Source organism: Brienomyrus brachyistius, unplaced genomic scaffold (genome assembly GCF_023856365.1).
Source record: "Brienomyrus brachyistius isolate T26 unplaced genomic scaffold, BBRACH_0.4 scaffold48, whole genome shotgun sequence".
Lineage (NCBI taxonomy): Eukaryota > Metazoa > Chordata > Actinopteri > Osteoglossiformes > Mormyridae > Brienomyrus > Brienomyrus brachyistius.
In genome coordinates, this window is record NW_026042323.1 from 1,786,303 (window position 1) to 1,847,250 (window position 60,948).

A 60,948-nucleotide genomic window follows, 5' to 3' on the forward strand; every position below is an offset into this window, starting at 1 on the left:
ATATTTCTTAAGTGGGCATCCAGAGATATCGTCCCCCCTCCAAGCACCCCTTTTCTCCACTAGTTCTGTATGGAGCTCGACAGGAGGAATGGAGAGGTACAGAAAGGGGTTAGTCTCACACATAAAATAATGCAAAATAAAGAGTAAATACAAGTGCCATGAAGCATAATTGAGCTCCAGCAGGCCTCGACTTACAGTAAAGGAATTGTAAGGCAGACATGCTAACAAAACAGCTTTACATTCCCAATTTCAAACCATTAATGGGCAACCTTAGAGTAACAACGGCTAAAAAAAACCTTAGCTATAAGCAGGAATGAAACATTGTGAAAAGCCAAGACTCCACATGAACATGTTCTCCCCTTGCAGAGTCAGATCACGCATTTGAAGTGTTCCCAAGTGTTTGTGTGTTTTAGGTTCCTGTTAGTGAGGGGTCCTTTGCCGTTCTGTCTGACATCCAACAGAAAGTCCACTGTGTCTCTGCAACTTAAGCTGAGTCAGTGTAATTGTGTGGCTCAGTAGCTCAAGTATTTGGGCTTTTAATCCAAAGTTTGCTGGTTTAAATCCAGCTTCAGATGGATAACTGTATGTTTATGGGCCATTGAGTTATGAAAAATAATCAATGTAGTGAATCACTATATTCTCAAATTACTTGTTGTACTTTTATGAACAACACCATTTATTAAACAAACAAATCTGCATTGGCAGAATGAAAAATTAAAAATTAAAATAAACTATCATTTAAGGAACTGTGGAAAACTGAATTTACAATATTTGTAAATTGAAGGAAGAGTCCATTAACTTAATGGAAAATGTGCTGGTAATTTTCTGCCAGTACATTTTCCATTTTTTGGTGGATTTTTTTTTTTTACAGTGTATGACACGCTTGAATTCACTGAGCTCAAGTGTATGTGAAAATTAATATATTTACATCTAGTATGTTTCATGGCTTCACTGTATTTCCCTCTGGAATGATCAGTTTCATCTAACTGCTGATGTTAAAGGCAGAGCTGAAATTTAGTTTAGTCATGACCTCAAAATTTAATTGAGTAGGTATTCTGTACAACCAGACGGAACTGCTGGTTGGGCTGGTCATCACCTGCGTTTTCGAAGTGAGGTCTAAATGTAAAGTTTCAAATTGCACAATATATATTAATCTGTTTTTAATGTTTTTACAAAATATTTTTTATGTGTTTGCATCTTATATTTTGTATAATGTGCTTGTACATTTGATTCTTCCTTGATTTCGGTGTAATAAAGTGTAACTAGTGAAAAAGAGAGAAGCTTTTGGGAAGCATTATTGAGCTGATTGTCCAGAGTCACTTGGGTGACAATTAAGGTCAATATAAATCACCTATTACCCACTGTAACCCTTTGTATTCCCCCCGCACAGTCTGTTAACAAAATAAGAGGGTTGAAGTTAAATCAGGTTAAAAAGGTAAATTTGATCCTCCGCCTATCGCGGAAGATGCGTTCTAGACCCATCAGCGATAGGTGAAAATCCACGATACAGAAGGATCATATAAATCTTTTTTTAAGTTTAAGCCTCAAAATACCCCTCCCACATGCTTTAAACACATGTAAACTCATTAAAACAACACATATATCAGTATGTCGGGCTAAGGATATGAGTGACATAATAATAATAATAATAATAATAAAAATGAAATAATAATATGTAATATATATATATACACACACACAACTTTCTCTCTATATATGTAATGGAATATATAAAAATAAAAACATATATGGCTCTTACATATTCTTTTCATCCTTCTTCATGTAGCGTACTGTTGATTCATTCAAGCCATAATGGCGAACGCCGTCCGCATAACGCTTTCCTTCCCGAAGCACATCCAGAAGTTTTACCTTCTCCTGAATGGTCAACGTCTTCCATCGTAGGGCTTAGAACAAAACGAAAACAATCGGACCACAAACAATGTACGGGATACGCAGAGAATCGTGAGGCGTCGGAGAAAAATCTGTGATATAGTGGGGGAATCGCTGTAATGTGAAATCTGCCAATCCTGGTTTTCAGCACCATGGACAGAAACCTGTCGTTTATAGGAACCTGTTAAGCCCATTTTCACTGTTCATAATTGGATTTTTATGGTCTGCTAGAATAGATTCACCCTTTTAATAGATGATATCCTAGAATCCAATATATTATTACAGGGCTGTTTTCATTTGATATTAACCAAACGTGATATATTTATTTTTACTTTTGATATCTCATCCTTTTCCCCTTATCTGATAAGAGCCGCTGTCTGCTGAGACAAGCTGGTGTGTTTTTACTGCTCATTGAAAAGTGGGTGGTGTAGACTTTGTGTATTACATCACACTCTGAGACAGTCACTGATTGGTGGGCTCTGAGGGGGCGGTGTGACCTGAAAATCATCTATCAATCAACCCAGGATGGGGGGACAGGCAAGTGTAAGGCAACAGTGCTAACCACTGCACCGCTCCTGAAAATCATGAACCATTTTAAATGTTGAAGTATTTTTTAAATATTTATTAAATTTAAATATTTATTAAATCAAAACATTGAGCAATATACATGATATAGCGACTCATTAATGAATAAGCAATATAATAAGATTCAATTTTGCTTTCACTACTTAAAGCGCCAGAACAACGCATTTGAAAAAATCAACAGCAATATCTCTTACCAGAAATCAGGAACAGGTTAAGAAAATCCACAGACTTCGTCGCGAGCAGTTTAATATACGAACTATTTCCTTCTACCCAACTCCACACACCAATAATATCACTGCACAGCAGATATCGCCAGGCAGCTCGTGCTTGTGTCTAATGCGCAGTGATACGAGTAGTGTACTTCGATAGAAGCCCGACATTTCTACGGCTGATATTTCCAAACCTGAACAACTCCCAGCAGACCAACTTTGATGGATAGATAGCATTAAGGCCCCTCTAAAATATCTTAATAGTTTTGGGATGAACCTCCCATTTAAACGAAATACATGGTGGTACTCATGAATTTGAAAGCCTAGATGCCTCACCTCGCTTTTCCACAACGTGTCAGCAGCGCCACCATCTTGGAGCGATAATTAGACATAAACAAGCAACATGTCAGGGTGTAGATGGAAAGATCTTTTGGCCATAACTTCTTTACTAATTAACGCATTTATATCTTACAATTATGTAGAATAAATAAACAAGCCCACCACTACTGCCCCCCCAAATTTATGTAGTACTGCTGATAGTATTCTCAATGAAAACTAATCATGCTAGTATCCCGTCAGTGTCACAGGCTAGTATACATGTTATGTATCATATTTGACCGTACCGTAGATTTTTTACCTGTGAAATGTGATTCCCTGTTTTCTAGTTTTAACATTCCTCATGTTGTTGCAGTTTCGAAAATAGTCGGTTCACTAAGAGATATCACTCTTCTATTTCACAATTACCGTGCCAATATGGCGTATCACCCAACGAGCCATCCAGGCTTTCAAATCTATGGCGGTGCTGCCTACGCTACTACCCGTCACATGATACAGGAGCTACCAAATACCCGCCAATCAGGAGCCGGCTAGATCAACCACGCCCACCCGTCACATAGAAAAGAGTGAGGCGAAAGAAGCGAATCAGTTTAAAAATGTCATCATTAACGCGGTATTTAGTAGTCTGGAGATATTTTACTTTAAGCAAGGCACAAAATAAAGTTGTAGTATTTGTAATAAAATTTGAAGATTAGCCATCCCCAAGGAGCTGACAGGAAAGCCAGGTACAGGTTTAGTCCTCATTAACCAGCTTGTCGGTTACTAAACGTCGCCAAATAAGGTTGCCTTTTCCTATGATTTTTTTTTCAGTTAAATTGACATTAAACAAAGTAATCTGAGACCTGAGATATAACATTGGCAACTATGGTCATTTTTTACAATCATGGATATTTTAACATTGAGGACGTGTGTCTCATGTCATTTTCACATAGAGGGAGATTAATTGTTTTTATCTATGTCTGTGTGTCAACATATATCTATTTAGTTATGTCACTCAAATGTATGATTAGTATCGACATATCGGTAGACTACTATGTTGTAATAAAACTTTATGGTCCTCTGGGAGTTTGGCAATAGAACGGAATTGTAAAGTATCAATAAGAAACTATTAATGAAGTAGCCGCCCTATGCTTTTACTTTGTATGGAGTGTGTATACAAGACACAAATAATGCAGTTGTACTGTTATGTTTATAATTTAAAAGGTATACTTGCCAGCAAAAGATTGACTTAATAAAATTAAATGAAAAGTATTAAGAGCCCTTGTCATTCATAGTATTATATACTTCTTAATTTTACAAAGACTTTTTTCCTATCATATTTTTAAGTTTTTGAAGTTGATAATCTGGAAAACTGCTGCCTGGGATCAACTATCCATTCTTGACTCTTGGAATAGGAATTGAAGTCGAATAAAACAGCCTTACAGCACCCTCTTGTGACATACAGTAATATGGAAAACAGAACAATTACTAACTGAATGCAACATCCCCCCTTTACTTATGTATTCTTCTTCCTGCAGCAGCACTGTATTCTATAAAAGACACGCCTTACCTGTAACATTTCTTCCTTTAAGGTCACTACACCCCAGACAAAACAATAATGTAAGTTCAACAAAAAACATTGTGCTTGTGCCTTCCTGTAAGTGCACAACCTTTCACTATGAACTGCCTGTTTTGCTTCCAACAGAAATCATTTACAATTAGAAATGTTCCATTCACTGAGGACCACAGTAAGAGGATCTATGAACAACTGTTATATATTTTACACCGAATCTCTCTTTTCCTTTAAGGTATCTCTTTCTAACCAGAAAATCACGCTCAGAACATGCATTTCATTTCTTTGTTTAATTCTGTGAAGTTCCATAGTCCTTGAGCCGATGATGGTTTGTGTGCCCTGGCTGCACAGCTTCCAGTTCCTTAGGCCATTCCAAGCTCAACTGTTCTTTCAGGACCAGTCTTTGGCAGGACTGGAAATTTGGGAAGTCCACTGGGTACTGAGGCCAAATGGGCAGCATGCCATGCTTTCCCGTCAGCCAGGATGGGTCTCGATGGGTGCAGAGAATTTCTGATGCCCTTTTTGCACATGCGCTGGTTTCCACAGCCGCACTCTGTGCCCTTCTCTGAATGAGGGAGTGCAAGCTCCCTGTCTTGCATCACAGTACTGTTTCATGCGAGATTGGCAAAGAGACACCCAGCAATGCACTTTATTATCATGTCACTTAATTATCACTTATGCCTCTTCAGTATCAGGCCAAGTACAAACACTACACAAGCAGAGTATTCTGTGGGGAAAAATTAATGTCCTCAACTGCTGAGAGCAGCGTGCTGGTGATGCTCTGTGCTCATTACATCTGTGAGCTCATTACTCTGTAGTGCTTTTCAATGCTGCATTGAGCAGCTGCCAGGATGTTATGCTGCCTCTGAGGATAACTGTTTGTTTAGAAGTAGAAAAATTCAGAATAATTCAGAAGATGGATACAGATTTTCTCTTATTAAACAAGACACTGGCTCACTCATAATTGTCCAATAAGAGGTAAGGAGCATTCCTATTGAACAATCATGACTTCTAGCTTAAGTTAACTCCGCTAACTGAGAAATCCTGCTTAGTGGAACACCTCCCTGGTCAGAAGAGAACAACTACAACAACCAAGAGTCACTACCTGGCTTCTGGTTATTGTGCATTAGCTCACAGCTCAGACTGGGAGTCATTTCATAATGAATCGACTCCTCAAGTCCAAGCCGTGCAGGGACACTGCGCAGCACGTTAAAGGACAGCTCTTATGGAGTGACCACTAAACGTAAAAGTGGAAAAATAAATCATTTAAAAAATGTTAAATGAATAGTTAAGTAAGATGTAGCATTTCATTATTTCCATGCATTTTATAATCTATTCAGTACAGGATCATAGGGGAGTCACAATAGGACATACTGTAAGGAAGGGGAATATTCTGCCAAGAAGTTCAGTGCATCATAGGACTCACTGACAGACACAGACACACACAGGCACAAGGAAACAAGCAGCAGAACATGCATATCACATGCAGAGCCAACAAGCCTGTAGGACCTAAGAACAAACTTAGATTTGGGTTTAAAGTGTTCTATCTGGGATTTTCTTGCTGTTGGTACTACAGCCAGACACACAACAGTCTGTAGTCATGATCCTCGTTCCCCAGTAAAATACTCTTATTTTCTTTCATGCGTACTTTGACAAAGACATCAGCTTAATACAATGCACAAGTCTCGCAAGTTGAAACTTCAAGAATAGGCACAGACCATGACATCACCTTAAAACCAGCTTGGAAGGTGATGAAATTGTAACCTGGCTGTCTTCATCGCCTGATTTAATCCCCATCGTTAACTATGGGGCCTTAATGTAGCATAAGATTAACCATGATCACAAACATTACACTTCTCAGAGCGGCGTCTGGGAGGTTGTCCTGCCTGCTTGTGAGTGTGTGTGTGTGTGTGTGTGTGAACTGATACCAGGCTCATGATGGTCATTGACAAGAAAGGGCATTAAACTTGGCAAAAGGGACCGCAAAGAATGGCAGATTGTTATTCTTTATATAAATTCAATAACTAACTAAGTCTTCTTTTATTATTGCTTCTCTTAAAAGAAAAGAGAGAAAAATCCATCAGTTTCTTTTGTTTTCATTTGTGACTAATTTTCTCTAAAAAAGAATTTACTTTTAGCAAGACAAAACTTCTGAATTCATTTTCTCAGTCTGTCAGTTTGCACGCACACACACACACACACACACACACACACACACACACACACACACACACACACACAGTCAAATGCATTCATAAATGTATATATATATAATCAGGAGTGATACTTTCACCACGAAATGTCACCCATGTGCACTGTGTCTTCGAGTAGTGAACCAGTTTTCAATACAATGGTTAAAAAGGTTCAAACCTTCAGTGCCTCGTTGTACCATCTCTACCAGTGTTTTTTTCAACAGGGAAAATACAAGTTGTATGCTGGCCTTAGAAGCACAACTTAAAAGAATAGCTGCCATGCTTCTGTCTAGCATGGCAGAGGGAGTAAAATGGTATGGGACTGCTTTGGTGCTGGTAAGGTGGGTGATTTACACAGAGTACAAGGTGCAATGAACCAGCAAGGTTACCGCTCTGTTTTACAACTCATGCCACCCCCTGTGGTCAGCACTTCTATCAAGCAGCAAGGCTGATTCAAAGCACACTGGTGAAAGATGAGGAATCCAGAGAACTGTCCTGCTTGAATGGCCTACAGAATCATCACATCTCCAGCCTATCAAGCTCATGTGAGACCAGCTTCACTGTGAGGTCAGAGAAAATACCAAGCCAGTCCCACCTCTGGGAATAGCAGGATTGACATTTCCCCTAATATTGTCATAAACGGATAGCTCTAATGTCAAAGGACTGCAAAGCTGTAATTGCTGCAAATATAGTTTTCATACAGTTTGATTAATTGAAAATGAAGAAGAAACTTATTATTTACTTATATTTATTATATCACAGAGTAGAAAGCAGCAGGGAAAAGTAAAAAAAGAATCACCCCAGATGGGACTTAAAACCACGATATCCAGCTCAGAAAGTCAGGGCCGTGGGCGTTTGGCCAGTGGGGCAACCGGCAGACCTGAGCTTATGACCGGGACACTTGACTCACAATGGAAGCTCAGCAAATTATAAGCAAGCCTGCAAAAGTGACATGAATGGATCTGTGTAATCTATGGTAAAATGTAAGTTGGGGCCGAGACATTAACACTCACAGTCGAGGAGAAGATGACATCCATCACTGGATCTCAGTCAAATGCGGCAATTGAGTTTCCGCTATGCCTTTGGCATTTAATGTTTGTACTTAGCTATAGAGTGGCAGGAACACAAATGAATGGGGAGTTAAAAAAAAATAATTGCATTACAGCAATACGTCACACATGACTATGTAAGGGAATAGATGAAACCCTGCATACATCACTATACTAGTGCAATTCAGTACGAAGTGCACTGACATGATTCATATGATTTCTGGTTTGTTTGGAACATTTAGGTCCACCATAAGCTATGTGTTTTATTTATGATGCACATTGATGAAACTATTTGGCTGACACAATATCAGACTGAATTTATTTTATAATTTTAAAGGTTTAAATACAATTCTGGGTGTTGGACATCCTGATAGCCTTAGAAATCTATAATGCTCCCCCTCAAGAGAGAGTAAACGACTGCAGGGCATTACAAAGGTCCAGAATGGATTTTTCATTTATAGATGTCTTCTCTGGCTGTTGTGACCAGTATCTCACTCCGGACCAGTGGTGGATCTCATACTCAGGCACAGAGAATGGGTCCTTCCACCCCGTGGATTTCCGCATTCCCTCAGCCACTGATTCCCTCCAAGCTGATGGGGTAACTATGGGGTAACTATGGTTGGCAGAACTGGGGTCACCACTTTTACGTTTAGTGGTCACTCCATAAGAGCTGTCCTTTAACGTGCTGCGCAGTGTCCCTGGATGCTTTGCAGTCCACTGCAAGGCTTGGTCTTGAGGAGTCAATTCATTATGAAATGACTCCCAGTCTGAGCTGTGAGCTAATGCACAATAACCAGAAGCCAGGTAGTGACTCTTGGTTGTTGTAGTTGTTCTCTTCTGACCAGGGAGGTGTTCCACTAAGCAGGATTTCTCAGTTAGCGGAGTTAACTTAAGCTAGAAGTCATGATTGTTCAATAGGAATGCTCCTTACCTTTTATTGGACAATTATGAGTGAGCCAGTGTCTTGTTTAATAAGAGAAAATCTGTATCCATCTTCTGAATTATTCTGAATTATTCTACTTCTAAACAAACATTTATCCTCAGAGGCAGCATAACATCCTGGCAGCTGCTCAATGCAGCATTGAAAAGCACTACAGAGAGTAATGAGCTCACAGATGTAATGAGCACAGAGCATCACCAGCACGCTGCTCTCAGCAGTTGAGGACATTAATTTTTCCCCACAGAATACTCTGCTTGTGTAGTGTTTGTACTTGGCCTGATACTGAAGGGGCATAAGTGATAATTAAGTGACATGATAATAAAGTGCATTGCTGGGTGTCTCTTTGCCAACCTCGCATGAAACAGTACTGTGATGCAAGACAGGGAGCTCGCACTCCCTCATTCAGAGAAGGGCACAGAGTGCGGCTGTGGAAACCAGCGCATGTGCAAACAGGGCATCAGAAATTCTCTGCACCCATCGAGGCCCATCCTGGCTGACGGGAAAGCATGGCATGCTGCCTATTTGGCCTCAGTACCCAGTGGACTTCCCAAATTTCCAGTCCTGCCAAAGACTGGTCCTGAAAGAACAGTTGAGCTTGGAATGGCCTAAGGAACTGGAAGCTGTGCAGCCAGGGCACACAAACCATCATCGGCTCAAGGACTATGGAACTTCACAGAATTAAACAAAGAAATGAAATGCATGTTCTGACCGTGATTTTCTGGTTAGAAAGAGATACCTTAAAGGAAAAGAGAGATTCAGTGTAAAATATATAACAGTTGTTCATAGATCCTCTTACTGTGGTCCTCAGTGAATGGAACATGTCTAATTGTAATTGATTTCTGTTGGAAGCAAAACAGGCAGTTCATAGTGAAAAGGTTGTGCACTTACAGGAAGGCACAAGCACAATGTTTTTTGTTGAACTTACATTATTGTTTTGTCTGGGGTGTAGTGACCTTATAGGAAGAAATGTTACAGGTAAGGCGTGTCTTTTATAGAATACAGTGCTGCTGCAGGAAGAAGAATACATAAGTAAAGGGGGGATGTTGCGTTCAGTTAGTAATTGTTCTGTTTTCCATATTACTGTATGTCACAAGAGGGTGCTGTAAGGCTGTTTTATTTGACTTCAATTCCTATTCCAAGAGTCAAGAATGGATAGTTGATCCCAGGCAGCAGTTTTCCAGATTATCAACTTCAAAAACTTAAAAATATGATAGGAGAAAAGTCTTTGTAAAATTAAGAAGTATATAATACTATGAATGACAAGGGGTCTTAATATTTTTCATTTAATTTTATTAACTCAATCTTTTGCTGGCAAGTATACCTTTTAAATTATATACATAACAGTACAACTGCATTAGTTGTGTCTTGTATGCACACTCCATACAAAGTAAAAGGATAGGGCGGCTACTTCATTAATAGTATTTCTTATTGATACTTTACATTTCCTTTCTACTGCCCAACTCCCAGAGGATCATACAGTTTTATTACAACATAGTAGTCTACCGAAATGTCGATACTAATCATACATTTGAGTGACATAACGAAATAGATATATGTTGACACACAGACATAGATAAAAACAATTAAACTCCCTCTATGTGAAAATGACATGAGACACACGTCCTCAATGTTAAAATATCCATGATTGTAAAAAATGACCATAGTTGCCAATGTTATATCTCAGGTCTCAGATTACTTTGTTTAATGTCAATTTAACTGAAAAAAAACATCATAGAAAAGGGCAACCTTATTTGGCGACGTTTAGTAACCGACTAGCTGGTTAATGAGGACTATATCTGTACCTGACTTTCCTGTCAGCTCCTCGGGGATGGCTAATCTTCAAATTTTATTACAAATACTACAACTTTATTTTGTGCCTTGCTTAAAGTAAAATATCTCCGGACTACTAAATACCGCGTTAATGATGACATTTTTAAACTGATTCGCTTCTTTCGCCTCACTCTTCTCTATGTGACGGGTGGGCGTGGTTGATCTAGCCGGCTCCCGATTGGCGGGTATTCGGTAGCTCCCGTGTCATGTGACGGGGTAGTAGCGTAGGCAGCACCGCCATAGATTTGAAAGCCTGGATGGCTCGTTGGGTGATACGCCATATTGGCACGGTAATTGTGAAATAGAAGAGTGATATCTCTTAGTGAACCGACTATTTTCGAAACTGCAACAACATGAGGAATGTTAAAACTAGAAAACAGGGAACCACATTTCCCAGGTAAAAAAATCTGCGGTACGGTCAAATATGATACATAATATGTATACTAGCCTGTGACACTGACGGGATACTAGCATGATTAGTTTTCATTGAGAATACTATCAGCAGTACTACATAAATTTGGGGGGGCAGTAGTGGTGGGCTTGTTTATTTATTCTACATAATTGTAAGATATAAATGCGTTAATTAGTAAAGAAGTTATGGCTAAAAGATCTTTCCATCTACACCCTGACATGTTGCTTGTTTATGCCTAATTACCGCTCCAAGATGGTGGCGCTGCTGACACGTTGTGGAAAAGCGAGATGAGGCATCTAGGCTTTCAAATTCATGAGCACCACCATGTACTTCGTTTAAATGGGAGGTTCACCCCAAAACTATAAAAAGATATTTTAGAGGGGCCTTAGTGCTATCTATCCATCAAAGTTGTGCTGGGAGTTGTTCAGATTTGGAAATATCAGTCGTAGAAATGTCGGGCTTCTATCGAAGTACACTACTCGTATCACTGCGCATTAGACACGAGCGCGAGCTCCCTGGCGATATCTGCTGCGCAGTGATATTATTGATGTGTGGAGTTGGGTAGAAGGAAATAGATCGTATATTAAACTGCTCGCGACGAAGTCTGTGGATTTTCTTAACCTGTTCCTGATTTCTGGTAAGAGATATAGCTGTTGATTTTTTCAAATGCGTTGTTCTGGCGCTTTAAGTAGTGAAAGCAAAATTGAATCTTATTATATTGCTTATTCATTAATGAGTCGCTATATCATGTATACTGCTCAATGTTTTGATTTAATAAATATTTAAATTTAATAAATATTTCAAAAATACTTCAACATTTAAAATGGTTCATGATTTTCAGGAGCGGTGCAGTGGTTAGCACTGTTGCCTTACACTTGCCTGTCCCCCCATCCTGGGTTGATTGATAGATGATTTTCAGGTCACACCGCCCCCTCAGAGCCCACCAATCAGTGACTGTCTCAGAGTGTGATGTAATACACAAAGTCTACACCACCCACTTTTCAATGAGCAGTAAAAACACACCAGCTTGTCTCAGCGGACAGCGGCTCTTATCAGATAAGGGGAAAAGGATGAGATATCAAAAGTAAAAATAAATATATCACGTTTGGTTAATATAAAATGAAAACAGCCCTGCAGTAATATATTGGATTCTAGGATATCATCTATTAAAAGGGTGAATCTATTCTAGCAGACCATAAAAATCCAATTATGAACAGTGAAAATGGGCTTAACAGGTTCCTATAAACGACAGGTTTCTGTCCATGGTGCTGAAAACCAGGATTGGCAGATTTCACATTACAGCGATTCCCCCACTATATCGCGGATTTTCCTCCGACGCCTCACGATTCTCTGCGTATCCCGTACATTGTTTGTGGTCCGATTGTTTTCGTTTTGTTCTAAGCCCTACGATGGAAGACGTTGACCATTCAGGAGAAGGTAAAACTTCTGGATGTGCTTCGGGAAGGAAAGCGTTATGCGGACGGCGTTCGCCATTATGGCTTGAATGAATCAACAGTACGCTACATGAAGAAGGATGAAAAGAATGTGTAAGAGCCATACATGTTTTAATTTTTATATATTCCATTACATATATAGAGAGAAAGTTGTGTGTGTGTATATATCCATCCATTCATCCATTTTCCAAACCGCTTATCCAACTGGGTCGCGGGGGGTCCGGAGCCTATACCGGAAGCAATGGGCACGAGGCTGGGAACAACCCAGGATGGGGGACCAGCCCATCGCAGGGCACACTCACACACCATACACTCACACATACACACCTATGGGCAATTTTGCAACTCCAATTAGCCTCAGCATGTTTTTGGACTGTGGGGGGAAACCGGAGTACCCGGAGGAAACCCCACGACGACATGGGGAGAACACGCAAACTCCACACACATGTGACCCAGGCGGAGATTCGAACCCAGGTACCAGAGGTGTGAGGCAACAGTGCTAACCACTGCACCACCATGCCGCCCCGTGTGTATATATATATTACATATTATTATTTTTTTTTATAATTATTATTAGTATTATTATTATTATTATTATCATGATGTCACTCCTATCCTTAGCCCGACAAACAGATATATGTGTTGTTTTAATGAGTTTACATGTGTTTAAAGCATGTGGGATGGGTATGTTAAGGCTTAAACTTAAAAAAAAATTATATGGTCTTTCTGTATCGTGGATTTTCACTTATCGCTGATGGGTCTGGAACGCATCTTCCGCGATAGGCGGAGGATCAAATTTACATTTTTAACCTGATTTGACTTCAACCCTCTTATTTTGTTAACAGAATGTGCGGGGGAATACAAAGGATTACAGTGGGTAATGGGTGATTTATATTGACCTTAATTGTCACCCAAGTGACTCTGGACAATCAGCTCAATAATGCTTCCCAAAAGCTTCTCTCTTTTTCACTAGTTACACTTCATTACACCGAAATCAAGGAAGAATCAAATGTACAAGCACATTATACAAAATATAAGATGCAAACACATAAAAAATATTTTGTAAAAACATTAAAAACAGATTAATATATATTGTGCAATTTGAAACTTTACATTTAGACCTCACTTACAAAATGCAGGTGATGACCAGCCCAACCAGCAGTTCCGTCTGGTTGTACAGAATACCTACTCAATTAAATTTTGAGGTCATGACTAAACTAAATTTCAGCTCTGCCTTTAACATCACCAGTTAGATGAAACTGATCATTGCAGTGGGAAATACAGTGAAGCCATGAAACATACTAGATGTAAATATATTAATTTTCACATACACTTGAGCTCAGTGAATTCAAGCGTGTCATACACTGTAAAAAAAAAAGAATCCACCAAAAAACGGTTTTAAGTTAATGGACTTCCTTCAATTTACAAATATTTTAAATTCAGTTTTCCACAGTATCTTAAATGATAGTTTATTTTCATTTTTAATTCTTCATTCTGCCAATGCAGATTTGTTTCTTTAATAAATAGTGTTGTTCATAAAAGTACAACAAGTAATTTGAGAATATAGTGATTCACTACATTGATTATTTTTCATAACTCAATGGCCCATAAACATACACTTATCCATCTGAAGCTGGATTTAAACCAGCAAACTTTGGATTACAAGCCCAAATACTTGAGCTACTGAGCCACACACGTACACTGACTCAGCTTAAGTTACAGAGACACAGTGGACTTTCTGTTGGATGTCAGACAGAACGGCAAAGGACCCCTCACTAACAGGAACCTAAAACACACAAACACTTGGGAACACTTCAAATGCGTGATGTGACTCTGCAAGGGGAGAACATGTTCATGTGGAGTCTTGGCTTTTCACAACGTTTCATTCCTGCTTATAGCTAAGGTTTTTTTTTAGCCGTTGTCACTCTAAGGTTTGGAATTGGGAATGTAAAGCTGTTTTGTTAGCATGTCTGCCTTACAATTCCTTTACTGTAAGTCGAGGCCTGCTGGAGCTCAAATCTGCTTCATGGCACTTGTATTTACTCTTTATTTTGTATTACATTATGTGTGAAACTAACCCCTTTCTCTACCTCTCCATTCCTCCTGTCGAGCTCCATACAGAACTGGTGGAGAAAAGGGGTGCTTGGAGGGGGGACGATATCTCTGGATGCCCACTTAAGAAATATCTGCGTTACCTTCCAATACACCTTACAAACTTAAGTGGATTGAACATGGGTGCTGTTGAATTAATTATAAAATGCACTGTATTAAAAATTATTTTGTTTATATAACATAAAATTGAACTATAAACATGAAATTTAAATCTGTCGTGCAAAAATAGTCATGCAAAGTCATTGATTTATTTTTAAAACAATTGCACTGTGATACATTTAACATCATATTTTCAGTTCTGCCTAACTGCTTGTGGTGTCACATGGTGGTCGAAAATGATTTTACAGACTTTTGTTGAAATTACCTTAAAAATTCATCTGGAATGTATCGATTTATGCTGTAATTAATGATGCAAATTAACGCAGATGGGGCCATTTTGACCCAAAACAGCTAGTTGGAGGGTAGCAATCCTCCAGATTGTAAAGGTCAAGATAATGGAGCAAAAAAGAAAAACAGTGAAAGCTGTCAGAAACAGGCAGGAAACTCTGCATGGATGTTTTTGAAGAGGTAGACGGGTCCAGTTGGCTGTATTAGTCAGTCTGCTAAGAAACATAGCGCCAACAAGCCCATGGCCCCTTTTCATGTAAAACTTCGTACAGGAGGCTGTTTGTGCAGTTTAGTGCCTTTGTTAGCCTCGGCTCCTGTAAATAATATAAGCACACCCACCACACCCCTAGGAACATTCAGTGTGCCCCCACCTGCCAACCTGCCTGTCCCCCCCAACCCACAGACCGTCTGTAGTTCTGAAATTTATCCACATGGCTGTTGACCAAGTCTAAGTTAAAATTCCATAAATTAAATTTTCAGTAAAATACAATTTTTTCCCGTAATCTGGGAGACTTATTGCAGAATTATTGAAGTCGGTCCTAACTCTGTCTTGAATATGTACCCAGCAGGCACCTAGGACTCGTATCTCCCTCTGAGAATCTCTTCTAATGCGCTCAGCAGCAGAAATTCTCCATCCTAGATGAGCCTGCAAAGTTCTGTAGAAGTTAAATATACTTTAGTCAAATGAGAGACTAACCTGCTGTCAGGCAGGGGAAGCTTGAACAAGGCCTTCATTCATGACAGCTCCACTTGGCTTTTTGACAAGTCCCCATTTAGATGCAGCACGTCAGAGACTGAAGAGCAGGATGAAGGCTGTAAGTACAGTTTGCTGTGGATTATGACTGTGTTTAAATCTAATAATGGCAATTACTTAAAGCATGATATAGTTCATATTGCTCTTCAGGCTTCGTGATAAAATATTAAAATTATGGAGTACAAAGTTGTACATGCAAAGAAAACAATGCAGAGCGGCAGGGCGCCTGGCCCAGAGGGTCTTCACATAGAATTCTACAAAGGCTATTTTTTCCTGTTGGATTAACAGCTTTGGTTGTCTTGCCCTTTAAAGAAATTCTCTCAAGAAAGAAGTTGCCTCTTACCATGTCACAAGCAATTAGTTTTACCCAAAAAGGAGGAGGACCCCTCTCTGCTCCCCGTGTTAGTAGGTTCTCCCCGACTCCTCCTGCTTATTCCTTCCTCCCTCCCTCCTATTTGTGCTCTCCTCCTCCTCTTGGGTTCTATTCATGTCTTTTGGTTCAGCAATAAAACCCACAAGGCTGCCCTTGGATTGTCCCTCTTCCCATCGTGACATATTATGTATTACATGATTATGAAGTGATTTGATTATTATACAATAGTCAATTAACCACTTTGTTTCTTCAACTTGTCTTTCTTCTGAATCATCAGATATGTGTCGTAGCTGGTAATTTGTTACACTCTGCTGTCAGTGCCAGTGTAGCCTAGATACAACCAGTCGTATGTTTCGGTCATGCTGATGTTTGAACAATTTTTGGGAACAGATTTTCATAATGTTTTCTCATATATGTGGTGTGATAATTGAGCATGACCCCACTGTTGCTGTGCTTGGTGCTCCTGTCATGATCTGTAATCTCTTATTTTTTCATGTCTCCTCCCACTCATGCCAGCAGAGGGCGCTGCTGGCCCTTTGTAACCCTCCTAATTCTCCTGTATCCCATTATAGTTCTCCATCCTAACCCTGTACACCTGTTTTGTCGCTGATTAGTGTGCTGTGTATAAATATGTCTGCCCTCACTGCGTTCCCCAGCTCAGTCATTGCTGTTCCATGTGTAGTCTGTGTTTCCTTAAAGTCCACGTCTGTCTCAAAGTGGCTGCCTTTGAGTCGAGTCTCACCCGATACTCACATCTCCCCGCAGAAAAACAATACACCGCCTCACAGGCCAGAGCCACAGCCTTCTCTCTGCTGGGTGGAAGAACAACTCTCACACAGTGGAAGTCCTCCAGACCCCCTGCCTTCAGACAATAGGTTAAAGATGTGTTTTCTATGTTACCTATTGAAAATCTGAGATACAGCAGATGTAGGAAGAGCTTTCATGCTCTCTGGTCTCCTTTCACTGAAAATGTGGAGGGCCTGTATGTCACTTGGAAGATATTATTTGATCCCTTATATTACAAACCAAAGAATATTGCACTACACCATTACTAGGCTACACAAAGTTATTTTAACAACCACTGAATGGAAAAAGGTCAGTGCTGAATATATATAGCTGTGGAGCAGCAGCAGGCCTTGCTGGGCCGGAAATGCAAGCAGCATTGTCCACATTACCACTCTATGTACTTGGATTGACCGGATGCTCAGACCGTAGGATAAGAATTAACACTTTTTATTGATCCCAATCAAGATATTTTCATTTTGCCTCCCCCAACTTGCTCAGAGTGAGCTGGCCGTGACGGGCAGCCAGTCATAGTGGCACCCAGGGAGCTGGGGGCCTTGCTGAAGGACCCACAGATGTGCCCAGGCTGGGCTAAAGTGGGCTATTTTCTGATCACAGGCTTAGCACACTGAGTTACACACTGCCCCTAAATTTATATTTATATGTAATCTGTGTGTGTATGTGTTATCTAGATTTGCCCTGTATGTTTCTAACTAAATCTAATCCACTAAATCTACCTACTATAATTATAAGTACCTCACTATACCTATATCTAACACTGCTATTCATCACCAGTGTTACATGTCAGGGCTTCGCTGCAATAGATCCCTCAGAGCTGCAGGTTATTACTGTGACTTTGCACACACACACGTTGCTGCTTCCTCAGCCAGTGTCACATATACTTTATTACACACAGACCTAAGTAATCTCTGCTACACTCACACCTGCTCACTTTACATCCATGGTTAAATTCTCCTAATGGAATCTATCTTAATGTCTTTATTCTATTTTATTTTAATTGTTACCATATTATTCATTGTATTGTTCTTTCGATTTTATTTCTATTTTATTATTGCTAATACACCGGATCTGAGTGCCTCATTTTGTTCCCTTCATGTAGAACACGTTTTGTAATGACAATAAAACATCCTTGTCCTCATCTAAATCACACTGTCTAACTACTAACCTGTTTAAATAATATAATTGGATTTCAAAGGTTAATAGTCACTCAATTACCCCCTCAGCCCAACAGTACCACAAACACCCAACATGCACGGAAATTTTCTCCTAAGTTGTTTTCCCTGCCTGGAACAATACCACAGCAGTCACATGGACTAATGTTTCAAAACATTTCGGAAACCTTGCATTGAAACTTGAGGTGTTTAGAAGGGATCAGTCCTGGGTGGCAAAGTTGCCATCACAAAGGTTTTTGATTAAGGGATTCATGATGCCAGGTAGCCATCTTTCACAAGCTGGTGGGCTGTGCCACTGATGCGTTTGCTTTGGTTTTATATGTCTGTCCTGGTTTGTGTTCTTGCCACTTCAGGTTCCCTGGTTTTGGTCTACATTCCTCGGTCCTCTGCTGTGGAGTCTACCTTCTGCTTCACCTCATTCTGGAGCCGCCCATCCAGTCAGCGGCCCATGTCCCCCTGGTTCCCTGTTTCCAGAGGTTGGTCTGCTAGTCTCCGGGGCCAGGGGGCAGAAATCTGCCATGTTGGATGGGCGGCCCAGGTTGGGGTGCTCCATCATAGACTGGTACATGAAGGATTATAAATGGTTTTTAACCAGTATGTACCGAGTGTGCATCGTGACGAAAAGAATGTCATGGGAACATTTAGGACTGACTGCAGTACTGGTTCAAAGCATGATTGTGTTTTTCTTAATTTTTATTGATTTATTTTTGCATTATTATTTTTTTTAAGTAACTTGATTCAGTTAAAAGGGGTTTGTCCATTTGCTTTAGCAGAAGTTCGTGTAAGTATGATGTTCACCTTCCCTTTTCATAGTCTAGTCTTTGCCAAGTTTTATGCTTATTTCCCCTGGTTAAGTTAATCTGACTTGTGTGTTTAGGAGGGTCATACAGGCTTTTTGTTTGTAATGGAAGCACAGGGTCTGTACTTGCAGTTTATTTGCCATGTTAATGGAAGCATTTTAACTTCCTCTCTAATCTCTTTTTTTCTTGGCTCTCACTGCATTCTCCTCTATGCCAGGGTTTCTCAACCCAGTCCTTGGACCCTACTGCAAAGATCCACAGTTTTGCTCTGTCCAAGCTCTCAGCACAGCAGTAAAAGGTGACTGTTTGGTTCATGCATGCAGGGATCTGGGACAGAGCAAAAACGTGGAGCTGTCTGGTGGGCTGAGGAATGAGTTTAGAAATGCTGCTGTATGAAGTATTAAACCATTTGACCGGTTGGATAAATGTTAAAATGTTTTCTCAAAATATAAAAAGAGATAATCTTCTGTTTTGCGTCTCATTACAAGCAATCTTGTTTTTTGTTTTTATGTCACTCTAGTATTTGATATCTAATTTTCAGTCTTCTGGCAATATAATCTGGTGAATGGGGAAAGACTTCCAGCAGGGGCTCCGGTTTCCTCCCACAGTCCAAAAGTGCGCAGGGTAGGTTAATTGGCAAATCTGAGTTGTGAGTGTTTGCGCCCTGCAGAGTGTTGACTCCTGCCCAGGGTTGGTTCCTGCCTACGCCTGTTGTTCCAAGGACAGGCTCCGGTCCCCCCCGCGACCTCAGTTTGGCTTGCTGTCTCCCCGCTTGGTTTTCTTTGGTTTACGTCTTCACTAGCCCCCTTGTTGCTTTGACTTGTGTGTAAGTTATGTATGTGTGATTGTATTGCTGCATAGGGAGTGACTGCTATTTTGTTTTGCAAGTGTGTGTTGGACTCTGTTTATTTGGTCAGGGAGTGAGGTGGAGTGTTTGTCTTTTGGTTTCCTTTTCTTTTGCACTTAGGTGAGATTAGCTGTGGGTCGCACTTGATAGTTGGGGATTTTGTTTGTTATTTTGGCTGTGGTCACTCCCAAAGTCTTTTGCACCGGGTTATTTGTTCAGTTTCAGTATTATACATGAAAAAAATGAAAATACAAAAAATATCCCTTTGTCCACTGGTGTTCCCTTCTTGCCCTCACCCTGTTTGTCCCTTTATCCCATTCCCCTTTCCCGTGAATACTGTTACACTCCAACCCTAGACAGGATATCAAAACAGCATCTTACCTATAGTTTTAAAAGAGATGAGGGATATTATTCGTCAACCTTTAACTTTGCTATTTCAGAAATCCGTATCTGCCAGTGTGGTACCTTCTGACTGGAAGTATGCACTGTAAAAAAAGGTTACATTTTTTTCACAGTTTTAAACCATTTTATATCAGCCATTTTGACTACAGTATAATTATTTTTTTCCTCTTATGTTAAATGACAGAAAAGGTTTATCAAAACTACATTGCATAAACATATTTTTACGCACAGTTTGTAAAATAAAAGAAACCCCTTCAGTGAAACTGGTCAATTTCTTTTCTGTATTTTTACTGAAATTAAACTTTTGGTCATATGCAGGTGGTGCAGTGGTTAGCACTGTTGCCTCGCACCTCTGAGATCCGGGTTCGAGTCTCTGCCTGGGTCACATGTGTGTGGAGTTTGCATATTCTCCCCATGTCGTCGTGGGGTTTCCTCCGGGTACTCCGGTTTTCCCTCACAGTCCAAAAACATGCTGAGGCTAATTGGAGTTGCTAAATTGCCCCTAGGTGTGCATGTGTAAGAGTGAATGGTGTGTGAGTGTGCCCTGCGATGGGCTGGCCCCCCATCCTGGGTTGTTCCCTGCCTCGTGCCCATTGCTTCCGAGATGGGCTCTGGACCCCCCGCGACCCAATAAGATAAGCGGTTTGGAAAATGGATGGATGGATGGATGGATGGTCATATGCTTTATCTGTAAAATTTTAATGGTTTTATTGTACCAACATGTGTTTTAGTAAATCGAAGGCACAACAGCTGTTTTCTATAATTTTGCTTTCATTAACTTTAATTTTACATTCAGTGTACATAAAATCTACATTGTTTTACTGTAATAAACCAGATATCCACCATAATTGTACTGTGTTGTTGGATATATACGAAATGGTTTGCATAGATCTAAGGTTATAAACATTAAAAAAACTTAAAATTAGAAAATATAGACCCTATATTATAGGGAATATGCGAGTCATCGAACTGATATTGTAACGAACCCAAACTACAGTAGCGTCAGAGGCTGTAAACGGAGAACAGATCACCACCAGACTGCAGCTACAATTACAAAGATAATTTTATTCAGTACAATTCATGCAGCGACCCATCGGGTCGGATCTGGATTCACAAAGAGTTCGGTCCCGCTTTCTCCCCGTAGCACACCACCCCTTTTTAAGCGTGTGTTAACCCACGCTACCACGCAGTAAATCCCGCACCACACAACATCCCCATTAGGGCACGGCACACCAATAGCACTGCAATGCACAGTAATCCCCACACTTCGGGCACAGGCAAGTGTTACGGGACCAGAACCGCCTACTGTATATAGTCCTGTCCCGACCCTAAGCGGTTACACTGCGCATTTAAAACACACAGAACACTCACACAATAAAGACATAGTTAAAACAGAACACCCCCTCCCCCCCAGGGATCAGGACCCTCCCCCGGGGAAGGAACAATCACACTGGTCCGTCACCTAGAACATCCCACGGAAAGGGAATTTCCCCCCCCCCACCCCAATCCGTCCCTATGAGGGTGCCGCTACTCCCGTCTATCAACCACCCCGTCTAAGCAGTGGTCATAGCCTCCTACCCCCACTGTCCTGACTGTCCTCGCCCTACCGCACCGGGAACTGTCCCTACAGCCCACTCTCTGGCTTCACAGCCAGCAGCCCTAAACGGCATACGAGCGGCACCTCCCTCCCGGACCCCACCCGTACGGTGCCTACCAGACCAAATCTCCCTAACGCGCCTCCTACTCCCTCTCTTAACCCCAGATCCCTCACAACCCAGGTGTGGCCACTTAATTAACTATTACCTTCCACGCCCATCCCTCACCCCCCATACATCATCATTACACTCCCCCCACCCTTAGGGCAGACTCGTCCTCGAGTCACAACATTTCATAGTCCTTGGACCATGTTGGTGGCCTCTTCTGACGTCGCAGATGAGTCTTCTGAACTGGAGCCCCCTCCCTCCGTTCTTGTTCCTTGGCCCCTTGCAGAGCAGCAGGCCCATCGCTGTGTGGCTCTGGAGGGACCTTACGGGCTCGGCTCCGCCAGGTTCAGGTAGGCTGGTCCCCTTCCCCCTGCTGCCCTGGTCCAATTGCACTTGCCTCTTCTGGCCGATTCGCTGCCATTGCCCACACTTCTAGCCCTGGCACCCCCCCCTCCATCTCGCCACCCTTTTCTACTAAGGGCCGTGGTTGCGGATAGCCACCACCAGGGGGGGAATCTTTTAGCTCAGGCAGGGTACCAACAGGCATCACTTGGTCTCTGCCCTCCTGATTGACAGCCTCTGTTACAGTAGAGAGAAATGGTTTAAGTCGATTAAAATGCACCACCACCTCACTTCCCCCTTCCACTGGTACCACTCGATACAATACCTCCGTTGCCCTTTCCACCACCTTATATGGACCCTTAAACCTCCTCTGTAACTTTGGACATAACCCCCGTCTTCTAGCCTTCCTCCAAACCCATACCAGTCCCCCTCTGAATAGTACTTGACTTGCGCTCTAAAGTCATACGCTTGCTTCTTCTTACCCGAAGCTCTTGCCTGATGACATGTCACTGCTCCCACCACTGTGGACAATATGTCCCCTAGTCTGGCCACATATTCCGTTACAAAGGAAAATCTTTCCCCCTCGTTGAGATTCAACATAACATCCACTGGCAACACTATCTTTTGCCCAAAAACAACCTTGTACGGTGTAACCCCAGTACTAGAGTGAATACTACTCCATTATACTACGGGACTGTTGAATGCTTGAATCTGATTGGCTGACGAACTTTCTGAGGTGTGCAATTCTTTTCAGATAAACGCACGGCGAACGTAGTTCCAGGTAGCTCTCTTGACTGCATTACAGTTCCATATCACTTCGCATAGTTAACTGTAATAACGGAAATTAGCATACAGTACCTATACAGCACACAGGACTAACAAAAACAACAACATGACAGACGATTTTCCGAAAGTAAATTTTAATATTTACGGTGAATATGAAACTTTCAACAACTGGGCTGCAGCAGTATTAGTTAGCCTAGTGTACCAACTTAAAGGCTACACATGACATTTCTCACTAGCGAGGTAATAACAGCGCTGCATCTTAAAGCAGACTTACAGTTTAGAGACGGTGCTTCATAACACTGTTGAGGGACACACAAAGGTAGCCTAATTCACACAAGCTCTCTCTCTCTCTCTATTTATCGGTGTCTCTGTCTCTCTCGCTCTCTTTCTAATAACTTCATTATTAACTGCATTAGTCTGCAATCAACGGCTCAAGCCTCCATTGCCAGCTTTAAAATGACGTTTTGGAACTAGCAAAAGAGTCGTTGGATGAGATGCGGAAGAAATAATCCTACTCACAATAGCGATTTAAGTAGAAAAACCGGACGAATCCCTTGAAATATATCATCTGATCGATGTCTTGAGGTGTGGCAACCGTAGTATAAGCGGAATAATTGACTCCGGACCGTTAAATTATTAGAAAATAATGCACACCCGAGGTGTAACGGCTACTCCGCTTCGCGTCCGCATCACCACCTCGGGTGTGCATTATTTTCTAATAATTCAACGGCCCGTCATCAATTATTCCTTACATAAGCCATCATCACATAAGGTAACAAAACATCCCAATTGGACTGATTTTCCTCCACAAAGAGAGACAACATTGCCAACAATGTCCTGTTAAACCTCCCAATCATCCCATCTGACTGGGGGTGATAAGCTGATGTCTTAGTCTTTTGAATGTTCAACAATTGACACACCTCGTTGAATAGATTTGATTCAAAATTTCGGCCCTGATCTGTATGGATAGAGTGAGGGGCCCCCAAGCGACAGACCCACTGCTCCGCCAAGACCTTGGCCACAGTGGAAGCTTCCTGATTAGGAAGAGGGAATGCCTCAGTCCATTTTGAGAAATAATCCCCAATGACCACAATGTACATATTTACCCCTGGAGTTACCGGTAATGGCCCTAAAATGTCCAATGCTACCCGTTCATATGGCCTAGCAGTTACAACAGACTGCAGCGGGGCACACCCCTGTTTCCCCCCCACTTTCCGAGAACCACAATCCACACACTCCCAACACAAGTTCTTAACATCCCCAAACCATCCCAGCCAATAATAGCGATCTTTCACCTTTGCTTGCAACTTTTGTATTCCCAAATGACCCCTAGTGGTAGCATTATGCAACTGCCTCAAAATTTCTGGCACCAAAGACTTGTCGATAACAACCTGGACTTGGTTTGCTGCATCAGAATGCAAAGGTGGATATCGTACCAACCTAGAACCCTGCACCTGCAACTGATCCCACACTGATGCATATTTCCACAACTCATTTGGAGGCTGACTACCTGCCCTCCCTCCCTTCCTTTAAAGCAAAAATCTCCCGCAGCTCAGCATCTCCTTGCTGATCCTGCCCCAGCTCATCACACTCCTCCTGACATGCCACTGCCTCCTGACATACCTCTCTCACAGCACATATCACCTCTCCCCCTTTTTCCTGGGTAGCTGGCGGTGAGTCTGAGGTTACTGGCAGAAAAGCGGGCACTCTAGAGAGGGCGTCCGCATTAGCGTGTCCCCGACCCGGCCGGGGTAAGACAGGACTGGTACAGACATCAAACTAAGTTTGAGCTGTTCAAATGCTGCCTGACAAGCTTCTGTCCATGTAAACCGTCTGCCCTTCTCGGTCAGCTGGAGCAGAGGACGAGCAAGTTCAGCAAAACCCCGAATAAACCTCCTACAATAAGAGGCAAGGCCCACAAAACTCCTCCACTCTGTCTGATTTTTAGGCACCGGCCACTGGCGCACAGCTTCCACTTTAGCCGGATCAGCTTTCACACCCCTAGCCGATATTATATGACCCAAATACTGCACTTCTGTGGCAAACAAGTTACAGTTCGCCGGTTTAACCTTCAGATTAGCCTGACGCAATTTCGTTATAACCTCATCCACATGGTCCAGATGTTCTTGAAAGGTACGGCCAAATATTATTGTATCGTCTAAGTACACCAAACAAGTAGTCCACTGAAGACTCGCCAACTCTAAATCCATGAGACGCTGAAAAGTTCTCAGACTGTTACACAGGCCAAAACTCAGCACATTAAATTGGAAAAGGCCTGACGAGTGATAAACGCCGTCTTATGCTTATCTTTTGGATCCACCTCGACTTGCCAGTACCCACTGGCTAAATCCAATGTAGAAAACCAGCAAGCCTTGCTCAAACTATCCAACGCATCATCAATTCGGGGTAAGGGGTACGTGTCTTTACGGGTAACATCATTCAATTTGCGATAATCAACGCAAAACTGAAGGCCACCATCTCGCTTCCGTACCAGAACCACCGGCGCTGCCCAAGGGCTATTCGAGGGCTGAATGATGTTATTCTCCAGCATCTGCTTTAAGTGACCAGATACTTCCTCCTGCAAATAGAGGGGGACACGGCGGGGAGGCAACTTTACCGGCTTCGCCTCACCAGTATCAATGTTATACAACATCAGGCGAGTTCTCCGCAAATCTCCCTCTCCGGCACTAAATACAGACAAATTCTTCTGCAATGCGGTATAAATACCAGTCATATCGGATGAGGCAAACCCCTTCTGGTGCAATCAAAATATGTTACAAGCCTATCGACTGTCCAGGGCACAACAGAATCCTCCTCATCCTCACCCAGGTCTACATTCTCTGCTTTCCGACTCACCTCAATACCCGTATGCAAGGTACCTACCCTCATCCCCCCATCATTATATTACACTGGCTAGATGCCGAATCCAAAGGCTCCAACATACCCTCAAAAGCAGCCCCACCTGTATTCTCCACCTTACCAGCAATGATTGCCTCACTTCGAGGGGGGGGGGGGATTACAGTATCTTCTGGAACCATGACGACCCGAGGCTTGTCCACATCTGCTGGCACAAGGAGAGGTAATAATTGACCCATAACCCGACACTCCTTCCTACCAAAATCCAACACCACCCCATATTTACTTAGAAAGCTTTTCATCCCCTCTTGCATCTTAGACACCGTGGTACGAAGCGATTTTACCTCCTGCCTTAACTCCTCTACCACCCCCAACAACACCTCCATTTGTTCATCCCTTTCTAATTTATGCTCCACCACTCCCCTCACTTTAACGTCAGGTGGCAAAGAAGTCTGCTCCAAACTTCTCAGCAACTCCATTTCAGAAGCAAGTTCAATGACATCTTCCAGCGTATTAGGCTTGGCACTACACAGGCTAACCCGAAAATCACCGGTAGCAAAATGCGTAATAAACTGGTCTCTTGCCAACAGATCACAAATCCGATGATCAGCCGTGGGATAAGCCCTAGCGGCTAATCTCCGTAAGGCGTTACCAAATTCCCTTGCCGTCTCGCTATGCAGGCGGCGACGGGTGGTAAAACTAGCTCTATTCCAATCACTACTATCACCAGGTTCAAAACACCTTGCCATAGCCGCTTTTAACAACCCATAATTACTTTTAGCCTCACTCGGCATCCAACTATACATCTCTCTAGCACGGCCAGACAACAGCAAAGACATAAACTTAATTTTCAGAGACTCATCCCACCTGTTTACCTCAGGCGCCAGATAAAATTGTTCCGACCAGTCAGACCACTCACGCCCCACACCATTAAAAGTTTCCGGTATAAATATTGGGTGAGCAGGGGGGGCCACCGGGAGATTGAGAAAACACTCTCTACACGTATAACAGGACAATCAGTGCCCTCATAATTAGGAGATTGTACACTATCCTCCACCTCCGATATGTTAAAGCTAATTCTAGGTTTCTAAACGGGAAAACCACAAAGGAAAGAAATGATCCCACCGCTGCCACCAGTCAGACCTACAAGTGTGAGGTGTAGAGCTGGGTAGCGTTCGATGCCATTGGCTTTAGATAAACTGAACTGTCAGCGCAGTCACTCTAGCTTCACCATCCCTTGTGGAACTGGAGTGCTGACATTTCAGGGACTCCCCATGCCTGCATTCCCACTTGCCTCTCCCTCCTACTTATGCTGCCATTGCCATATCTGCCGGAGCTTGCACTTTGCACTTCATATTGCACTCACCTAACTGTTAGCACTGCCTATAGTCTCCCCTATACTTTGACTAATTGCACATTTTATTTCCCCAACTCCTCCTGGGGTGTGCTGCCTGGAGACCTCAATCTATCAAGATTTTCAGCACACCCTGCTACATGTGACATGTACCCATGACGTCCTTGCATCCAGCTCGCGTTCTGCCTGTGCCATCTTCCATGTATGACCCGCTGCCTAATTACTTCTGGTTGCCTGGCGATTGGAAGGAGAGTCGGCACGGGCTTGTCATCACCTCCCTGCTCCCCGGTTGTGCCTCAAATCCTATGGTTTGGACAATGTGACTTGGCACTTAGCCATCTCTTCTATTCCACTCTCCCTGCCGGCCCCTGGAGGTTGGGCTCCCACTTTGAGTCTGGTCCCTCCCAAGGTTTCTTCCTTCTAGAGAGTTTTTTCTTGCCACTGTCACGTATGTCTTACTCACTGGGGGCTTTGGGTGGGGATGCTGTAAAGCGCTTTGAGACAATGTATTGTTGGGATAACGCGTCATACAAAAATTAATTTGTTGTTTTTCTGTTTTAAAACCAAATGGGAAAACCGTAAAATCACCTTTTTTGTTTCTTTTCTATGAGTAAATTCAGATCTAACAGATACCAGAGATGTAAGATACAGCCTAATGTGAACTTTATCTTAATTTTACAACATTAACAGTCCCAGTCATAAGCTTGGAAACACTCACCCTTAGAATGGTGTATTTTTGTAATATTTTCTACATTTTAGGATAAAATATGAAGCCTGATTTTTTGTTTTCTGCTTTTCGCTTTTTCCCCTTCTGACAGAAAAACCAAAAAACGCTGCTGTTGTTTAGTTTTCCTGATTTCGTTTTGGACTGGAAAACCCAAGGACAAACGATACATGGACTTTTTGCATTTGTTTGGCTTTAATGTGTTTGATATAAACCTAGAGTTGAGAACCTACAGATGTGTGTGTTTGTATGAGTAATCCATCCATCCATTTTCCAAACCGCTTATCCTACTGGGTCGCGGGGGGTCCGGAGCCTATCCCGGAAGCAATGGGCACGAGGCAAGGAACAACCCAGGATGTGGGACCAGCCCATCGCAGGGCACACTCACACACCATTCACTCACACATGCACACCTATGGGCAATTTACCAACTCCAATTAGCCTCAGTATGTTTTTGGGCTGTGGGGGGAAACCGGAGTACCCGGAGGAAACCTCACGACGACATGGGGAGAACATGCAAACTCCACACACATGTGACCCAGGCGGCTACTCGAACCCGGGTCCCAGAGGTGTGAGGCAACAGTGCTAACCACTGCACCACCATGTCGCCTGTTGTATGAGTAATATAATGTAAAAATTTTATTCTATTTTATGTCCAGTACAAAAGGCAAGCATATCATACAGGTAAAACACCCACATTTAAAAAATGTTTTCATGAAAGTCTGTAACAGTAGAGTGAAGGAACTGACCAGTGGCTGGGCTACTGATATATGGGATGATGATGAGCATTGAATGTTTCTCAACTTTTTAACCCTAAAAAAACACACCACTTCCAGAGATGATGATATATATATTATTTATTTAAAATGTAATGTTTCCTGGGGGCTGGGGAGGACACCTGCAGGAGAGAGACAGATATTGATCATGTAAACATCCTTCAGCAGTGCAGTAGTCATACTTCACATTTTTTTTTGGGATTGTTGGGGGGGGGGGGGGGGGGGACATGCAGCCATGGTACCTAAGCTCTGCTCAAGTGAGATCTGAGTTACAGGGAAAGGTCCATAGACCTTGTTTATATGCTGCTGTTCCACAGACTTCCAGTAGGGGCTCCATGTGAGGAAAGAGCGAGGGCTATGCTCTCTCTCAAGGACACACAGAGTCACAGAGTAGGTCAAAGAAGCGAAAACAAAGTACCATACCTGAGTTGTTGTCACTGAACACGAAGTCCCGGTTTGCTCCAAACTATAGGTGAGAAAGGCCCTCCTCTAAACTGGCCTCTCTCATGCGGGACGGGGGCCGTAAGGTGGCGTGGAGCTCAGGAGCAGCGTGCAGCAGTATGAGCAGCCATGCCTGTGCCAGCAGCACCACTGCCTGTACCCGGTTGTCCCATGTTGGGGGCAGGCCAAGTGCCGCGTTGCCATACAGGCAGAAGGTGATCCAGGCCACCCACAGCAGGACTGAGGCCAGGCAGGTGATGAGCAGCCACGCGGTCCTGCACCTCCACCGTGGCTGCTGCCTCCACAGACTGCAGGCCGCCCCCACCAGTGCTGCCAGGAGCAGGACCAGCACATAAGTGGTGGCCAGCGCAAAGTCCAGCGGCTGGTATTCACAGGCTGGCTGGCATGTGGACATCGTGGCTAGAAGGATCCACTCCGGATCCAACACGGCCAAGGCCACCGCCAGCCCCATCAGTTGACCTGTGCTGGGGCTATGAGCACCTTGTCCCAACCGGCGCAGTCGCAGACCCTGGAACACTAGGCAGGTGTTGCAGACAGCAAGCAACACCCCCCTCAGGACACGCCGGGCGAAGCAGAGGCTCTCTTGCTGCTCAGCGATGTATCCCAGGCTGAGGCCACAGAGCCCAAATATGGCAGCGAGCAGCAGGAGTAGCGGCGCCACCACCACCACCAAGCCCCACACCGCATCCAGCTCACACAAGGCCGTGTAGGGCCTTGTCAGGATGGAGCCGGATCCGCAAGGCGAAGCTTCGTCCCATGAAGAGCTGCCCCCCACCAGGGACAGGACGAGGAAGGTGAAGAGATTGATAGAGGGAGCCATCACTGGCAGGGAGAGAGAAAGGAATCATTTAATGGGTTGAAGAAGTATTAGTCCATTAAACGCAATGTAGCCTGCTGCTGTGCAGGACACATCACAGGCGACACGCTGAGCATGCTGACAACTGAGCAATGGACTTCTACAGTGTGAGACTACATGCACTTTCTTAAAAAGCAGTAATCAATGCCATGTCAACCCGCTGAACAACTTCACAAGCAAATCGGCACATTATATAGGCCACCATCGTTATAAAAATTAATTATTATTTAAATTCAGGGGTCTCGAAGAAATGACTGTATCTGGCCGGCCGATATCAGAGAAAAATTAAAACCATGTAATGTCATTCCAGCGCAATTGACACCCGCCAGTCTGCACGTTTTGCGGTCGGTAGTTTAGCATCTCCTAGCGTTTTTTTTAGTTCAAGACCTTTGATCTAAGTGAAGTATACATTTTGAAGGGGAGGCCTTACCTTCACTGTCAATGTCTTTCAGCTTCACTTGCTCTTACAACACGTACGATGCACTCACGAATCGTTTGTGTTTGCTTCTCCCTTATCAAACAGATTATTTATAAGCGGTGCATCATGACGTAGTACTGCATTTTTACGAAATGTAACGCTAACGTTCTAAATAGGGTGGGGGCAGGGAGGGGGCATTAAGTGTAATCCTTTTTGTGTTTACTTTTGAAAAATTGAGATATAACCTTTAAAAAGCACGGATATAATGTAAGAAACTTTTTAAAAAATAAATACAAATAAAAACGAGCAAATGCATTCAATCTCATTTCTTGTAGCTTGTGCTGGAAACTTTGGTGGACACCAATAACGATATATTTTTGTCCAGTAATATTACCAATACCTATGGTTTGTCCAAACCCATGCAGCGCTCTAAGAAACTCCAGCTTCTGCGATTCCCCCTGCAGACCGCTACGGCTGATACAAAGACAAATGCGCAAAATATGCTAGTAAGATACAGAGATTGGTCATTGGTTAATATTATATAAATACGCAATTAATAATATGACAAGTGGCAGTATTGCTACACGATTAAATAAACGACAAAAACAATAATAATGATTGATAAGTCATAACGCATTTTTTTCTTTGATGGTGATAACATGTACATGCAGTACACCGATACCGAAATAAGAGAATTAATGCTATTAGCAGAAAATTATTACTGGAGACATAATTGTTAGGACACCCTCGGCAGGGAAACGCGGACCCAGGAATGCGGAACAGAGCGATCTTTATTAGATCGAGCAGGTAACAGGCTTTCAATGGGCCAGGCAAGAAGAATGGTCGGGGACAGAAGGTAGATTCGGTAGCCGGGGAGATCCAGTCCAACAGGCAGGCACAGGACACGGAGACGAAGGGAAGGGGAGACGAGAGATCCTGGGGCTGGCAGGGAAGGCAGGACGGGAGGTTCAGGGACGAGGGCTGCTCTGGGAAAGATAATAAGATTCTATTTGTACTGCCTCCCAATTTTTATATTAGATGAAACTAAAAATTGAGAAATATCTATATACACAAGTAGTTTTTCCTGATAAGAAGGATAATATCAAGACTGTCAGCATTTACAAATCGAATTATGACACATCTGAGTAGCCCAGACTGTCCGGAAAACAAAGCCATACAGCATATGTGGCTGACTAATGTACATACAGTGTAATAAGCTTATAATCAAATGGATTGAAAAACGCTCAATAATGGACAGGATTCAAAGGGTAAATAAGGTGCATCATGTGGAAGAGAAGTTAGGTGGCGTTGGGGTGCATTGTGAGTTTCATCTGGTAGCTAGAAGGGAACAAACAGGGCTTTGGGGGGGTGGACTTCTCCTGGGGCTACATCGCTCTACCTGTTTGTAAAATGATTTATTTTTTAAAAATCTTTTCTCCTTACACTATAATGGCAGGTTTAGGACTAATACAGTACAGTCATAACCAGTGTCAAGGATTCTATGCATTGCTACACAGAGACAAGTCCAGATATTGAGCCCAAGGCTAAAATTGTGGTTTACTTACAAGTGCACTTTGCTGGGCAGTGGGGGTGTTTGTCCTTCTCTGCTCACATTTTGCCCTCTTATCCTGTCTTCTCCTCCGCAGCCCTTCCTCCTTCTCTCTGTTGCTCCTATATTCCCTCCCCTCCAGTCATCTATGTTCTCCTTCCTCTGTGGTCTCTCCTCTTCTCCCATTCTTCAGTTATACTGTCTTCTCCGCTCTCCCTGTATCCCTCCTGTCTTCTGGTCCTGTCGTCTTTTCTCCAGTCATCCCCTGCTTCTCAGTCATCTCTGCATCTTTTCTCTCATTTGTTTGCTTATTCTTTGATTGTTTGTGTTATTCGTTAACCCACCACCCCATGCTGGATGAGTCTTGATGTTTTTTGTTCTTTTTAAAGTTAGGCTTCTTCCGTTTTTGTGCCATATCTTCTGCCCTTTTCTGGTTGCGGCAGTGCATGACACGGGTGGAAAATAGGGTTTTTTACAACACACACATCAAAACCAAAAGGATCAGGATGGATCCAAAATAAACAGCAAATGACCAGGAATGAACTAAATGGTGGAATAAACACAACTAGAGAACTATATACATACATACAACATACAGCTATAATGAAGCATCAAAGAACAGAAGCAGAACAGGCACTTAAATTCACAGCTAACAAGACACAATGCAGGACAGTGAGAATCATAACTAATAACAAGGACTGAGGGCAACCCAGGAACAGGCGTTACAGTTAAACAGCACTGGTGAAATCAAAGTGGCCTTTCAGCCACATGGTCAGCTCTGCATGGCCCTCTGCTGTTTGCCTTAGAAGCTGCTTGAAATTCCCACTCTCCTTACCAACACCTCGAAAAGCCAGGCCTTGCCGTGCCAAGTACTTAACTTCAGAAGATTTTTCCTCACTTGCTGCTGCTCTTTCCAGCTCATCTGAAGGTTGAGTATTAACAGGATTGATCTTCTGAATCCATGTCATCAGTGCTAATCTGTGGCACTGCCTGTCTTTATGTGCACTGAATTTATCCAGTGCCTGTTCCAGTTTCACATGCCAGTCTTCACAAGAGCTGAATCTGTCTCTCATGCCAGTTTAGACATTTGTGTTACAAATAATTTTGCACAGTAGAAACAAATAGAATCTTATAAATGCTGAGATTAGAGTATCTACGATGCAGGAATGCAGGGGTTTCATTGGGGACCTTTCTATGGCTTAGTACTGTGAAGGAATACATGGTTAGTGCCAGGCGCAAAGGAATATCTTTGATTTTGCATCCATTTGGTAACTTGTTGAAGTTGTCTGATAGTCAGTAATGCATGGTTTAATTATTATGATTTTTTTATTTATTATTTTAAAACATCTGAAAGAATCTGAAATAGAAAAGCATATTTTAGTTTATGGTCCACTGGATAAACACAGACATTACAGACGGTTTTAGAATCTAATGCTGAATGTTTTTTGCTATCATTATTCTGCCTGGATATGCTGTGATTGGTACAGTGAAATCTGAGAATGTGTTTGTGGTCAGTATCATAGCCTCAGACAACAAACCAACGCTGTAGCGCGTCACTGTGTTTACATGTGGGAGGGGTTCCAGTTACATAATGGGCTCGTTCTAATTCAACTGTTTTGACGGAGTTCGACAAACCTAAAAAATAAATGCTGGTGTTATGAAAAACTATGTCATATAGCTATATTTGAGATTTATTATAGCCAAACACATCTCGGAGCTCCGAGGAACCTCCTTCTCCTTACATTTGGGGAAGATGGTGGCGCAGGAGGTAGTGCTATCGTTTAGCAACCGGAGAGTTGCAGGTTCGAGTCCTGGTTTCTCCTGACCCCATCAAATTGTCCTTGAGCAAGACACTGAACCCCAAATTGCTCCCGGCGTGCAGGTTGGCGCCTTGCATGGCAGCCTCCGCCCCCGGTGTGTGGATGGGTGAATGTGAGGCATGAACTGTAAAGCGCTTTCAGTTCTCATAAAAGTATCCATAAAAGCACATCTCATAAAAGCACATTTACCATGTGTGTTTTGGATTTGGATTGTATTGGTCTGTAGTCAGTCGCTCATGTACATGCTCAATCGCAGTAACATTTTCACAGGAATTTGGGAGATTGAAATGCTAATTCTATGGGGGTGTATTCAGAGGGAAAGGTGTGTATGTAGGGCATGTCCCCCCCCTTCGTGGTGTTAGATATTCTGTTTCCCCCCCTGTGTGTTAAGTAGTGGGTTTGCTTTTGCATGTTTAATAAAAGATTGTACTACACTGCTTGTCCTGGCATATTGCCTGTGGTTTGGGGGGAGGTTAATCTGTGTGTGTGTGACCGTGAGTGACGCGACATGTGTGCTACAGTATACATCCAGTATGTAACTGTATAAAGTAAAACTCACTGTGTAATATAAAATGCAAATGGATACTGTAATATGAAGCATTGCAGTAAGAGGACAATATTACAGTACAGGGCACATTGTTGGATTACATACCTGCTGGCTCTATGAAATGTTTGAATGGTTGAGGACATGGTTGTTCTCCCATCATTCGGCTGACCAGCCTCAGCCATTGTAAGGCCATGATTGAGGACCTAAATATATATATACAGTACTGTGCAAAAGTCTTAGGCAGGCAAAGAAAATGATGTTTAGATTATCCTCGTGTTGGTATAAAACTATGATATGATGCCTGTCAAAGTGTGTCAGCTTCACCATTTCAGAACCTCTGCTAAAATCATCCTAGTATTTGCAGCGACCGTCCAGTGCAGCCATGAATGTTTTTACTTGACCACTAGCAGACCTCATACAGTTAGTCAATCTCTCACTGACTTTTTAAACCAATATATCTAATTATTTAATTGAGCTGTTGGGGAAATTTTACAAAATCATGGAACGACTGAGGTGCCCCTGAAGACAAGTTTGGGAACTGAAGCGGTGTTCATCTAGCCATCCAACTAGATATCAGTAACTTTTTAGAAAACATAAGAAATTATTACTAGTTTTTATTGTGTTACTCTTAATTTGCACACATTCTAATATTAAATTGTATTTTTTGTTCTAAGCCAAAGTGCACTTGCTACCCAGATAAACAGCTTTAAACATTTCTTTGGACTGCCTAAGACTTTTGCACAGTACTGTACTGTATATGGTAATGCTAGATTGATAACTCCTATCAGTGTTGTGTTTTTGGTAAATATGCTAAATTTGCTGATGCAGTCTTCTCAGTTGCCCCTTTGTCCGCCTTACTTACTCTTGCTATGCCTGCTATGTGCTCACTCTGCGTGCCTTAATTATATTATGGTGTTTTATTATTAATTTATTCATAATCATTGTTATTTTTTCAACCTCTGTGTGGCCATAATATTTTGGGTTTTATAGTTACAGTTATGTGGATTAATCTATTTTCTCTGTGTTTTACCATGAAGAACAAGGTGTGACAGGGGATGATTTTGTGGACATTGGGGAACAAGATGTTTACCTTTTGTTCCCCAAAAACCTCAGACTGAGGAAATCCCTAATTTCCATTTTAAAACTAAAGGCAAGTAAACTGTCTGTTTGATAGCAAGCTCTGTGTTTTTTGTGGTTTCACAGACATACTGCTGTCAGTTCATGCTTACTGAATATATCATATTTAGTTTCATGATCTTTCCCTCAATCAGTCTGGAGTGGAAGCAGAAGACTTCCTAAAAAATAAGCAGGGAAGTCAGCGGCAACACCTGAACAAAAGAGATTCAGTGTAAGTATCACACAGTCCTGGAAATAGAAACTAAAGTGGACAGAGCTGTTAGAACACAGACAGTGCAGGTGGAAGTAGAATCAGCAGAATAAGTGGTTATCACATCAGAAATACTGCTACCATTCATTCTGCTCATTCTATGTCCACCTGCACTCCTCTCTATTCTAACGTTTTTGGTGCAAAACTGATATCTGTCACGCCCGGCTCGTACGATCCTCTTGTGTGCCACGCCCCCTGATTATCCACGTGTGCTTCCCTGATTGTACTCAGCTGTGTGTGATTATTTTCGCCCAGTCTTGTGTACTTAAGTCCAAGTCTTGCCTGTGTCCCTGGTCCGTCATTGATGTTTGTCGATGCCTGTGTTCCGTCCTGCCCTTACCCTGAATAAACCCCTAGTTTGCCCCATATTCCGCCTTCCCGCCTGGTCCTTCTACCTGCCTGCCTTCTTTTTGCCCGCTCGCTCGCCAGCCCGCTCGATGGCCCACTTTCCACGGTGATCGTGACAATATCTTTCTTTTTTCTACACATCTCCACCAGGCTGTTATAAGGTCATCCCTGGGTGCATCAAAAATGTGGACCACTGCCTGCAAGGGAGCGGAAATTGACTGGAACCCTGTCATAAGCAAAGTTTGTGCCTCATAAAATTGTTTAGAATCAATGTCTCTAATCAAATAGTTTAATTTCTCTATTTTACCTTTTTACCACATAAAGCACAATGAGCGCTTAAAATTTCAATTCACAAGGTAAAACACCAAATAAAGTGTTTTAACAGAATATTTAATGCAATTTCAAGGTCACAGCAGAGTTGCCCTGCAGCCTCGTCGGCAAAGAGCAGGAAATTCTGAAAAAAGCCTTAAAAATGCTCCGAAACAGGAGGGAGGACCTCCGAAGGTCAGGAAAGGTAATACATACGGTACATAGGGAACCTGCAAGCAAGTTAAAATTATTCAAGCCCCCTGCAGTCAAATTAAATCATGAATGTAATGTCCGGAATACAGACCTAGTCAGCCAAGGCTGAATAATGTTCCTGTTCATGTTCTGCTTCACTTTCCTGGCTTCTCATGTCGTGGCAAAACTTAATTTCTACTGATTCCATTGTCTAGAAGAGAGAAGGACTTCAGCTTCACTCCAACGGTATGTAGCTGTTTCTGTATTTATACCTTATCATTGTGTAATATATATAGTCATACATTTCATAATTTAGCTTCAAAAATATTGTGCAGTCACCAGCCCAATTGATATTTTTGCCATCTTAATCCTCCCAGGATCAGTACAGTATATGTGCAAACATATTTTATGTGTTTACAGATGTGTAAGACTGCTGAAAAAAGGTGGGAGAACAGTGGCCCTTGGAGGTAAAATGTGTTTTTACATTTTCCCAGTGCAGCTGCATAATTCACTGTACTGCAGTGTCAGGTTTCCCATTGCCCAGCACACCTAATTTGGCTAAAGAACTTGATGATGTTACAATGATCAGTGTGTTGGCCAGTGAAACTGACAATGTGCTGAATTTTGGGAAATTTTGAAATGTATTATAAACACAGTATATTAATCTGCACAATGTAGCAAAACAGTCTGAAACGTAACTGAGATACAGAGGTTATACACTGATCAGCCATAACATGTGAAGTGAATAACATTGATTATTTGGTTACAGTGGCATCTGGCTGTGGGGGGGGTTATACAGGTCCTTCTCAAAACATTAGCATATTGTGAAAAAGTTCATTATTTTCTGTAATGTACTGATAAACATTAGACTTTCATATATTTTAGATTCATTACACACAACTGAAGTAGTTCAAGCCTTTTATTGTTTTAATATTGATGATTTTGGCATACAGCTCATGAAAACCCAAAATCTCAAAAAATTAGCATATTTCATCCGACCAATAAAAGAAAAGTGTTTTTAATACCAAAAAAGTCAACCTTCAAATAATTATGTTCAGTTATGCACTCAATACTTGGTTGGGAATCCTTTTGCAGAAATGACTACTTCAATGCGGCGTGGCATGGAGGCAATCAGCCTGTGGCACTGCTGAGGTGTTATGGAGGTCCAGGATGCTTCAATAGCGGCCTTAAGCTCATCCAGAGTGTTGGGTCTTGCGTCTCTCAACTTTCTCTTCACAATATCCCACAGATTCTCTATGGGGTTCAGGTCAGGAGAGTTGGCAGGCCAATTGAGCACAGTAATACCATGGTCAGTAAACCATTTACCAGTGGTTTTGGCACTGTGAGCAGGTGCCAGGTCGTGCTGAAAAATGAAATCTTCATCTCCATAAAGCTTTTCAGCAGATGGAAGCATGAAGTGCTCCAAAATTTTGATTTCCAAATGACAGAAGCGCCTGACCTGGGCTACAGAGAAGCAGCACTGGACTGTTGCTCAGTGGTCCAAAGTACTTTTTTCGGATGAAAGCAAATTTTGCATGTCATTCGGAAATCAAGTACCCACAGTCAGTGATGGTCTGGGGTGCCATGTCAGCTGCTGGTGTTGGTCCACTGTGTTTTATCAAGGGCAGGGTCAATGCAGCTAGCTATCAGGAGATTTTGGAGCACTTTTTCATGAGCTGTTTGCCGAAATCATCATTATTAAAACAATAAAAGGTTTGAACTACTTCAGTTGTGTGTAATGAATCTAAAATATATGAAAGTCTAATGTTTATCAGTACATTACAGAAAATAATGAACTTTTTCACAATATGCTAATTTTTTGAGAAGGACCTGTACAGTATATAATGTTATATATCAGGCTTCCCCAATTCCAGTCCTGGAGAACCAGTTTGCAAGGACCTGTCAAATACACCTACTAAACCTGGCAATTGGCTGGTGAGCTGAATAAGGTGTTTGAGTATTAAAATCTGGGTGCAGACTAGGCCTGCAGGACTGGAACTGGGGAATCGTGGGGAATTGAAAGTTACCATCACCAAAAATAACTTTTATTTTAAAGTTTCATAATGAAATTAATTTGCTCATCAGGATATTCTGTTTGGCAAAGTATTCCAGTACTTGGGTTTTAAATTATCCATCGTAAATCTTTGTCACCAGATGCACAGTAATCATCCCGCTAAAGCAGAACTACACTGTCATCGTATTAAAGGGGTGAGTGTGCACACAGAATCGGTTGCTCCAGCATCCACAGTGTCATTCTCCCAAGTTACTATACAGCAATTAACAATCACTGACAGCCGCTAGTAATTAAATGCCTAATAACCATCATGTAGTGATTGAAAGTGATTCAGTCTCAGCCATGGCAAATGTAATCTTATGCATAGCTATTTAACAACAATAGTATTCCCAGATTGAGGTGAGTACGAGGACAATCTTTTCATAGCTATTTCCTAGCATGGAGTATGGCGTAAGAGGCAAGTTTATGCATGCAGACAATTGCATATTTCAACTGATATGGGAATGCCACTTTGGGGCCAATAACATGCTGACCTCAGTAAAATTCCAGAAGATATTTTTCAGCCTGGATACTTCTCTCCCGTGTAGTAGTTCTCCGCTTAACAGCAACAAGAACTTAACATACATGATGGTACATAAATGTGATCTGCTGATTTCAGATCTGTAAGCATAAATTACCTTTGTTGTATTCCCTGGCCTTCAGGCTAATTGGAGTTGCTAAATTGCCCGTAGGAGTGCATGTGTGCGTGAATGGTGTGTGAGTGTGCCCTGTGATGGGCTGGCCCCCCATCCTGGGTTGTTCCCTGCCTCGTGCCCATTGATTCCGGGATAGGCTCCGGACCCCCCGTGACCCAGTAGGATAAGAGGTTTAGAAAATGGATGGATGGATGGTATTCCCTGGCCTTCAGGGAATACTTTTGGTTTCAGCGCTGTTCCCCTGTCGCTGCAGATACTTTGGCATGCAAGCCAATAACTCAAAAACCGTTCGACGAATCCTTTTCAAACTTTGTACAGGTATTGGTGAGGAACTAGAACTGATTTAATTTTGAAACAGTCCCAAAATGGAAGCAGCGCCACATAGTGATAATGAAAAAAGCAGCAGTTTTGATGCTTGACCCTGCTAAGACCATAATTCAATAACCGTTTGATGGATCTTTTTCAGTCTTTGCAGAGGCATTATAGGGGGCTGGAATAGAACTGATAAAATTTTGAGACAGCTCGCCAGCAAATATGAAATATGGCTCTCAGGAAATATGAAAGAGCTTTGTGCGTGGAGATGTGATCTTTCCACATGATTTCAAGTGAAAACATGAAAAGTCATCTTTAAAACGAAGGCTTTCGCTATTGCAAATGTCACACTATTTAAGGTCTCAGGAAGTCTAGGGGAAGCACAAATATATAGTACATATAGATGAGTCTCACATAAAAAGGTTGTGCATACTCTGCTCATATTTTTCAAAATGGAGTAACACTTTGCCATGAATTTTTAATTTTAGTATGAGCCCATATAGTTAAGTCTTGACTGTTTACAGGTAAACACTTAAAAAAGATATAGCTGAGGTCCTGGATTCAGTCTCCTGCATTTTCTCTCTAACCCCCTCAAAGAATTTCTTGCAGGGATTAATTCAGTATGTTTTAATATAAAAAGACCAGATGAGTTAGGAGCAACACTTTACTTGAGGGGGCACAAATAATGTAGTAGTACATCCATCCATCTATTTTCCAAACCGCTTCCAATCCTACTGGGTCGCGGGGGGTCCGGAGCCTATCCCGGAAGCAATGTGCACAAGGCAGGGAACAACCCAGGATGAGGGGCCAGCCTGTCACAGGGCACACACACACCATTCACTCTCACACACACACCTATGGGCAATTTAGCAACTCAAGTTAGCCTCAGCATGTTTTTTGGACTGTGGGGGGAAACCCCACGACGACATGGGGAGAACAAACAAACTCCACACACATGTGACCCAGGCAGAGACTCGAACCCGGGTCCCAGAGGTGTGAGGCAACAGTGCTAACCAGTGCATCTGTCAGAGTTCGCTGGTTAAAGCGGGTAGTGCGCACAGGCTGACAAGCGGGCAGGAAGCAGGCAAGCAGGCGGAGTACGGGGAAAACGGGGATTTATTCGGGATCGGGACGGAGCAGACAGCACTAAGACTAACTAACATCAATGACGGACCAGAAACTAAGGCAAGACATGGACTGAAATAGACGAGACTGGGCGAAAATAAGTGGACACAGCTGGGCAAGACCAGGGAAGCACACGTGGGTAATCAGGGGGCGTGGCACACACGAGGATCGTACGAGCCGTGCAAGACAGCACCACCATGCCGCCCCTGAAGTAGTACACTCTTACTTAATTTATTAATTAACCAGAAAGTATTAGTTATATACTGATCCCACGTTCGTTCATTCTTAATCATAACAGTTACTGTATTTGTTCATCATTTGTACTTGAGTAGTTACTGAGTTATTACTGAGTAATGTATATTTGAACAATATAAAATATAATAATATATGTGCTATAAATCAACAAACCATTGTCCTTTCCTTTTATCCACTGCAGGGCTGCAGGAAGCAGCATACAGAGGAAATGCCTTGGGCGGGATGGTAGCCCGGATCAGGGCTCACATACTGGCTCACATGTGGGCAATGAAGAAGTAGCACTTCACGTGTACGGGAGAAAAACAGCAGCCAGAGGAATCCTATGCAATCTCAGTGAGAATAAACTCCCCAGACCCAGGACTGGGGCAGGAATTGCAGGATTCTCCTCTAGCATTTATTTTGGCATACTGTATTTATTGCTATTATCCTTGGTACATGTTTATATTTGCCAATAATTGAAATTGAAATAAACATGATTATTATTCATCCATCCTCGTACCGCATATCCTGGAGACGAGGGCCTGGAGCTTATCCCAGGTAGCATAGGACACAATGGTATACTTTTGGATGGGATGCCAGTCCATTGCAGGGAATGCACTCACTCACACACTTTAAGCAATTTAGAGATGACAGTCTATTATTATTATGATACCTATATTTTTTAGTAGTTTTCACTATTATTATGCTTTTTGCCATGGGAGTCTATGGCAGCCCATAGAGCTGATTGGCAACTTTTTTTAAATTTGGCACATCAATAGAGGTCAGTTCCAACTATTCATACCAAATTTGGGTTCAATCCATCCATCACTCTAGCGCCACCCTCAGGCCAAATTTCAAGAAATGTTTTTGCCTTATTCTCTTTCTTATCATTGTATGATTATGCTATTTACTTTTAAGTATTAGCATTACCTGTCTTAGTGACATCCCATAATACAGCTCTGATGACCTGATCACATATAAAACACTTCCCACGCAGCACATTATGCTTTATTATCTATTTATTATTCAAACATCAAACTTTGATGACGTCAATGTATATCCCTGACATAAATCACTGACGTGAAGCTATGGACATCATACTTAACTAGCTGACGTTTTAGTATTTTATATAGCATGATGGGTGCAGATCTAACTTAGTGTATAACTTAGTTTCGGCAGTGGTTTTGCTATATAGAGTCCATCGTCATGATCCCATAGTTAGCGGAAGCGAAAATAGTGTAATTAGTACAAGTACTGAAGAAATGTAATGTAATGTAATACCGAACAGCTTTCAAAAATGCGGTACCGCAATACCTTTTTGGCACCGGTATCCCGCGCAGAATCAGTCTGCCTGAGATATTTGATAAAGTGTGGATCTTCCTATACGTGCAGCACGAATAAATAAAAACTTCTGCTTTGTATACTTGACAAATCTGTGTGTGTCATCATACTCAAAACCGCCCCAAATAAGCCACGAAATTAACCATGAATTCTACCCTACTGTGGTACACAGCTTTGCTTCTTATGTTTCTTTCTCACAAAAAGTTGCAGGTTGATGACAAAACGTGCTCGCGTCCGGACGAATAAGTGCAACGGGGGGGCAGAACTGGGGAGGGGGGCAGGATGCGATCGTGCTCGGTTGCCGTATAACGCAGCCGGGCCCAGTGTGGTACGCGTTTAGTCTAATTACAGGTTCTTGTGGGAAGCTTGTGTGATGTATAACCTTGTTCATGTCAGGTTTCGGGCTGGTTGCGAGCGCGATCGCACGGACAGGAAACAGGCAGGCAGAACACGGGGAAACTGGGATTTATTAGCACTAAAACGGGACGAAGCACGAACATCGACTAACTAACATCAATGACGGACCAGGAACGAAAGCAAGACATGGACTGAAATAGACAGGACTGGGCGAAAATAATCGGACACAGCTGGGTATAATGGGGAAGCACACGTGGATAATCAGGGGGGCATGGCACACATGAGGATCGTACGAGCTGGGCGTGACAGTTCGACATACTGATCGCTATGTATCGCGATACAACAGTTTGCAATGTTACCAAAGTGTCATTTTATAATTCCCATATTAAACAAGTTACCGTGCATAGTGCTTTGGGGAGAGACAGACTCCAAGAGTGCAGTTCATTTCACGTGTCTTTAAGTCATTGTCTGATATTATCCAGAGCTGAATGTGTGATTCATGCTTACTACTATATTCTTGCTTTGCAGTTCTTACACAATTTTTTTTCTTATTTACTTCTAAAAGTAAATAAAAAACTTATAAAACTGTCATTATTATATAACAACTATACGTATTATGATGTTATTATTTAGTTATGTTGTTGCTTGGTTACATTTGATGCCTCCGCACGTGGGAAGCTACCGGTTTGAAAGATGCGGCTTCACTTGCTTTTCTGCACCAAGATGGCAAGGTACGTTGCATTTCTGCTCCCATTTTATCGTATAACTTATCTTATTATTTAGTATCTGTCTTTGTATGTACAGTGGTACCTCGACCCACGAACTGTCCTGATCACGAATAAATCGGGTTACGAACCAAATGTTCCAAAATGTTTTGTACCGGTTGTCGAACCGTGTTTCGGGCCGCGAACCCACAAACGTCCCGAAAAGGGTCCAATGAAAGCTCCCCAAAGAACCACCCGAAACGCGAAGAAATGTCCAGTATAATAATAATTTAAAAAAATCATATTTTCGAAATTACTGCATTTGACTGTTACTCAGTCTTTTAATGTTGATTGTTTAGTTTTTTGGTGGGATGTTTTGTGGTTCTTTTCCGTGTTTTGGCGTCTTTCGAGCGACCAGCGTATGCTCAGTTTTAATGTTTTATTTAATTTAGCATTTGTTAGCATGTAAATGTAAATGTATGCTCTCAGTTATATGTGCACAGTCTGTCATAATTTGATTGTACGGTAGGGGGTGTTGAGTTGTACTGCGCGTGCTCGAAGTGTATGTATGTATGTATGTATAGAGTGACCTAAAGAGAAAGACGGCGATATGTCCTAGTTCATGGTGAATAATGTGTTGTGTGAACTTATTTTTCCATTTATAAATCCTCTATTATTGTTAGTCTTCTCCCGATTTTCTTACCGCTGCACCGACAGTTCGACGTGCCAACAGCATTATTTGTTACAAGTAAGGTTATTTTAATTTAAGTCTATATTCTTGGTCGCGTTCTCCCCATGTCGTCGTGGGCTTTCCTCCGGGTACTTGCTAAATTGCCCGTAGGAGTGCATGTGTGAGTGAATGGTGTGTGAGTGTGCCCTGCAATGGGCTGGCCCCCCCATCCTCGATTTTTCCCTGCCTCGTGCCCATTGCTTCCGGGATAGGCAACCCAGTAGGATAAGCGGTTTGGAAAATGGATGGATGGATTCTTGATCACAGAAAAATATTAAAAATTGAAGAAAATGCAGCGTTTCTGAGGTTTAAACATATTGAACATAATACATATTTACATTATTTGAAATGGGAGAAATTGATTGAGGTCACGCACTTTTCAGGTCAGGAACTAAGTTCGTGAGCCGAGGTATGACTGTATATTGAAATATGTTTGTGTAAAATTCCGTATATTGGATTATATTTAAATTTTATGTGCAGGTTAGTTAGTGTCATATGCAGGGTTGCCAACCCTCACTCAAGATGTCTTGTAGTCAATCTGTTTTGTTCCATTATAAACCTAAAATTAGCTGCATCAAAAGTGTTGGGGTAGTCTGCAAACACTCCAGACTATTTACAAGGTAGTAAGACTGTTACACATATGGAGATGAATGTGCAGACTTGTCTGGAATTGAGAATCTCACGCCAGCCAGCTGACCAAAGATAGCAGTTCTGCCTGTGCAGTAATGCGGTTGTTGATTGGGAAGGTGTGGGTCAGTGCAGAAGTGTAGTCCACATGTCAGGAGTGACTGACAGCTCCATTGCATTGCCTGTATGTTGTTTTTCCTCATTCAGAATCAGACGAATGGAGAAAGCTGTTTGCTGGAGCGACGACAGATACTGGGCAACTTGGGACAAGTGGGGAGAGGTGATTGACTGGGGAGATGAGAAAGAGCTGTGCTCCCCAGCAGAATCACCTTCTGACCAGGCTGACAGTTCCACTGAGTCACATTCCCGAAGGCGAATTGCCAAGGCAGTTAGCTGGACGGATGATGCTTATTGGGCAGCCTGGGACAAGTGGGAAGAGATCATCTGCTGGGGTGATGAAGAGGAGTGCTCCCAAGTAACTCCACCCACTAGCCAGCTTGGGAGGGATAAGGGGATAGATGTACATGGGTTGGAGGCTTTTGTGATAAATAACAGGACAATCTCCATAAAGCCTGTAGACAACCATCAAGACAGTCTGAAGATAGGAGCTGTGCTGGTAGACCTCTGCCAGTTTGATCTCGAATATTTAGATCAAAGTAAATTTAATTTTGAAATTGTGCAAGTACAAATTGGAGAAGTTGAAGTGGAGGAAACTAGAGAAAAGGCTTTTGAAAAAGCATTTGAATTGGAAATTGTGGATGTGGCAGTAAAAGTTATAAACAGTGAAATCCAGCCGAATGCTATAAATTTGGATATTGTTGAAACTAAGGTGGACAAATTATTATTGGAAGAACTGATCATTGGCGATTTAGAAGCAGGCAATGTGAAGGTGTCAGTATCAAATGGCAATGTGGTGAAGGTACCCTTAAGGTACCCTTCGCCACAGAGGAACAGAAAGACCAGGCAACCTTAGACCATACTCTCTGGTGGTTGACTCGTGGCAACTGGACTTGTCTCTGAAAGTTAGAAACGTTTCGCTGCTTATCCAAGCAGCTTCTTCAGCCTGAGGGAGGTAGTAAGTGTCCACATATTTATCCTCTTGGGTAAGTAGTCTAAGGGGGCTCGTTGAGTGAAACAAAGTGGGGGGGGGGGGGGGGGGAGTTGCGGGTAGATGTAACCAGTCCCTCCTACTCCAATAGAGTGGGTCGTTAAGGGTGGTCCACCTGGTGGAGGTGTGAATTGGGTCTGTTTTTTTCCTGGGAATTATTTTTGTTTTGGCAAATGATGAGAGGGCCGCAGGTTAAATTGGAGACAGGTTGTGCCTAATGCCTCTACCTCTGTTGAGTGAGGGGTTGTGCATTTGCACATGCAAAGCTGCTTGGACGAGCGGTGAAACGTTTCTACCTTTCAGAGAGGTACAATGTCTTTGGATGTCTTTTGTCTTGTGCAGTCTGGGAGTTGACTGAATGCTGGGGCGGGGGTAGCTTTTCCTTTGTAGTGGGGTCCGGTGGGGCGCCTTGGGCTCTGTGGGGCCCGGTGGTGCTGCTGCCTTGGGGGGGAGGTATTTTGCCCCCCCCATTCCTTTCCTCCCCATCCCTAAATGCTTCCCTCCTCCCGCTCCATCACACCACCACACATGTAGGGCTTTGAGGTGTAGGTGCGTTGCTGGGATGCAGGGTAGGTATTCCTCCTCTGTCCCCTCGCGACCACCTGTACCTCATTCATACACTACAACGTAGACACTCTTATTACTTACTCTCTCATGACACATACATTTAGGGCGTTGGGGATGGGCACACAGAATGGCATCCAGAGGGCGGTCTGTTCATTCAGCCTTACCTCTGGTGCCAGGGCCCACATCTCAATTTTAATCACACACAGACATTGAGGGCTCTGGGGAGAGGCGGAGCTAACACCAGCTGTTGGTCGGCAGGGGGTGGTTAGTGCCATGCCCTTCACCTGTTTTAAAAGCACTTTAGAACAACACACACCAACACCACATCTGAGCGGGCAAAGGGGGGCATGGGGTCTTTTCACACCCCCGTTCCCTGTTCGCCATTTGGGGCTGGGGGCTGAGAGGAAGAGCTGGCCGTCTGGTCGGGGTCTGGGCTGGTGGGCTTCTCGGCTACTGCGGGGTCCGGGGTGATCTTCTGGTCTCCTCGCCAGAGGAAAAATAGGGGTCCACATAGAGTATACATGGGGAGTGAGAGTATGTGTACAGCGTTCATTTCTGTGTGTCTAAATGTTGGGTGAATGTGTAAATATTTGTTTATGTCTGCATGAGGGTGGGAACGTATGCTTGTATATGTGTGTGCCTGTTTGTCTATACACACGTGTCAGGTTGGGTCCTAGACTCCACCTGAAATAACATCTCGGGCACAATAAAGTGGTCCTCCGCAGAGGGGGGGTGGTGGAGGGAAAAAAAAAAAAAGCTTGTGACCCACCGACCGATTTCTTATTTGATTACTGTTGTTCCTTGTCTTGTTTTTGACCCCTCGTGGTCTGCTTTTGTTTTTATTAGTGTCTCTAGTGTTTTTCCCCTTTCCTCCTTTGAATCCCTGAGTGAGTCGTCCACTCTCTGTTTCTGCTTGCTCCATGACACGCTGTCGCTCTCAATCCACCCTGGACCTGTGACAGTATTTCTGTTTTTGCTTTTGTTTGGACGTACTGAGTTTAGGATATCTAGCTTAGAAGGAATAGTTTAGCCTGTCATGTGTAAAATTGTTAAATGCGCTGATATCAGTGTTATGTCACAGTACCAGAAACTGAAAATGGTACATTTTGTTTTCTTTTTGTTTTCTTGCAATTACTACATGCAAATGTTTAATGTTTTGCTGACATCTAATTAGAAAATAAATGCATTTATGCTTTAAATGATCTTTTTGTTGTCTTCAATCATTTCAACAGGTGAAAATGACCTGAAATCAATGAGTTTGAACACTGGACACTACATTCCGTGTTTGTGGATAAAGTCATGTTTAGCGTACATGCGAGTTCATTCATATCCTTTTCCCCAGAGACAAAAAGTAGGCTAGGCTAATGGGAAAAAACACACAAATATATAGACCTAATGTCAGTGTATTATTCATGAGGTTTTGTAATATCTGAGACCAAATTAAACTTAATCTGTGTATTTAATGGATTTATGTGCTATTGCTACTGGTTTAATTGGTAAATAGGCCTTTTTCCAAGCAATTGAATATTTAAATGGGAATGTTTTACGTTATTGATTTAGCTTTAATCATGAAGTACCAAGCCTGATATCAATCCATGTCTAATGTGACATATTCAGGACATGCAAAGTCTATACACATAGGCACAGACTATGGCTGGGATTCGTGTGGCCTACCCTGCAGATGGGAGGCCAACACTGCATGGTATATATTCTTTAAATTTATTTAATATTAGTTACATAATTACTCATATAGACCATGTTAATACTTAATATTGCATATTATATATAGTGAAAATTATACTCTCATATACTATACTGTGTGAAGTGTATGTAAGTATGGAATATCCATCCATTGGCTGTAGCACTTATCCTATTCAAGGTCAAAGCCAGAAGCTATGGATGCAAGACTGGGACAACAGGAGCTGACCCTGACAGGAAGCTCATCTCATAATGATATTCCCCACACCGTGCTGCTACTTGCAGAGCTTTGCTGGGGTAGGTGGTGTGGCTATCATACCAGCCGGCGACGCATCCAGTTAGGATGCTCTTGATGACACAGTTATAAAGTGTCCTGAGGATAAGGGGACTTGTGCCACACCTTTTAGCTCGTCGGAGGTAGAAGGGCCGCTGCTATGCATTTAAATTTTTCCCAATATGATAAATGTAGCGTGGAAAAAGTAACCATATCAGTTTACATGGGCTTCTACAGGGGGTTAAGTATCCATCCATCCATTTTCTGAAGCCACTTAATTCCAACTGGGGTTGCCTGGGGACTGGAACCTATCCCAAGAACACTGGGCACAAGTGGGAACCAACCCTGGGGAATCACCAACACACCACAGGGTGCACACACAACTACAGGACCAATTTAGACTCACCATTCAACCCCTCTTGAATGCTTTTGGACCGTGGGAGGAAACTACAGCGCCCGGTGAAAACTCAGACAAACAGAGGGAGAGCGTGCAAACTCCACGCAGAAAGGACTTGGGATTGAACACAGGACCTTTTTCCTGTAAGGCAGCAGGGCAAACCACTGCGCCACCATGCTGCCCCCGTGTTAAGTATGATAAGTAATATGACAAATGTCATAGCTTAGCTATAGATATGCATAAAATGTACGGAAAGACGATATAAACATCTTGTTACTGGTTCATAATCATAGTGAGAATATCTTACTGTTATGCAAACGTTAGTGCTTCCTTTGTTTCTGATTTGTGTCTTCAGGATCTCCAGGGCAGCTTGTGGACAAACAGGAGGTGATGCCTATGAAAGGAGACACTGTCAGTATTCAGTGTCACTATACTGACATTTACATTGACATGATGTGGTGTAGGATGGGCAGGGGCTCCTGTGTAGAGAATTCTGGGAGTTTGGATGGGAGGCCTGTGGAGCTCAGTGATGAAAGAGTTTATAAAGTGCTCAGCGTCACAATGAGGCGACTGGAGAGGAAGGACACGGGCTGGTACCTGTGTGTGGCAGAAAACCTGCAGACACTCCTTCCTATTAAAGTCAATGCACAACCACACACAGCACTGAATGTAAGTAATTAATTAAAATATGTGAGTCGTTTATACTCTATTAGAAATAAATAAAGGCTAAATGGATCCCAAATCTTTCCCTCGTGAAGGAAGTTGGCGCATTTTTTTGGGAAGAATCTGTTTGGGGGAGGGGGCGTGCACTGTACTCACTGGGGTATTACCAACAAGCACCAGGGTGAACAAAATACTCAGCTAAAGTCAGAGCAAAGCTAAAAAGAATGAAATTAAGCAGTTTTAGCTGACTTTAGCGGACATTCTTATAATAAACTCATTTCTTACGGGTATTATACTTGATATATGAAGTATGTTAACACCCCTTGGCCTAGATTTGTGATCTTTCATTCCTCTGAATCCTTTGCTCATCCCCATTCAAATTCATCCATTGCCGTTAATTTCCTTATTGGATTTTCTGTCATTCTGAATTTTTCAGAAAACCTACTTATTTTCCACAGGCCAAAAATTTTGTCCAATCTTCTACTTTGTAATTTGGCACCCTGTCAGAGGCCCATCCAAAATACTGGCTCACCAAATTTGGGTTTAATCCATTCATTCCTGTAGCAACACCATCAGGTCAAATTTCAAGATATGTTTCTGCATGTAAATTCTGAATTCTTAAGCCTGGGATTATGATCTTTGGTGTGTTTAAAGCCATGGCTTGTCTAACTTCGATTTCACTCATTAATTAAGTCTGTCGTATTGTCATTTTGAATTTTCCTGAAAAAAAAGTTTTTTGGAAACCTAGGCTGTTGATCAAATCATCATCAAATTTGGGGTGCATCATCTAGAAGGGATTGTGACCAAAAGTTACTAAAAGTCAGATGCTATGGCCACTATCATCCAATGAATTTGATGACAAAGCCACTGAACAGGATGTGTGGCCATATCTCAACAAAACTTTGATTGGATAAAATTGATTTGGTGACTGGACTTGGGGCCCAATTCTGAGGAATAAGAACAAAAATAGTGTCATTCCACCACTAGGTGGTGTTGCAATAAGTAAACATGCCTTGTGGCTAATAACTGTTGAATGGATTGACCTAGGGGGGCGGCATGGTGGTGCAGTGGTCAGCAATGTTGCCTCACACCTCTGGGACCCGGGTTCGAGTCTCCACCTGGGTTACGTGTGTGTGGAGTTTGCATGTTCTCCCCATGTCGTCGTGGGGTTTCCTCCAGGTACTCCAGTTTCCTCCCACAGTCCAAATACATGCTGAGCCTAATTGGACTTGCTAAATTGCCCATAGGTGTGCGTGTGAGCGTGAATGGTGTGTGAGTGTGCCCTGCTATGGGCTGGCCCCCCATCCTGGGTTGTTCCCTGCCTCGTGCCCATTGCTTCCAGGATAGGCCCTGGACCCCTCGCGACCCAGTGGGATAAGCGGTTAAGAAAATGAATGGATGGATTGTCTTAGTACCCAGCCTCATAAGTGAAACCTGAGGAACTTTTGACTTGCAAAGCGATTTGTCCATCACATTCCAATGATTTTAATGGTGATGCCGCCAATCACTGTGTGTTAACATATCTCAGCAATTCTTTGGTCGTTTGAGGCCAAACTTGGTATTTTTACTTGGGGCCACACCTTTGGGGAGTGCATCAAATTCTGTGTCATTTAACCACTGGGGTGGGACACGTTTCATTGACCTACAATATTTTTTCTAATACATTTTGATGCATTGGCCTTTCAAAAGTGGTTGCTATGACTGGGGATTGTCAGAATTTGTCAGTGTTTTTTGTAGCCTTTGATCACCTTCATATCTATTCATAGACATCGTTTTTAAATGTGCAACAACATGGATTATTTGTGACTGTGAAAGTCATGACAGCCAGCTAATCGGCAGATTTATTTGCAAAGCCTTCACTACATAATGTTCATACCTCAATTCTTTTCATCTAACCCTGTCATAAGCAAAATCTGTACCTCATAAAATTGTCTAAAATCAATATTTCTAATCAAATAGTTTAATTTCTCTATTTTATTTTTTTACCACATGAAGCACAATGAGTGCTTAAAATTTCAATTCACAAGGTAAAACGTCAAATAAAGTGTTTTAACAGAATATTTAATGTAATTTCAAGGTCACAGCAGAGTTGCCCTGCAGCCTCGTCGGCAAAGAGCAGGAATTTCGGGAAAAAGCCTTAAAAATGCTCCGAAACAGGAGGGAGGACCTCCGAAGGTCAGGAAAGGTAATACATACTGTACATAGGGAACCTGCAAGCAAGTTAAAATTATTCAAGCCCCCTGCAGTCAAATTAAATCATGAATGTAATGTCCGGAATACAGACCTAGTCAGCCAAGGCTGAATAATGTTCCTGTTCATGTTCTGCTTCACTTTCCTGGCTTCTCATGTCGTGGCAAAACTTCATTTCTACTGATTCCATTGTCTAGAAGAGAGAAGGACTTCAGCTTCACTCCAACGGTATGTAGCTTTTCTGTATTTATACCATATCATTGTGTAATATATATAGTCATACATTTCATAATTTAACTTCTAAAATATTGTGCAATCACCAGCCCAATTGATAATTTTGCCATCTGAATCCTCTCAGGATCAGTACAGTATATGTGCAAACATATTTTATGTGTTTACAGACGTGTAAGACTACTGAAAAAAGATGGGAGAACAGTGGCCCTTGGAGGTAAAATGTGTTTTTACATTTTCCCAGTGCTGCTGCATGATTCACTGTACTGCAGTGTGAGGTTTCCCATTGCTCAGCACACCTAATTTGGCTAAAGAACTTGATGATGTTACGATGATCAGTGTGTTGGCCAGTGAAACTGACAATGTGCTGAATTTTGGGAAATTTTGAAATGTATTATAAACACAGTATATTAATCTGCAAAATTAATTAATAATAATTAATAATTAATAGCAAAACAGTCTGAAACGTAACTGAGATACAGAGGTTATACACTGATCAGCCATAACATGTGAAGTGAATAACATTGATTATTTGGTTACAGGGGCATCTGGCTGTGGGGGGGTTATATTAGGCAGCAGGTGAGCGCTTTGTCCTTGAAGCTGATGTGTTGGAAGCAGAAACAATGTGCAAGTGTAAGGATGGGAGTGACTTTGACATGGGCCATTTGGTGATGGCTAGAGATGGATCATAGCGTCTCCAAACCCCCAGCTCTTGTGAGATGGTCCTGCAGTGGTCAACAGGTTCATGGTGGGGCCAAGGCTCACCTTTGCCGCCAAAATAGCCTTGACTCATCAGGGCGGGGATTCCACTAGACCTCTGAAGGTTTGCTGTACTATCTGACATGTAATGAGCCTCCGTCACCCATTAACATATTTTCCTTCCGTTTTGGAGATGATATGAGTCATCTAGCCATCACAACTTGGCCCTTGTCATTCAAATCTTTAGGCTTGCCCATTTTTCTGCATCCCAGTATATCCTACACATTGTTTATTTGCTGCCTAATAGGTCCCACCCACTACCAGGTGCCACTATAATCAGGTAATCAATGTTATTCACCTGTCAGTGGGCGCAGTGTTTGACAAATATAGTTTAAAATATCAGTCATTTAACCTAATTCCGAAACATTAAATGTAGAAGGGAAATAATGGAAGCTATTGCTTGTGTGGAGTGAATTGAACTTAATTTTGAACAATGTTTCAAATTGCTACATACCTGAAATGTTTGTGGTTTCTTGTAGAAATAACAGAAGCACTTAAGATTTGCCTCCAGGACATCACACCTCCTATTAAGCGCCTTTACAAAGTAAGTAATTTCCTTGAAATATCATCAAAATATTTTTTTTTCTGGACAGCTCTAAGACTGGGTTTCCGTGGGACATTAGTCAAGTCAAGTCAAGTAGGTTTTATTGTCATTTCAACAATAAACATCCACAACGCTCCAACCGGAAGCCCTGGATAACTACGGGGGTGCGCATGCTCAATAGTTTTGTGTTCCCTCACAATACTTTTCCTAATAATAATAACTGTACTCTGTCCATTTAAAGTACAAAAGTTAGAATTAATGGATTAATAAGTATAAACCAAAACAATACAGACGTGTCCAGTTAAGTGTACTTTACTGTTTACAGTAACTGGCAGTCATTGGACAAAGTGCAATTCTTATTATCATTATTATTAATTATTAATATTATTATCATCATCATTATTTGTTATTATTATTATTATTATCCATCCATTTTCCAAACCGCATATCCTACTGGGTCGCGAGGGGTCTGAAGCCTATCCCGGAAGCAATGGGCACGAGGCAGGGAACAACCCAGGATAGGGGGCCAGCCCATCGCAGGGCACACTCACACACCATGCATTCACACATGCACACCTACAGGCAATTTAGCAACTCCAATTTGCCTCAGCATGTTTTTGGACTGTGGGGGGAAACCGGAGTACCCGGAGGCAACCCCACGATGACATGGGGAGAACATGCAAACTCCACACACACGTGTTACCCAGGCGGAGACTAGAACCTGGGTCCCAGAGGTGAGGCAACAGTGCTAACCACTGCACCACCATGCCACCCCCTAAATAATCCCTTAATTAATAAAAATTAATGGGTGAAATAAAGAATTTTAAGGGTTTACGGACCCTTATAATAATATTAAACTCCCTTTATTAGAATTGCAGGCAAATGTAAGTAATTTTAAATAGTAAAGGAACCTTACAATACTCTTAAACTGCCCCTTAATTAATCAGAATTAAAGGGCAATGTTATGTAATTACAGAGCGTCAAACAATCTTAAATTGCCCCTTAATTCATAAAAAAAATTAAGGGGTGAAATAAGGATTTTTTGAGTGTTAATTTAAGAGGCAATTTTGAAAAATTAAGGGGGGAAATTCAGTAGTTTTACTAACACACACCTTGTTTATACCTGTATACCACTGTGAGTCCAAGTCCTCGCCCAGCATTTACTGACACAGGTTAATGTAAAGAAACATCAGCACATTTTAACATGGCCACAATTCCATCTTTGGTAAATACCTTATATATAGAACATAATATGGATTTGCAGACACCCTCAAAAACCCTGTAATAACAAGAATAAGGCTATATAAACTTTTTCACTGGCTGGTTCTTTTTTTATCTCATACATCTTACTGACTGATCCGAATGTCAATACATTTTGATGTACAAGTTGTAGTAACTGCATGTTTGAAGAAGCTCCATCCTCCTAATATTTTTTCTTCTTTACCATTATAGGCAGGAGAAAGAGTGAAATGGAGGAAAAAATACATAGATGGGTCAAGTAAGCAGCAGGAGCAAAGAGCAGAAGAGGAAATAGGAAAGAAGAAGGGAGAGGAAAAGAGAGAGAGAGGAGAGAAGACAGATGAGGAGGGAAAAGCAGTGGAAGAAGGAAGCAACAAATGTAAAGGAGGAAGAGGCTATGAAGACGGAGCTTATAGCCCAGCGAAGGCTTTCCAAGCCCAAGGGGGCAAGCGGCCGGTAAAAGGAAGGAAGCAACAAACGTAAAGGAGGAAGAGGCTATGAAGACGGAACTTATAGCCCAGCGAAGGCTTTCCAAGCCCAAGGGGGCAAGCGGCCGGTAAAAGGAAGGAAGCTTTTCTCATTGTAATTCATTCATGCATGATAATAAAACAATACGTTTGTCATATTGGCTTGTGATTTATTATGCTTTATTTTTACATAAACATTTGAGCACACAATTAAAATTATGTGGTGATATAAGGATATTTTAAGTGCTTAAGAACTTAAAACAGTCTTAAATAATCTATCCATCCATTTTCAAAACCGCTTATCCTACTGGGTCGCGGGGGGTCCAGAGCCTATCCTGGAAGCAATGGGCACGAGTCAGGGAACAACCCAGGATGGGGGGCCAGCCCATCGCAGGGCACACACACACCATTCACTCACACATGCACTCCTATGGGCAATTTAGCAACTCCAACTAGCCTCAGCATGTTTTTGGACTGTGGGGGGAATCTGAAGTACCCAGAGGGAACCCCATGACGACATGGGGAGAACATGCAAACTCCACACACATGTAACCCACGCGGAAACTCGAACCCGGGTCCCAGAGGTGTGAGGCAACAGTGCTAACCAGTGCACCTGTCAGAGTTCGCTGGTTAAAGCGGGTAGTGCGCACAGGCTGACAAGCGGGCAGGAAGCAGGCAAGCAGGCGGAGTACGGGGAAAACGGGGATTTATTCGGGATCGGGACGGAGCAGACAGCACTAAGACTAACTAACATCAATGACGGACCAGAAACTAAGGCAAGTCATGGACTGAAATAGACGAGACTGGCGAAAATAAGTGGACACAGCTGGGCAAGATCAGGGAAGCACACGTGGATAATCAGGGGGCGTGGCACACACGAGGATCGTACGAGCCGGGCATGACAGCACCACCATGCCGCCCCTGAAGTAGTACACTCTTACTTAATTTATTAATTAACCAGAAAGTATTAGTTATATACTGATCCCACGTTCGTTCATTCTTAATCATAACAGTTACTTTATTTGTTCATCATTTGTACTTGAGTAGTTACTGAGTTATTACTGAGTAATGTGTATTTGAACAATATAAAATATAATAATATATGTGCTATAAATCAACAAACCATTGTCCTTTCCTTTTATCCACTGCAGGGCTGCAGGAAGCAGCATACAGAGGAAATGCCTTGGGCGGGATGGTAGCCCGGATCAGGGCTCACATACTGGCTCACATGTGAGCAATGAAGAAGTAGCACTTCATGTGTACAGGAGAAAAACAGCAACCAGAGGAATCCTATGCAATCTCAGTGAGAATAAACTCCCCAGACCCAGGACTGGGGCAGGAATTGCAGGATTCTCCTCTAGCATTTATTTTGGCATACTGTATTTATTGCTATTATCCTTGGTACATGTTTATATTTGCCAATAATTGAAATTGAAATAAACATGATTATTATTCATCCATCCTCGTACCGCATATCCTGGAGACGAGGGCCTGGAGCTTATCCCAGGTAGCATAGGACACAATGGTATACTTTTGGATGGGATGTCAGTCCATTGCAGGGAATGCACTCACTCACACACTGTGGGCAATTTAGAGATGACAGTCTATTATTATTAGGATACCTATAGTTTTTAGTAGTTTTCACTATTATTATGCTTTTTGCCATGGGAGTCTATGGCAGCCCATAGAGCTGATTGGCAACTTTTTTTAAATTTGGCACATCGATAGAGGTCAGTTCCAACTATTCATACCAAATTTGGGTTCAATCCATCCATCACTCTAGCGCCACCCACAGGCCAAATTTCAAGAAATGTTTTTGTCTTATTCTGTTTCTTATCATTGTATGATTATGCTATTTACTTTTAAGTATTAGCATTACCTGTCTTGGTGACATCCCATAATACAGCTCTGATGACCTGATCACATATAAAACACTTCCCACGCAGCACATTATGCTTTACTATCTATTTATTATTCAAACATCAAACTTTGATGACGTCAATGTATATCCCTGACATAAATCACTGACGTGAAGCTATGGACATCATACTTAACTAGCTGACGTTTTAGTATTTTATATAGCATGATGGGTGCAGATCTAACTTAGTGTATAACTTAGTTTCGGCAGTAGTTTTGCTATATAGAGTCCATTGTTTATGGCACACGGCCATAAACAACCAGAGGAGTCTGTTCAGTGACAGGTTGTTTCTCCCAAAGACAAGGACCAACAGACTTAAAAACTCCTTTGTCCCATACGCCATCAAGCTGTTTAACTCCTCTCTGGAGGGGAGAGGGAGGGGAAACAGGTGGACAAAGGAGGGGGGGACAACTAAGCTGTAGTGGCTCTTCACTTCACTGTGCAATACTCTTGTGCAATACCTTTGGTTTTTGGTTCAATACTGGAAATGTGCAATACTTTTGGTTTTTTGGTTCAATACTGGGAATGTGCAATTCCATTGTATTCTCTTATTCCTATTTATCCTATTTATCCCTTTTGTATTTTATTTTTCTTTGCATCTATATATGTATATATATAACATTTGCTCACGTTGTTATTTTTTTTTTTTGTAACTTCTGTCGGTGCTGTGCTCTTGGAATCCGAATTTCCCAGAGGAATCTACCCGAGGGATTATTAAAGTTTCTATCTATCTATCTATCTATCTATCTATCTATCTATCTATCTATCTATCTATCTATCTATCTATCTATCTATCTATCTATCTATCTATCTATCTATCTATCTATCTATCTATCTATCTATCTATCTATCTATCTATCTATCTATCTATCGTCATGATCCCATAGTTAGCGGAAGCGAAAATAGTGTAATTAGTACAAGTACTGAAGAAATGTAATGTAATGTAATACCGAACAGCTTTCAAAAATGCGGTACCGCAATACCTTTTTGGCACCGGTATCCCGCGCAGCATCAGTCTGCCTGAGATATTTGATAAAGTGTGGATCTTCCTATACGTGCAGCACGAATAAATAAAAACCTCTGCTTTGTATACTTGACAAATCTGTGTGTGTCATCATACTCAAAACCGCCCCAAATAAGCCACGAAATTAACCATGAATTCTACCCTACTGTGGTACACAGCTTTGCTTCTTATGTTTCTTTCACACAAAAAGTTGCAGGTTGATGACAAAACGTGCTCGCGTCCGGACCAGTAAGTGCAACAGGGGGGCAGAACTGCTCCCATTTTATCGTATAACTTATCTTATTATTTAGTATCTGTCTTTGTATGTACAGTGGTGCCTCGACCCACGAACAGTCCTGATCACGAATAAATCGGGTTACGAACCAGATGTTCCAAAATGTTTTGTACCGGTTGTCGAACCGTGTTTCGGGCCGCGAACCCATAAACGTCCCGAAAAGGGTCCAATGAAAGCTCCCCAAAGAACCACCTGAAACGCGAAGAAATGTCCAGTATAATAATAATTTAAAAAAATCATATTTTCGAAATTACTGCATTTGACTGTTACTCAGTCTTTTAATGTTGATTGTTTAGTTTTTTGGGGGGATGTTTTGTGGTTCTTTTCCGTGTTTTGGCGTCTTTCGAGCGACCAGCGTATGCTCAGTTTTAATGTTTTATTTAATTTAGCATTTGTTAGCATGTAAATGTAAATGTATGCTCTCAGTTATATGTGCACAGTCTGTCATAATTTGATTGTACGGTAGGGGGTGTTGAGTTGTACTGCGCGTGCTCGAAGTGTATGTATGTATGTATGTATAGAGTGACCTAAAGAGAAAGACGGCGATATGTCCTAGTTCATGGTGAATAACGTGTTGTGTGAACTTATTTTTCCATTTATAAATCCTCTATTATTGTTAGTCTTCTCCCGATTTTCTTATCGCTGCACCGACAGTTTGACGTGCCAACAGCATTATTTGTTACAAGTAAAGTTATTTTAATTTAAGTCTATATTCTTGGTCGCGTTCTCCCCATGTTGTCGTGGGCTTTCCTCCGGGTACCACCTAAATTGCCCGTAGGAGTGCATGTGTGAGTGAATGGTGTGTGAGTGTGTCCTGCAATGGGCTGGCCCCCCCATCCTCGATTTTTCCCTGCCTTGTGCCCATTGCTTCCGGGATAGGCAACCCAGTAGGATAAGCGGTTTGGAAAATGTATGGATGGATTCTTGGTCACAGAAAAATATAAAAAATTGAAGGAAAATTCAGTGTTTCTGAAGTTTAAACATATTGAACATAATACACATTTACATTATTTGAAATGGGAGAAATTGATTGAGGTCACGCACTTTTCACGTCAGGAACTAAGTTCGTGAGCCGAGGTATGACTGTATATTGAAATATGTTTGTGTAAAATTCAGTATATTGTTTGGATTATATTTAAATTTTATGTGCAGGTTAGTTAGTGTCATATGCAGGGTTGCCAACCCTCACTCAAGATTTCTTGCAGTCAATCTGTTTTGTTCCATTATAAACCTAAAATTAGCTGCATCAAAAGTGTTGGGGTAGTCTGCAAACCCTCCAGACTATTTACAAGGTAGTAAGACTGTTACACATATGGAGATGAATGTGCAGACTTGTCTGGAATTGAGAATCTCATGCCAGCCAGCTGACCAAAGATAGCAGCTTTGCCTGTGCAGTAATGCGGTTGTTGATTGGGAAGGTGTGGGTCAGTGCAGAAGTGTAGTCCACATGTCAGGAGTGACTGACAGCTCCATTGCATTGCCTGTATGTCATTTTTCCTCATTCAGAATCAGACGAATGGAGAAAGCTGTTTGCTGGAGCGACGACAGATACTGGGCAACTTGGGACAAGTGGGGAGAGGTGATTGACTGGGGAGATGAGAAAGAGCTGTGCTCCCCAGCAGAATCACCTTCTGACCAGGCTGACAGTTCCACTGAGTCACATTCCCGAAGGCGAATTGCCAAGGCAGTTAGCTGGACGGATGATGCTTATTGGGCAGCCTGGGACAAGTGGGAAGAGATCATCTGCTGGGGTGATGAAGAGGAGTGCTCCCAAGTAACTCCACCCACTAGCCAGCTTGGGAGGGATGAGGGGATAGATGTACATGGGTTGGAGGCTTTTGTGATGAATAACAGGACAATCTCCATAAAGCCTGTAGACAACCATCGAGACAGTCTGGAGATAGGAGCTGTGCTGGTAGACCTCTGCCAGTTTGATCTCGAATATTTAGATCAAAGTAAATTTGATTTTGAAATTGTACAAGTACAAATTGGAGAAGTCAAAGTGGAGGAGACTAGAGAAAAGGCTTTTGAAAAAGCATTTGAATTGGAAATTGTGGATGTGGCAGTAGAAGTTATAAACAGTGAATTCCAGCTGAATGCTATAAATTTGGATATTGTTGAAACTAAGGTGGACAAATTATTATTGGAAGAACTGATCGTTGGCGATTTAGAAGCAGGCAATGTGAAGGTGTCAGTGTCAAATGGCAATGTGGTGAAGGTACCCTTAAGGTACCCTTCACCACAGAGGAACAGAAGGACCAGGCAACCTTAGACCATACTCTCTGGTGGTTGACTCGTGGCAACTGGACTTGTCTCTGAAAGTTAGAAACATTTCGCTGCTCATCCAATCAGCTTCTTCAGACTGAGGGAGGTAGTAAGTGTCCACATATTTATCCTCCTGGGTAAGTAGTATAAGGGGGCTCGTTGAGTGAAACAAAGTGGGGGGGGGGGAGTTGCGGGTAGATGTATCCAGTCCCTCCTACTCCAATAGAGTGGGTCGTTAAGGGTGGTCCACCTGGTGGAGGTGTGAATTGGGTCTGTTTTTTTCCTGGGAATAATTTTTGTTTTGGCAAATGATGAGAGGGCCGCAGGTTAAATTGGAGACAGGTTGTGCCTAATGCCTCTACCTCTGTTGAGTGAGGGGTTGTGCATTTGCACATGCAAAGCTGCTTGGACGAGCGGTGAAACGTTTCTACCTTTCAGAGAGGTACAATGTCTTTGGATGTCTTTTGTCTTGTGCAGTCTGGGAGTTGACTGAATGCTGGGGCGGGGGTAGCTTTTCCTTTGTAGTGGGGTCCGGTGGGGCGCCTTGGGCTCTGTGGGGCCCGGTGGTGCTGCTGCCTTGGGGGGGAGGTATTTTGCCCCCCCCCATTCCTTTCCTCCCCATCCCTAAATGCTTCCCTCCTCCCGCTCCATCACACCACCAC

The 60,948-nt window shown here is 42.3% G+C and overlaps 2 protein-coding genes across 5 annotated transcripts; one reads left to right on the top strand and one right to left on the bottom strand.

Annotated features, from left to right (window-relative positions):
• Positions 1-24,725: 24,725 nt before the first annotated feature.
• Positions 24,726-30,795, bottom strand: LOC125723450 (G-protein coupled receptor family C group 5 member B-like). The gene is given in 6 exon segments (XM_049000051.1): positions 24,726-24,781; positions 24,985-25,212; positions 25,215-25,509; positions 29,243-29,925; positions 30,390-30,470; positions 30,778-30,795. Coding segments are annotated over 4 exon segments (1,260 nt in total). The 5' UTR covers positions 29,924-29,925; positions 30,390-30,470; positions 30,778-30,795.
• An 11,809-nt stretch (positions 30,796-42,604) lies between these two features.
• Positions 42,605-60,467, top strand: LOC125723412 (uncharacterized). Of its 4 annotated transcripts, none has more exons than XR_007386870.1 (3): positions 42,605-43,338; positions 44,876-45,740; positions 60,393-60,467. XR_007386870.1 is itself a non-coding variant. In XM_049000019.1 (3 exons), the coding sequence occupies exons 1-3, from the start codon at positions 43,301-43,303 to the stop codon at positions 60,291-60,293; spliced, it is 804 nt and encodes a 267-aa protein (XP_048855976.1). In that variant the 5' UTR covers positions 42,605-43,300; the 3' UTR covers positions 60,294-60,459. The 4 variants fall into 4 exon arrangements, 3 of the variants coding, with proteins under 3 accessions (XP_048855976.1, XP_048855975.1, XP_048855974.1); XM_049000019.1 differs by having other exon boundaries at positions 44,876-45,497; positions 60,150-60,459; XM_049000018.1 differs by having other exon boundaries at positions 44,876-45,587; positions 60,240-60,453.
• Positions 60,468-60,948: the final 481 nt, after the last annotated feature.

Bases quoted from the DNA above. Each gene is read 5' to 3' on its own strand.
- LOC125723412 (XM_049000017.1), top strand. From the start codon at position 43,301: ATGCGGCTTCACTTGCTTTTCTGCACCAAGATGGCAAG. The intron at 43,339-59,527 runs GTACGTTGCATT...TTCCTCATTCAG, and splicing joins TTCTGCACCAAGATGGCAAG to AATCAGACGAATGGAGAAAG.